At 39.2% G+C, this 60,000-nt stretch overlaps 2 protein-coding genes, 3 long non-coding RNA genes and 3 pseudogenes across 5 annotated transcripts; 2 read left to right on the top strand and 6 right to left on the bottom strand.

Annotated features, from left to right (window-relative positions):
* Positions 1 to 5,716: 5,716 nt before the first annotated feature.
* On the bottom strand, positions 5,717 to 7,727 carry LOC146472506 (uncharacterized; annotated as a pseudogene).
* A 191-nt stretch (positions 7,728 to 7,918) lies between these two features.
* On the bottom strand, positions 7,919 to 11,579 carry LOC146472505 (uncharacterized; annotated as a pseudogene).
* Positions 11,580 to 15,680: 4,101 nt separating this feature from the next.
* LOC146472504 (uncharacterized) lies at positions 15,681 to 21,110 on the bottom strand. Its single transcript, XM_085119210.1, has one exon. The coding sequence runs from the start codon at positions 21,108 to 21,110 to the stop codon at positions 15,681 to 15,683; it is 5,430 nt and encodes a 1,809-aa protein (XP_084975336.1).
* A 17,197-nt stretch (positions 21,111 to 38,307) lies between these two features.
* LOC146472503 (uncharacterized) lies at positions 38,308 to 39,366 on the top strand. Its single transcript, XR_014866554.1, has 2 exons — positions 38,308 to 38,514; positions 38,982 to 39,366. It is a non-coding gene; the product is annotated as an uncharacterized LOC146472503 (long non-coding RNA).
* LOC146472502 (uncharacterized) lies at positions 38,812 to 40,279 on the bottom strand. Its single transcript, XR_014866553.1, has 2 exons — positions 40,124 to 40,279; positions 38,812 to 39,511 (listed from the first exon to the last, which is right to left on the bottom strand). It is a non-coding gene; the product is annotated as an uncharacterized LOC146472502 (long non-coding RNA).
* A 3,064-nt stretch (positions 40,280 to 43,343) lies between these two features.
* LOC146472501 (uncharacterized) lies at positions 43,344 to 44,321 on the bottom strand. The gene is made up of 2 exons (XR_014866551.1): positions 44,211 to 44,321; positions 43,344 to 43,528 (listed from the first exon to the last, which is right to left on the bottom strand). It is a non-coding gene; the product is annotated as an uncharacterized LOC146472501 (long non-coding RNA).
* Positions 44,322 to 47,576: 3,255 nt separating this feature from the next.
* LOC146472500 (uncharacterized) lies at positions 47,577 to 49,340 on the top strand (annotated as a pseudogene).
* Positions 49,341 to 50,934: 1,594 nt separating this feature from the next.
* On the bottom strand, positions 50,935 to 53,359 carry LOC146472499 (uncharacterized). Its single transcript, XM_085119308.1, has 2 exons — positions 53,076 to 53,359; positions 50,935 to 52,292 (listed from the first exon to the last, which is right to left on the bottom strand). Exons 1-2 carry the CDS (start codon positions 53,099 to 53,101, stop codon positions 51,068 to 51,070), a joined length of 1,251 nt encoding a protein of 416 aa, XP_084975434.1. The 5' UTR covers positions 53,102 to 53,359; the 3' UTR covers positions 50,935 to 51,067.
* Between the last annotated feature and the right edge of the window lie 6,641 nt (positions 53,360 to 60,000).

The raw sequence follows: 60,000 nt of genomic DNA, 5'->3' as shown, positions 1-60,000 counted from the left end.
TTCTGTGGAAATTTATTGTAGTTAATTGTATTTACATTACATTTTATATTCGAGCCTGGATTCCATGTTGAACCATATAGGTCTAAAAATAGACCCCCATAGCGGCCGCCGGTGCGGGTTACAAAATTGCCGACAACATTTTTTTTGTTCCTCAGGTTTCCCTTAACACATCTACGTAGGTGGTTTGCTTTCACCATAAAAATCCCACGGACATTTATTTTATGACATCTGCTCCCTGACTATAAAGTGATCAAAAATTGGTAAAATTTCCGGAAAAAAAACCGAAAAACTGCTATTATAAATGGCAGAAATGAGAATATGGTAAAACACGGCTGTCAAAATATGGTTGCCATGGAAACGTTAAATCTGGAGACCACAAAATACTATCGCCAAAATGTTCCCAGATAATTTTTAGGAAAAGTCACCAAATTCGGTCGTTATTGCATCCACCGTTTTAAAATGGCATAACTTCAAAGTTTGAGCAGGCAAAAAAAGCTTCCCCCCGGTCTGGATAGGATTAATTGCCTCTCTAAATTGGAAATGCCTGGTGTTTTGCTGTATGTGGATGCAGGGGGCGAGCAAAACAGTCTCATTCTCAGCCGGTCTCCAACTGTGTTGACGCCCAAGGAAGACAGCTGTTCGTCAGTCATCATCTCTTACGGAGACAGGTTTTACAAATATCAGTGTATTAAGTCTGATAAATCCCACTGAGTGGGATCATGATAGTAATTGTCAAAGTTCTCCTTCAAATGATTGAAGGGTCAGTAGTTACGTGCCACAGTTAAAGTACAAAAGCACTTATGTGCCGTTGGTCAAATAGCCCCTTCCGACATGTTGTCAAAGCTATTTATCTGGAAGAAGAACATCAGAGGCAGTACAGATATGAACAAACTTCACTGCCACTTTGCTTTCCATGTTTCTTGCGTGCCGCTGCAACCACCGGTAAACCTGTTCTTCTTGTGGATCACCCAGGACCGGCAGACTCAAATGATGGGCGACTCTCGTTGGGGTCAGGTGACACATGTTGTAAAGCGCATCCAACTCCTCGGTTGTCATGCCATTCCAAAAATCCGCCATCCCTTGTCAACTTTAGCAAGGGTAGAAACGGTTTGGTGATAAGCTTTGCTGTAGCTACTTTCACTAGCAACTCCCGAAGGTTGGCAGACAAGGGCATTGTTGTTTCTTTGAAATCATCTAGGATGTCGACCATTTCTTTTAACGGAAATGGCTTTGTGCTATTTAAACCAACAAGCATCGCTTCTCGTTCTTTCTCGGGTAGCAACATCAGGAAGCTGTCCAGAAGGCACTCATTGCTTACTGTACCAAACAGAACTTGGTGGAGGGAGGCTCGTGCTAATTGTACTGGAAAACTTCCACAAATGACGAAGCCATAGGTCAAAATTTGCCCCACTGTGACATAATCTTGAGGCTGCATCACTGGCGATACTGATGTGGTGTGTTGGGAACTTCCTTCACAGTTGAACATCATGAACCTGTCCCAGAAAACTGAGAACATTTCGCAAACCACCCCGTCTCCAGTGCCAGAGTCTTCGTCAAAATATACCAAAAGGTTGTGCTGAGGAATTTGTGGGTCTTCGTAAATGCTCATCAGTTCTGTTATGTTATGGCAACTGATGGTGATGATCTTTGCCTGCTTTTTTGTCTCCTGTGCATGCTGCTCCTGCTTTCGGCGTGCCTCCAAATTTCCATAGCTGTCGCGTGTGCGCTGCTCTTTTTCCGTTGCTTCCATGTCACCCTGCAGCAGAACCTCTGGAGGCTTGTCACTGATATCCAATATGGTCTCTTCAAACGCCCAAGGCCCATCACCCCCTGCCTCATAGAAGACTGCGTCATTTTCGTCCTGTGCTAACGGTAGTGGATCACTTTCTTCAACCATAGAGAGGAGCTCGTTTTCTGCCTTGGTCACACTTTCGTCTGGGTACATGGTGGAATTAGGCATCTTAGTAAATTTAAAATATTTTTGGTGAAAGACTAAGGGACCCAATCCAATTGTATACAGCCGACATTGTGCATGACAAGGGGAAGGAACGTGTTAGTACTCCTAAGTCGACATGACGTACTGCAACAAGGACACCAGTATCTAAAGGCTCACGTGGAACCCATTGCTCTTGAGCCCTTCTCAGCTGCTCCTCTGCTTCCTCCTTTGCAATGGCTATTTCTCCCTCCATATGTGCACGCCTCTCTTTCTCTGCAGCTTCTTTCTCCATCTGTTTGGCTTTGTCTATTGTTTCAGCAAGTTGTTGTTCTAGGTCAACAAAAAACGCCTTTCCCTCGTTTGTATTGCCAATGAGTGCTGAGGACTTGAAGACGTCTTTATTATCTTATCCCAGGTGCTCTCAAAGACAGGCACAAGATATTCGCTATCTGAAGGCAATCTTCGTAACCGGCATCCCTGGCAACATGTATCTGACGTTTTCCAGCTCCATGATCACTGCATTTTTGTTTGAACTTTCCATTGGACAGATGCTTCCAACCAAATTCCATCTTAAGGGTTTCCTTTTGCCACACCTTTGGTGGACAATCAGCTGACTTGCTCTTTACATCGGCTCTCCTGCTTTGCTTACTTTGATTAAGAATATTGTTGACTTTATCTATCTTTAATTGCCTCTCTGAATTGGAAACGCCTGGTGTTTTGCTGGATGTGGATGCAGGGGGCGAGCAAAACGCTTTAAGTCTTAGGCGGTCTCCAATTGTGTTGATCCCCAAGGAAGACAGTTGTTCGTCTGTCATCACCATAATTGTGGCTTTGTCAACATATATCCAAAGGAAAGACAACATTTAAATCAAGAGGATTTTAGTAGTATTTTCTCCAACGTCAGTTGAATCATCTGTCGGCACAAGTCGAAAAATATCAATCCTTAAATAAATTCGTACATTTCCCCTGTGATTGAATGGGAACTATGCAGTGACGGCTGTCAATCATTTCAGTTAAAACAGATTTCCCACAGCTTTCATTGCAATCTAGTTCCAGTTCAGTCCTTGAACCGAATCCAGTTATTTTCCAATAAATGTCTGTAATTATTAATATCATTGTTTCCAAAATTGGACAGTACGTAGCCCTATTACGTGTGATTACATTGGACCATATACTGTCCAATTTGGCAAATAATTGAATAGGTTGTTAAATGGGATTTTGGGATAGCAATATAATTTATTTCACAATATCTATTATGAAGTGTTTTTTATTAACGAGTTCTGAATATTAAAAATTTTAATATTTGGGACTTTATAAATATGAAGTTAAGCCCCTCTACAGAGTGGGTTGAGGTGTGTCCTCATAATAGAACAATAAAGACTTCTGGCGTGTCCGATTGTGTAAGATTATGTAATTTTACCAGCGTAAAGTAAGCTAAGCGGGGGCGACTTTTTGCACCTGCTTGCGTGCTTTTGTTCGCTGTATGATCTATTAGAATTTACCCGGGTAAAGTAAGGTCATTTTGTGTAAAGACACGTGTATTCAAAACATGTAGTCTATCAGTAACATGACGTTTATAAGCACAAATCAAAAGTCACGAATGAGATCATTTTAACAGCCACACAGATGAGATCACTTCAACTGTTGAAATTATAGCACGCACGAACCAAAAGTCACAAATGAGATAACTTTAAAAAACAGCTACACAGATAACGTCACAAAATGGTTGGGTTACAAACTCGAAGACCTGGGATGATATCTTTTACGAAGAACAATTGCATGTTTACAGTCTGCATATTATGAAAGCTATTCAACAGAGGTTTTTCCGCAGTTAGTTTATTTTGGAAGTGTCATAAGCATAATTTTTGAAGGACGGAGTAAGTTTAATGGAAAGAGCAACATAGATAAGATCACAAAATAGTTGACCACTAAAGGTCTTTTTAATAATTCAAAGCGCTTTAAATGAAGGTTTTCACACAACTAAGCTAAAAACGAAGGGTACCAGGCTTAGTATAACGTGAAGCTACGTAGTGCACATGCCTGTACACTTAGTTCATTTTGGAATAGCAATCACTGGCAAAACTGTCAATCTTAAAATAACGACTTTAACGTCGCATTTCTTTATTTAAGTATAAAACTTAGATAAGGCAACTGCCTCGTCTTGCCTAATGCTAGTTACGGCTCTGCCTGGAACTCTAAATAATACAAATAAGCTTACGCAGTACATTTGACGGTACCTTTTCCTTCTTAAATCTTTCCGCCACCTCCACTCCTAGTGTAAGCTTATTTGTTATGAAATCACCAACCTGAAAGAATAGTTAACATAATTAACGTTTTTATCGCACACCTACTTTTGCATCCGATAAAAATAAATTAGTCAAACACCAAGAACCTAGCTCTTTAAACGACTCCTCCAGAGCTACTCCATGCACAGCCGCCATGATGTAACGGGAAGGCCGATGGTGACAGGACAAGGTCTGGGGCCAACTTGGATTCCAATTTCACAAAAACGAACTCCGATTTCACAAAAAAACAAACTCCAATTTTCAGAAAACAATCTCCGATTAAGAGTAAAAGTGGGTGTCCCTTAGAAGCTTCCGTAGGACCCAGTGGTTAGCCAGCTTTCTTACAATTCTCCAATTGAAATTGAAACCAGCCTTGAACCTATATGATACTTTCAGGGATAATTCTAAGTATTTTTTTTATTTCATTATTCAGGTGATGTCATCTGTTATTGACAACCATTGCAGTAAGCATTGTTGTACGAAAATTATGTAATTTCATGTTTGATGCAATTGTTGCAACAATATTAGAATGTTTGGCCATGGGTTTTTAAAGTATTTATAAGTAAAATGATCAACTATGAGAACAACTGTTGAGAGCTTTTTTTTTTGCCCTAAACACACAGTTTCTCAGTTTTCAATTATTCATAGGAAATGGAAAATCTTGATTTGCTTCAGTGAAGTGTCCCAATAATATAAACCAAAATTAACTAGGAAATAGCTCAATTATGACATAAACAGCCTACTATCCATTGAAAATAGTTTTCTGTATGAAATAAATTAACAACATCACCAGCTTTTTTGATTGATATTCGAATTCCTTTCAACTCAGTGAAGCACAGCCTGTATTGGTAATCAACATATGAAAATAACTAAATAGGAACAACATGAATGTAACAATAATAATATTATGAGTGTGTGACTTCCCCAAGGGCATGATTCCCATATGTGTGACCACAACACAAGTGTCTAACATAAGTTTCAGGGGTTCTTAGAAAAGTTCAAAAGCAACCCGTTTGAGTTACTACATCTCTTTTTAATATTGTTATTGGGGTTGGAGGCTGTGATGCACTTTTCTAAATAGGAGGTAAGAATGTTCAAACGCAATTTCTTCATGCCAAAAAAACAATAATAAAAATTTATGAGATTTGTACATGAGAGGAGGATCCTGTCACAATGCAATGGAAGCGCCCCCTAGGGTCATTTTCTTATATACAAAATCGAGAATAGCTGTAATGCTGGTAATTATATGTAAGGATAATTTATGTACAAGATCCAACTGTTAATAGTTTCACTCGCTTTATAGGTATAGCTTTTTTGTGTGTAACACATTACGTCCCTTTTAAATATAAATAATAATAATCATTATTGATTTCTTCAGAATGGAAATAGAACTCAAACTTTATACAAGGAAAAGAAAAAAAAAGAAAAATACCAGTGAAAAATACAAGAATATATCTAGCGTTTGCTGGTATAATTAGTTGTACATCTTCATCTACTATAAATCATCTTGGATTAAACGCCGTATAAATTCAAGCACTTGCAAGTAAATTTCAATACCATCATTACTGTCATGCTGAAGCGGATTAAAGTTGCTGTTCAACGCTTTTTGTGAAACCTCCGAAATTTCAAAATTAATAGCAGGAACTTCAACTCCGCCTGCCTTATCATCTGGGTCTGGCAGAGGTGCGTAAGGGTCATTTCCATACATATCAATGTTTTGTGGTATTGAAGGATCGATAACGTCACGGATGCCAGCATTGGGGGAATTGAAGTTCATCAGGCATCTAGAGGCCCACAATTGCCGGGGTGTTCTGTTGTGTTCGGTTCATAATGAATATACATTAAAGCGTCACACGAATCTGCCCAAAAGCCTCTGCACTTGGGGGAAAAAACATAATGTAGAGCACACATGTCACTGTCACTTCCAGGGTCTAATAAATTGTTCGCTTCCAAAAAAAAGAACAATTATGTGAAGACAGCAACAATGCTTTCCACAACATCTCTCCATAGACGTTCAATTCGAGTGTTCCTTGTGCTGGGACCAGTTAAAAAGCTGCCACGATTCTCTCCTCAAAATTTAATACAAGATAATTTGACATGTCCTTATCATTGTTGAGCTCAGCATGAGATTGTCACCGGGGAAGGGAGGGGGAGGGGGGGGAGGACTGTCATATGAAAGGGGTGGGGCCATTATAATAAATATATGTATTTGCCTGTGTCTTAAAATGGTCTCTTTTAGGGGTTAAAAAGCTTAGGCCCCACCACTTTCAGATGAGAAACCCCTCCCCCTTCCCCAGGTTGTAGCTAAACAAAGAAAGGGAGACAGTTTTATTTGGGGTTCAATTTGTCTGTGACTGAGCAGGAAAAGTTTAATATCAATTGAACCATCACCACACGAAAATATATGTTGCAGCTGTGGTACTTATTGCTGACCGTCCATTCTCGGAATAATGTGGCTGGATTGTCGCCGGCATCTAGATCTTCAATTTCAGACTCCGAACTGATGTTGGACTCTCCACTATTCAATTGCTTGCCTCGGACTTCTCTGTTGCTGAGGCAGTTATTTTCATCCGGCTTGCTCCGATATCTTTCGAAGTGGATGGGTTGGAAAGAAAATCTGTCTGGTTGTACCAAGAGCCCTTGTCGCTCTCCGCCAGCTGAAGTTTTTTGGCTTTGTCAAATGATTTGTCGACCTTCTTTGGCCCTGGTTTTTTCTTTACTTTCCCCTAAGGCGACTTTTCTAGTTTAGCTTTCTTCATAATAACCTTTTACACAATGTTTCAATCCAAAATAACACGCTGTTTCACAGTAAAATTTTGCTGTGACATGCGATGAACACGATGTAAACAAAATATGCAAATTTGCCGGTAATTCAAGATCGCGGGTAAATTTTGCCGCGTAATATGTGAACACGTCCCGCATAAATTGGATTATGGCACCTTCACTCGCCCACCGCTTTTCCTACAAAACTTTGTTTTTCAGATAGCTCGCGTTCTTTTCAAGATTTTTAATGCTGTTTTCACGAAACTTTGCATCCCTCTCTTGTTTCAACGATTATCTAAAAAGATTTATTTGAGAAATATTCGACCTTTCTTCCCCATAAGTAACCTTAAAGAACATTGTATCAGTTGTCTATTTTATAAAAAAAGATTAAACGTTGATTTATATTTAACACCCCAATAATAATGGCAAAGGAAATTGAGAAAATAATAAAATGTTTCTGAAGGCACAGATATTTATATTAGTTTAGTCATAATTGTCCTTCAGATAATGCATTTCATTTAAACTTAACCTCTACATAGACACTTAATTCCATGGCATTGTATACGACAGTGAGTATTATTACTGACATAACTTAATTCAGTGGATTTCATTGTTCCTCCATGGAATGTGGTACATTTTAGATGTTCAAGTACTCCATGGAATCCTATCGACACACCTGATGAACACTCCACGAAGTTTAATAGAATCCCATGGACGTCCATGCAACTCCATGAACATTCCATTGAACTCTATGGAACTCCATGGACCCTTCATGGAACTCTATGGAACTCCATGAACCCTCCATGGAACTCCACAGACACTCCACTATGCAATTTCATAGAACTCCATGAAATCTACATATAAAAAGAGATGAAAAGACTGGAAGTAGATTCATATACAAGTATTAAAAATATTATTAAAAAAAGCTGCATGGTTGATGGAAGTCTATTGCCAACTTCACAGATAGTTTGACTGTGAAGGTCATATAGCAGTGAAATCAACAGTAAAGAGAGCAATTCTGTTATGTTAAGAGTTGATTTTCTTGTTTTTATCCTGACTTTTTCTGTTTTTCAAGCCAACAAATTTCTTGCTCTCAAGGCAGTACCATTTTTGCACGTTTGATATTTCCACGTTCTTTTTGAGTTGATGACCCACTCAGGTATTGTCACCCGGTCTGTATGGTATCAGCCACGGCATCTGCTACACTCAACACATTTTTTCTGATCATAAGGAAGTCGGCTGGTGCAGGAAATTGGCACTATTGTCTTCTTTGTTTCAAGGTGGTAGGGAACTCTCCTGGAGGCTGTTGGAAAAGGGGTCAGTTTTCCACTTTCAAGACAGCTAACGTGATGTTGCCGCATCAATCCTTGATCATAACTCCGTTTTATAGGGTCCAGACCATGGCACAAGTCTGTGGCGAATGCCAATGCAAAAGGACTAACTTCATTACCTCTATGTAGCAACATGCGACAGACATGATCAATTGTAATAGTATTTGTTTTCCTAAAGAGGCTGTCAAACACCTTAACAACACCAGGGATACATGAAATGGTGCTTAAACACACCCAGTGGGACCCAACATTGATTATTTGTTCAAACTCAGATGTGGCAGGCAGAATCAGTCTACCTCTTACCGCTGAATCAATGAGACCATCGAGAAAGGGAAATGCCGTCTTGAGTAAAATTTGTCCAGCCTGTATTTCTGAATCACGAAGCCAATAAGTTTTGTCTAAAATACTGTTTTTGCTTTCTCTAGAGAACGTGAGTTTTGATTCTGGATCATCAGGGGAACTGTTGTGTATTGTGAGCCATACAGTATTAGTGGATCAGGACAATCATCATCAATCACTGTGTAAGCATAGGTATCACTCTTTGTTTTGGTCTTTTTCGTTGCTTGCAGATCTAATTTACTGGAGCTTGTAACAAATACAACTGGCTTTTCTTTTTCATACACTTTGTCGTCTTCTTTCTCTTCCTGCTTATGGTAGTCATGAGGGGTTCTAAGTGCTGTTTGCCCGAGACAAGAAAACTAGACAAACTAGTGAAACAGACTCTATTCCTTTTATACAATGACAAAATAAAACTGATTTAACTGTAACTGAAATATTTGGTTCACAAATTGCAATAGTTCATTACCTACCTCGGGACTTGTCAGATCTTGATTCACTTCATTATCTGCAGTACTTAATGTGTCAAAACCTGTTGGTATAAACGTTAACATGGTTGGAAGATAAATTGTTAACTGAGATAATTTTTCTGCCCTTAAAAATCGACAATTCTATTTGAACCATCCATTTGAATCAAAATGCGTATTGTGAAATACTAAAAAAAATGGAAAAACTTAGGGTATAATGGTTTAACTTCGTTCCTCGTTTTGGAGTTTTTGAAGATTCCTTCCCCGACTCCTGTTCATCTGTTCCTTTAATTTTTCTTTCTTCAATTCCACTACTGAATCACAAACTGACTACTACGGTTGTTAGTTAAGGCTTAAGATTTAGGGGTTGCAGCTTTTTGGGCAGTAAATTAATTTGCATCCGTGTACAGCCTGTCACATCGTATATACCTTCTACCAAGTCCCGCGCATATTTAATAGAACACAATTATTCTCCCGTCTCAGTAGTCCCTAGCATCGTTTTGTTTACTATGTACAATTCGACAAGGCTTTAGTTAATAATTCCTGCGGTCGAAATCTACCAATATTTCTCAACAGGGTGACAAGCCTTATGTCTGTATACTCACCAGGCAAATCCAGTGCAATGCAATTAATGTTGCATCGGTGAGTGCGGCTTTGAATCCCTCTACTGCAATTCTGGAAAGATTACTGATGCCAAATAACCTATAATAAAAAGATCACACTTAATTTTACCTAAAGTTACGCTGTGGACGTTCTTTCTAGCGTCAGTATGGTGTTTTATTTGTTTTTGGAACAATAAATTGCCCACAATTGCCGAGACAAAATATGGAAAACATCTCTTCTCATTCAAGACTAAACTGAACTGTTTTGCTGTAGGGCCTTAAAATCGCCAATAAAATCAAAGTTTGTTTAAAAATAGCAGAACACTTAGTCTCTCACGTCTCCCCGAAGTACTACCAAAATTTGGATACCAGAGAAAACCAAACCGTATGAAAGAAAGTTGTTGATTTTTTATATACCTTTATTGTGTAAATGCTATGTTATACGGACCTTTCATCTGTAGAGGCGATCTCCAGATCTGACAGGTGGTAATTGGCACCTAAAGAAGATTAAAATGTTAAGGACAGTGAGAGAACACACCAAACATCCCAGTAATTACTCTTGGCAAGAAATTAAATGTGCCAAATTTCTGAACAGTTTTTTATTTTCCCTGTTTTCAATCTCCTACATATCAGAAACAATGACGAACCCAAAAGGCGATAAAGAAACTGAAATGTAAATGGTAATCGCCATCTTCGATTGGTTTTCTGGTTTTGGAAGACTCTTACTATTATTCAACAGTTATCGCAACTGGAATTCTCCGGCAAATTAAGGTAACGTGCAAAAATTTTTTAGACCCTTGTGAGTAAAAATTTCAACTTACCTTGCAAGTCACACACAAGCAGCTTGCCACCGAATCTCCCAAATGTCCAGTGGGCGAAAGCTACTGCTTTCAGTCGAAAATTCTCCTCGTTGTCACCAATTTTTAATCCGTCCTTATTTATAATTTTTTTCCATGTACCCTCTATCTCCAGTTCAATGGTTGCACATGAGGGAAATTGTCCCCCTATCTTTGTTTCAAGTTAAGTGAAAAAGTGTTGTGGTTATTCAAGTCATTATCTTGAAAAAAAAGCTACATACGAAAAGTAAGCAGTGTACAAAAATCAGATACAAGTATCCCAATAGAAGCGGGTTATTGCTTCCATTAACGTCTCAGGCTGTTGGACATGTGCGTATATAAACACCCTTTTTTCTACCTAAGCGAAATATCTATGATTCAGTCACGGCGACCATTTAAAGTTACCTGAGTTCTTCTCCATAATCAGGTATCTGTCTGCAGAGGATGTTGTAACGCTGACAAAGTGCATTTGCTACAGCTGATATCTGACACACCTGCAGAAAAAATTATCAATGGAAAAAGGAACCACGGTTACTTGTAAAATTGCGTCTCTAGAACAGCCACCTTCGTGAATGAAACGCTCTAGCTGTCCGCCCCCAAAGGGTGCGTCTCTGTAAAGTTGTGAATTGTTTTAATGCAGCTGGAAGAAAGTATCATAAACATTGTGACAAGATCTTTCTCGTTATCTGAAAAGTTTACGTGGCTTTGTTCTGTTTTTAAATACGTTTCACACCATACCAAAAAAACACAGTCTATGGCATGGAATGCTTTCCAAAGTGACTGTTTTTTTTGTTTTTTGTTTTTTTTTTCAGCTGGAGATGTGTGGAGTGAATTCTTTCATTTCACTTCCCTGCCGTCTTCATTGTATATGTTCTATCTTGGGCGTGTATTTGTATATTTTCGATCCTATTTAAGGGTACACCATAAATAACAAGAGCAAGCTGGGGTCTTGTTGCTTATGCTTAGGTTTTACTGTTGTACCTTAGCAGATTTCCTTTCACATTCTGTGTCCATTGCGTCCATCTCGTCTGAGGAGAGGCCTTGTGGTGTCACTTAGCTGCCCCACAATTATTTGTTGCTTTAGAACGTATTTTGTTCTTAACTCTAGGTATTTGTTGGGTACAATACATTCGGCCTTAAAGGCAGTTTGAAAAGTTTCCGAACTGAAGGGTTCTGCCGGGAAGCCTTTGACGTCTAGAACGCAGTGAACGGGTCCTTCCGTCTTGATGGAACTCCAGTCACTTGAAATATTGAACGCTGTTATCGCAACTGGGAATTCTACAGCGTGAAACGAGACAAATAGCAACGATTAATATACGGTAATTGACAAATGCATCATAAGAAGAAATAGGTAATAATGAATGTAATTCTGAAGTAAACAGTAGAGGGGGTCAAGGAGAGCTTGATAGCTCATGCGAATACTTCCAAACTCCATTCGTATTTGCTACCAACTTCTATTTAGTTGGTCTTCTGAGTCTGATTTTTGGAAACCCGGATTTCACCAAAGCATTGCTCCAACTTGCTTTTCCTCCAAAGAGGTGCTAGAAGCAGTTCACTTTCAAATATTTACTGTACCAGAACTGACTTTAAGGGAACAAACAACCTGTCCCGGAGTTCTATCAAAAAATCCTCAACTTCACCAATATTTTATTCTGGGTCTTTGTAACGATCTGATATATCAGTCTGAAATAGAAACAACAAAGGGTTTTATAAAATAGACTGCTTGTTCTTAATCCATTTACCAAGGAAAAACCAAAACGACGGAATTAAGTAACCAAGTAAGTGATTCCCTGAACACATTTTAAAGAAATTAACTGTTACTTGCCCTACCAGTTAATTTGATAGCCGGAAGAGGAATCGACTTGGCAAGGTTTTACACCGTAGATGGTCTAACCGGCAATGTGTTGGGGACTTGCTGCATAAGTCCCTTTAGTTGCGCTCTGCTTTACATCAGTTGCACGTCTACTCAGTGCTACTAAGACCGATGTCATTGGAACGGATGCTGCCGTAGAAGCCCCTGATGACCTTTGCCCAGCGGGTGCATTTACTGGGGGCAGCAAAGAACGCGCACTTGGCTCATGACTATTCACTTCAGGCAAGTCGGGGCTTTCAGTCATGATATTGTCTTCTTCTTCTTCATCGGATTCCTGCAAGTAGGGTCAAAGGGGCTCATCAAATAGCTTAGATTATTGACAGGGACTCAGAAAAGAAGGCATCTGATCTTAGTTTGATCATAAAACAAGTGAAAAGGTGACACATGCCACGCCACCCGTGACCTAGATCTACTGTAAACACCTAGAAAATAAAGACGTATCTTGTAAACAAAGACCCTAAGACGCCATTTTTTAATAATATATTTTTTTTAATTTTTAGAATGAACGAACACTGATTGTCTGGGCCTAGTTGTTAAATACCAACTAGATAATAGTAAAAATAATAATAATAATAATTAATAATAATAATAATATAACAACAACTATAATAATAACAACAATAATGAGTGGATGCTATCAGTCGCTTGGCGGTGTGCTTCTGCCACTGATCGAGTGTTTTCCTACCATATGCATTTCAATTTTTTCGGCAAAAAATTTTTTGTCATTAATGTAAAAAAAAAATTAAAGATTTGGGGTCTTATCTCAGATACCGGGAACTGAAGCCTTAATCCTTAAGTATAACCATGCACAGTCAATCGATTTTCCAACAATTGATTCCGATTCATATACCAATCAAACAATGAAAAGATTGCATATGTCAAGCGTTAAAAATTGATAAAGAGAAAAAGTTGCGAGTTGGATTGATAGATACCCCTAACAATAAAATCCACAACGATAGATTCATTAATTACTATCAACTTGATTTTTACCGTTGCTTTGACATCGAAGATTGCAAAAGGATTAAACATATTATCTACTTAAGGGAGTTGAGCTTCCTCCAAGTATTGCCATGGCATACCAAACTTATGATCTTTGTTGTCAGTGGTACTGATGTCACTGTCATCACTACCCAGTGTGATAACTTTGCCATGTTGTTTGGGTAAATAGTTTTCCTTTTTGATGAGACTGGATCAAAACGATTTGCCTTTTTCCTTTAGCGAAGAGCATGATCTTAGAGAGTGTTTAGGTTTCGATGGTTTACGCTTGATCCTTGGCTGGCTAACATCTACGGCTGCATTGTGGGCCAGTTTTACCTTGCTGGGAGTGGCATCTTGCTTGTATGACTCCTTTTTTTACCAGCTGCTGCAATTCTTCTCTTGGCATTTTAATTGAACTGCACCTTCAAACTCCTGTGAAGCATATCTCCAAATGTTGGCTGTGAATCCAGAGACTGCAGTTTCATTGTTTTCCCTTGTAGCTCACTGATTATCCTCTTTGTTGTTTTTGTTCCTGATTTGTTAGTTCAAGCCCATGCTCCCACCTCGTTAGGAAAGTGAAGAAACATCGCAAGTTGGTGTAAGGTGGCAGTGGCAAATAAGATTTCAGCCTTTAGATAACGTCCTCAGGTAACAAAATGTCCCCTGTTTGCTGGTGTATTCTTCCCTTCAATGAACTTTGACTGATACTTCTCCCAAGATGCCTGAAGAACTCTTTTCTACTCCAATTAACATCTCTTTCATTGGCTAATTCATTCCATAAGTTTTCTTTTGGAATGAAATCTGTCTCTTTTCCAGGTTCGTAGTTTGCATTTAGCCTTGAAAGGATTTCGTGCTCCATGGTCGTGTCCTGGAATTAAATGTTTAGCTGTTTGTATATAACTAGCAACTGTCTAAGTGGTGAGCCAATCAAACTTCTTTATTTTAATCACTGGATAAAGGCCGAAACACAGTAGGAACGGGGATCTACAAGTAGAGTGTAACAAACCAAGCAAAAATATGCAGAAAATGGGGGGCGGGGGGATTGGAATATGGTAAGGTATGAGCTTGATTGGTGTATACTCACATCGGACCTGTTTCTTGGATGGGGATTTGCAGCGTTTCACCGGTGACCATCTCCTTTATCATCAGGAAAATTAATGCCGCAACAAAAAAGAACATCTGAAAATGGTTAACATTTGTCAACAGGACCACTTGTAATCCTCGGCTTACATCACTGTAATCGTTTTCAGCCATTTTGCCACAATTTTGGTAATAAATAGGGTGTAGATTTTTGCACTCTAGTCCCTGGTTCAATTTTTTTTCTAGAAGAAGCTACTTCAGGTCATAAATAGGGTGGGGAAAATCGCAGATTTTAGTCATAATTAGGGTAAGGGTTTGGGGAAGCGGGCAGCACACCCCTACCCAATTTTTTTTGGAGTACCCCCCTGGGCACCCAGCAGATAGTTCCTGTAAATTATCTGTTCGGAAAGCCCTTAATACCCCTGCAATTTTCCAAATGGAGTTTTCACTACTATCTTTCGTGAGATAAAAATGTTGTTTTTGGTACCGCAAAAAAAGGCCAGGTAAGATTTTAGGAAAAGGAAATAATACCGAAGGTTTTCGGGAAATGTACAAAAATGCCATAACTTCTTTCGGAAATAGCATTACCGAACAGATAAAATTATTATAGCGCTGCCTAAAATGAACCATTCTCGTCTTATATAGGGTATTACCCCACCCCGGGAGACAACTGCATTGTGAGTGACGCGAGTCTCTTGAGTGCCAGTAAAATTCCTTCGTGCGAGTTTCTAGTCTTGTTCCCCATGCAATAGTGCAGTTTCGATTCTCTTTGAATGTTATCAGTTGAGAGGCGTATCAGGAATTTTGATAACTATCAGGCCTCCAAGCCTACGATACAAACGATTAAAATCAAAACATTCCCCATGTTGTATTCGACCAAACTCTTTAATACTTGATAAACTCGAAGATTACATGATAACATTCCTTGAGAAAGAATTCCGCTATTTACGACGTACAAGATAAATTCCGCTACATTTAGAAGTAATAGTTCCAGAGTTCCTTCGAGAGTCACATTCAAAACAAGAATCTATCCGAGAAATCTGATACAAAATGATCACGTGCGAATTTGACTAGTTCCAGTCCCTACTCGTTTCCAACACACTCCCCCCTGATTGACGGAGTCAATCATAAGGCGAGACTGTAAAGATAACTCTTGAAACTCAGTCCAATGTTCAAAGTTTTAGATCTGAAAGTTAAGATGCAGTAACAACAATTGGAATATCTTCATCTCTGACTACACAAATGTTCCTTGCTCTGTCATACTGGACAGCTCCCATCTCAGCTGCTCCTTCATCAAACACATTAACTTCAAGAGGATAGAGCTTCTGAATTGGACGCTTGATGCAAATCCTGCGTAGAGATTTGTCTACTGTCGCCACTTCAGCGGAGCGAACAACGTTGTCTCTTCCTCGCAACAGCTTCTCTACTTTCCCCATTCTCCACTGCTGTCTAGGTGTTTTGTCTGCATATATGTGCACAAGGTCACCAATTTGAATGGTTCTTCTCGGTTCTCCCTTAAGTTTCTGATACTCTCTGATGCCAGTCAGGTATTCTTTCCTCCAACGATTTCTGAAGTGGGTGAGGAGACTCTCCAAATATCGTTCCCGTCGGGCTAGAGTGCTCAGAGGTACACTGGTAGCAGAAGGTTGCTCCAAGAGACGTCGACCAATTACGAGATGAGAAGGTGTTAGTGGAGCTTCTGACAACTCATTGTACACATAGGTTAATGGCCTGGAATTTAACACTCCTTCAGTTTCAATCAGGGCTGATTCCAATTCTTCATAACTAAGCTTTGCATTTCCCAGTACTTTCTTCAGACACCTTTTCACAAGTTTGACGCAGATTTCGAAAAACCCGCCCCACCAGCTCGCAGTGGGCACATTGAAATTCCAGTCAATGTTCTTGTTAAGAACGAACTTCTGAACTTCTGAATCTTTGAAAGTTTTCCCGTTATCTGAGATGAACAGGTTGGGTATCCCTCGTCTTCCAAAGAAACGTTTAAGCACTCTTAGAAATGACTTGGCGGTCAAATCGGGTGTGAGTTCAAGGTGCATAGCTCTGGTACTTGCACATGTAAATAGAGCAATGTAACACTTGAACATGTCTCCCTTGGACTGGTAGATATTCTTAACATAAAGGGGGCCAGCAAAGTCTACACCAACTTTGGAGAAGGCCAGATCATCTGAGACTCGAAATGAAGGTAATGGAGGAGGAGGTGGGCTACTGAAAGCTCTCCCTTGTATCTTCTTACATGTAATGCACTTAGAGAGTACATCCTTGACAGCTTGTCGTCCTTTGATTATCCAGAACTGTGACCGAGTTTCAGTGAGAGTTTCTCCAACCCCATTGTGTTTCACGTTTTCATGACTTTGTGCAATTACTAATCTTGTGAAGTGCTGCTTTCTCGGTAACAGGATTGGAAACTTGGCTGAGTATGGAAGTGAGGAATTCTGAATCCTTCCCTTGCATCGCAATACTCCATCTTCATCTTTAAAGACTCCTAACTGTTCCCAAGTCGAACTTGATCTCTCCCTTTCATCAAGTTTCCCTTGAACGTCTTTGTACCAGAGAATTTTTGCAGCATTCATTTCCTGTGAACTAACATTTGAATGCATTTCTGGAACTCTTTTAATCCGTCTGATGAACTTCAATACAAGGGCAGTTACTCTAATAAGCTTGCTGAGACTGCTAAATCTCTCTGGTTGGACAACTTCAGAGATGTTTTCAGAGGCTTGGACCAATACGGTCATTACTTGTGAGATTCCATCTGCATCTTCTTTCTTCAATTTCTTTGTAGTTTCTTCTGAGAGGGTGCCTTCATCAACAGGACAATTAGGTGGGCTTGGCCATTGATCCTTCTCCTTCTCTAGAAATGGTGCTCCTTTCCACCATAGATCATTGGAAACAAGATCGGAACTCTTAGTTCCTCGCGAGGCAATGTCACTTGGGTTAAGTTCAGAAGGGCAATATCCCCAATGTTCTTTACTCCAGAGACTTCGAATCTTTGTTACTCGATTCTGCACAAACTGCTTGAATTGTTTTGACTCTCCATGAATCCACCACCATACAATCTGAGAATCAATCCAATTGAACACAGAATCAACCTTGACGGTACAAGCCAATGCCTTGTACACAGCTGTCATCAGGTTTGCTAGAGTCAATGCTGCCATCAATTCCAATCTAGGAATTGTCTCTCCCTTCAAGGGTGCTACCCTAGTTTTAGAGGCTAACAGCTGCGAATAGCTGACATTAGAGGTTGTCACCCGAACATAGATGTTTGCACCATAAGCAATCTTACTCGCGTCTGCAAAACCGTGCAGTTGAATAGACTTGACATCTTCTGCTTCTATCCCAGCTAGGACACAGCGAGGTACACTGACCACTGAAACTCTCAACATGTCTTCTGCTACTTCTTTCCACTTTAAACAGGGCTCTTCTGGCAGGGCCTCATCCCAGCCAATCTTGAGCTGATATATCTCTTGAAACATACACTTCAAGGGCAACATAATTGGTGACAACAAGCCTAATGGATCATAAAATCGAGCAGTGATGCTCAACAGTTTCCGCTTTGTCAGTGTTCCATCCAATGCTTGTGTAGCAAAGGTTGCGAGATCAAACTTGAAGCTGTCTTCTATCCTATCCCATGGAACTCCCATCACTTTGATGAGGTCTTCTTCGAGAACACTAGACTTTGTCAAAGAAGGACTGGTTTCTGAAGGTGTCTGAGTTGATGATGACAGGTTAGCTTCCTCCTTCTCAATCAACTGATTTAGCTCTTCGCTGTTCGATGCCCATTTTCGCATGTTGAAACCTCCTTCTCTGAATCGCAACTTCAATTTTCCGTAAAGTTCGAAGCAGTCCTTTACCGAATCCTTTCCAGATGCAAAGTCATCCACATACAAAGCTCTGACAACAGTGTTCACAAAGTCTGGATCAATGTTCTCATACTTGCTTAAGTGATTTCTCAGGGTTACATTCAAAATGAACGGTGAACAGACAAGGCCAAACACAAGCCGTGTGAATCTAAGGATAATGACTTTCGGATTCGAGGAACTGATGTCACTTATCCACAAGAACCTTAACAAATTCCTCTGTTCAGGATTTACTTCAACATTTAAAAACGCTTTCTCCAAGTCACCAATCAATGCAACTCTGTGGAGACGAAATCGTAGGAGAATGTCAAAGATCAATGGTGTTAAGGCTGGACCAGGGAGCAGAAAGTCATTCAGAGTTGGTTCATTCTGAGATTTAGCACTAGCATCATACACTACTCGTAGTTTGGTAGTGGTTCTGTCTTCCTTCACGACTTCCTTATGAGGAATGTAATGCACAGTTCCTGGTATTACTTCTTGAACACGACTCTTGTCAACTAATTCTATAACACCAGAGTTCAGTTGGTCCTTAATGACATCATCATACTGTTGTAGAATGTCAGGCTTGGACTTCAATCTTGCTAATGAGGAGCTGCGGCGTTTCTGTGCTACCAAGTAGTTGTCTGGAATTGTAGGATGTTCTTCCTTAAAGGGAAGAGAAACTTCATAACGGCTACCACTGAACTTTACTTTGGCAAGATAATCTTCATAGAATTCTTCTTCTCTATTCTTCACTCCCAGAGTATCATAGTCCCAGAATTTGTTCAGTTCTTCTTTCAGAGAGACATCAACTGACTTTAAGTCTTCTTCAACTACTTGACACTCTGTCTTCATAACATGCGACATGTTAACACTTGATGAGCTCTGCAATGCACCTGCTATGTTAATAGGACCACTCAAAACATAACCCAGCCTTGTACGAACTGCTACAGGTCCATGCGACTCCCCCCGTACCACATGGTTCTGGACAATGGACCAGTAATAATCAGCACCAATCATAATATCTACTTCAAGATCTTCATCGCCACGGGAATAGTCAGCAAGGGGTAAGCCTTGTAGATGAGGGTAATTTTGCTGTGCAATCTCAATGGCCTGGTTGGCTATGGGTCCACAAATCAGTTCAACTTCATAAGCATTGACAAACACTTTCAACTGATCTTGGCATTCCAGTGCAAATTGAACAATGTCACATTTCTTCAACGAGGCTTCATTGTTTCCAAACGTTTTAATCAGAACAGTTTCACTTCCAAATGAGGGCAGGCCTAACTTGCTCCTCAACCGTGTACTTATGTAAGACCTTTGAGAACATGAATCAAATAAAACCCTGACATGGCAAGAATTTCCTCCATTAGGATTTCCAACCCTGGCTCTGGCAGTTTGCAGCAAAACAGAATTATTCTTAACATCTTGGGTGAAATACAAATTTGTACTCACAGTTTGTTCCTGATTGGTTCTTCTTGCCTGCGTGAATTGTGGTGAAGAGTTTTGCACGCCGCATAGCGATACATGATGTTTCCCGCCACAACGATAACATCTCGCTTGGCAATCTCGGCTCACATGACCACTCCTCAAACAACCAAAACATCGCCCCTTTTGGCGGAGAATTCTTTTCTTCGCTTCTGGCTCCGTAACAACAGCGCATCTCGCCGAAGGGTGCGGTCCACTGCAGAAAGTACACCACATTTCCTTATTTTGTTGAGGTCTGTCGTTGTATGAAACAAGTGTCGACGACGTGGGGGGTCTCTTGTTTTGACCGAACCGTAATTCATATCCAAACTCTCGCTTTTCCCTCATTTTCGACTGATCTGTCACTGGACCGAGAGCACACCTTTCTCGTATCTGTAACTCCTCTGCAAACGACTTTATTAATGTGTCGAGGTCCCACTCGTCGCTCATACCACGACTCAAAATCAAACGCAACTCTTGAGGAATTTTCGCCATGATTACTGGGGTTAGGAATGTTCCGTACGTGTCAATGGAAATTCCAATTCCTTGCAAACTTCGAACAGCCGACTCTGTTTTGTCCAACAATTGCCGCAGTTGTTTAAGATCACCAGTATCACTCACTTTTGGTAGCTGCATTAACATCTCGATGTGTTTAGATATGATAACTTGTTTGCTTCCGAACCGCTTGTTTAGGAGATCGACCGCATGGTTGTAATTTGAGCTTGTGAGAGGTAAACCAGAAATGGTTTCGGCTGCAGCGCCCTCCAATAATGATTTCAAATACTGAAATTTGTCGACTTCATTCAGATCCTCACTCGTGTGAATTGCAGATGAGAAGCTGTCCCAAAATGTTGTCCATTTTGTGGCATCCCCGGTAAACTTAGGTAACGTGAGCTTCGGTAGCTTTGCCTTGTTTTTGCCCTTCGCGCCATTTTGAGCAGGGAAAGATCCTTGCGGACTCGCCGATGGCAATGTCACCGTTTCTTCGACATCATTCGCTTCCTGCTTAGGAGACGACAAACATGAGGTTATCAATAAGATCGTTTCTTGTAACGACGCATTAAAATCGCAGCGCTCCAGGATTTCCTTTTCGATTGCGTCGGCTTGTAATAATTCTGCGATTTCTTGATCAAGCGATGCAATTTCCTTCTGATGTTTTTCCAGGTTAATCTTTTGCGATTTCAGCTTCAGTCGGACGCTTTCCACATCACCGTTGTTGATTAACTCCTTCACATCGTTCATAACTTTACGAACGTGAACTCTGAACCCTGAGCGCTCCAGAATTTTCTTTTTGACATCCGACATGGCGAAGGTTACAAAACACGCGCTCTGTTCTCCTTGCTTTCACTCCCGGGTCTCCGGCACCAAAATGTTGTATTCGACCAAACTCTTTAATACTTGATAAACTCGAAGATTACATGATAACATTCCTTGAGAAAGAATTCCGCTATTTACGACGTACAAGATAAATTCCGCTACATTTAGAAGTAATAGTTCCAGAGTTCCTTCGAGAGTCACATTCAAAACAAGAATCTATCCGAGAAATCTGATACAAAATGATCACGTGCGAATTTGACTAGTTCCAGTCCCTACTCGTTTCCAACACCCCACTATCTTCACAACATTATACGCCAGCCGTATCCACTTTTAGAACTTGCGGTGAAAGATACGTAATTCGTACTGTCATCGCTTCAGATCCCCTATGTTTTTGCTTTCCCTCCCTCACTATACCACACTCCCGCACCCTTCTAATTCTGTAGTTTAAAGAACCTCCACAGATTGAGCTCGATTTTACAAACCAAGATTGCGGAGATTGCGTACCGTTCGAGAATCCCACGGAATAATAGGGGTAATGTGAACAGACTAACCTGGCCTTTGTTTCCTAATTTGCACTCTGCACTCTTACCTTTTAAAAAAACGTATATTTACAAATGATGCTCCCTCCAATCAGGGAGCATCCGCATGTTCTACTGCTTCTCTGGGTTCTCTATCTCTCTCTGCTTGATCTCTGTCATTTATGCAGAGAAAATTCATTTCACTAATTGTATATCTCTTTTCTGTATATCAGTCATGTCAATTAAAAATTGTAAACAACATTTTTGAAAATTACAAAATGACTCACCCCGTATCTCCCACCTCTTGAATCGGGAGTCTTCGGCTCTCTTGAATAAGCCGCTGCTTAATCATCTTGATTCGATTGGTCTGAAAATGTTTAACATTTGTCAACATCAATATTAAACTCGTTGTAATCCGCAGATATGTCCATCAACTGCGCATTAAGCTACAGGTAAACTAAATTTAACTTTTCTCTGTTTTCTAAATAAACGTTAACCAGAATCATGTGCTCCCGGGCTGCAACAATCTTTACAGATTTGCGAAATACCAATTGGCTCATTTCGCTACCACTAAGCTTACGTACATTTCTTGTCTTTCCTTGGCTCTGCTCAAAGCTCTCTGTTACGGACCACACTCAGCTTACTCAGCTTTATGCGCGATTTATGCGTTCCTATTTCGCGCATGGGTGTGTTGAAGTCAGCTTTGATTGGCAGGTGGTCTTTGAACAATAAACTATTGTGACTCGGAGGAATTCTGGATATGAACGGCTCTCTAGTATTTTTTGGGGTATGTTGCATTGTAATACGATCGTTTTTACATGTCATGTAGGCTCACAATTTACTGCTTTCAGTTTTTCAGAAATGTGACTATCTACATATATCGGTTATCGAAAACTAAAAGGAATTAATTGTTCAATACATCTAAAACTACCGTGTTAGGATTTGTTAAAAATTCAACTATGGATTTCAAAAGTTGAACATGTGGCAATTTTTGGACTTTGCAGTTATGAATAATTGCAATAAACAAAGTTTTAAAACTAAAAAAAAGTACCGTTCTAGGATTCATGGCAATAAAATTATGAATTTTCAAAGTTAAAAATTGTATGCGATCAAATTGTGCTCGTTATGGTGAACATGCAGCGAATCGAAAACTCTGGCCTTTGTTTCCTAATTTGCACTCTGCACTCTTACCTTTCAGTAAAAAAAACGTATATTTACAACCGATGCTCCCTCTTATCAGGGAGCATCCTCATCGTGCTCTACTGCTCCGGCGTTGATCTCTGCTGGATCCCTGTCATTGATGCAGAGAAAATTCATCTCAGTAATTTGTATATCTCTTTTCTGTATCTCAGTCATGTCAATTAAAAATTGTAAACAACATTTTTTAAAATTACAAAATGACTCACCCTTCTCCATCTCCCTCTTCTTGAATCGGGAGTCTCTCTGGCTCTTCAATGAGCCGCTTCAGCAGCACTAAAAATAGTGCTGCTGCAACAAATATCATCTTCAAGTTCTTCGATTGTTCTGAAAATGGTTAACATTTGTCAACATCAATATTAAACGCGTTGTAATCCGCAGATATGTCTATCAACTGCGCATTAAGCTACGGGTAAACTACATTTAACTTTTCTCTGTTTTCTAAATAAACGTTAACAAGAATCATGTGTTCCCGGCCTGCAACAATCTTTACAGATTTGCGAAATACCAATTGGCTCATTTTGCTACCACTAAGCTTACGTACATTGCTTGTCTTTCTCCTGCACTCAAGTACCACACTCCACACTCTGCGTTATGTCTTTCATGCGCGATGTATGCGTTCCTATTTCGCACATGGGTGTGTTGAAGTCAACTTTGATTGGCAGGTGGTCTTTGAACAATAAACTATTGTGACTCGGAGGAATTCTGGATGTGATGAACGCATGGAAGATTATAATTGTCTTCAAGAAAAACAAGGAAAGAATTTGTTCTCATCCAGCAAGATCCTAGCAATACTGGATCGGTGCGCTGTGCAGTACAAACCAGCTTTGAACTCATACAGGTTACCCCTAGGATGATTGTTTACGAATTATTGCACCATTTCTGAGGGAGATAAGCATCGCAAATCATTTCTGCACATTTGCTTGTGAAGTTGGTATTCCTCCAAAAAAAAAAGCTCTGCCCACAGCTTTACTACATTCCGTTTGGATGTGCAATGTTATCTGCGATTCCTTTTGGTGGCCTTATTGCACTGAATTGTACTGTTTCTGTTGTAATTTCTGCCTACATGAATTCATGCATCGCGCAAGGAGATCCCTAATCCTGATGGATGCAAGTGGGAAAACAGCTTGAAAGGTTTGTAAAATTGACTTGTTCGAACAGTTTTTTTGCTGCTAGAAATCTTTCTTTTCCACATGAGAGCAGCAAAATCAGGAAAAGTAATTAATTACTGTCCATACAAACGGCTCTCTAGTATTTTTTGGGGTATGTTGCATTGTAATACGATCGTTTTTACATGTCATGTAGGCTCACAATTTACTGCTTTCAGTTTTTCAGAAATGTGACTATCTACATATATCGGTTATCGAAAACTAAAAGGAATTAATTGTTCAATACATCTAAAACTACCGTGTTAGGATTTGTTAAAAATTCAACTATGGATTTCAAAAGTTGAACATGTGGCAATTTTTGGACTTTGCAGTTATGAATAATTGCAATAAACAAAGTTTTAAAACTAAAAAAAAGTACCGTTCTAGGATTCATGGCAATAAAATTATGAATTTTCAAAGTTAAAAATTGTATGCGATCAAATTGTGCTCGTTATGGTGAACATGCAGCGAATCGAAAACTCTGGCCTTTGTTTCCTAATTTGCACTCTGCACTCTTACCTTTCAGTAAAAAAAACGTATATTTACAACCGATGCTCCCTCTTATCAGGGAGCATCCTCATCGTGCTCTACTGCTCCGGCGTTGATCTCTGCTGGATCCCTGTCATTGATGCAGAGAAAATTCATCTCAGTAATTTGTATATCTCTTTTCTGTATCTCAGTCATGTCAATTAAAAATTGTAAACAACATTTTTTAAAATTACAAAATGACTCACCCTTCTCCATCTCCCTCTTCTTGAATCGGGAGTCTCTCTGGCTCTTCAATGAGCCGCTTCAGCAGCACTAAAAATAGTGCTGCTGCAACAAATATCATCTTCAAGTTCTTCGATTGTTCTGAAAATGTTTAACATTTGTCAACATCAATATTAAACGCGTTGTAATCCGCAGATATGTCTATCAACTACGCATTAAGCTACGGGTAAACTACATTTAACTTTTCTCTGTTTTCTAAATAAACGTTAACAAGAATCATGTGTTCCCGGCCTGCAACAATCTTTACAGATTTGCGAAATACCAATTGGCTCATTTTGCTACCACTAAGCTTACGTACATTGCTTGTCTTTCTCCTGCACTCAAGTACCACACTCCACACTCTGCATTATGTCTTTCATGCGCGATGTATGCGTTCCTATTTCGCGCATGGGTGTGTTGAAGTCAACTTTGATTGGCAGGTGGTTTTTGAACAATAAACTATTGTGACTCGGAGGAATTCTGGATGTGATGAACGCATGGAAGATTATAATTGTCTTCAAGAAAAACAAGAAAAGAATTTGTTCTCATCTAGCAAGATCCTAGCAATACCGGATCGGTGCGCTGTGCAGTACAAACCAGCTTTGAACTCATACAGGTTACGCCTATGATGATTGTTTACAAATTGTTGCACCATTTCTGAGGGAGGTAAGCATCGCATATCATTTCAGGACATTTGCTTGTCAAGTTGGTATTCCTCCAAAAAAAAAGCTCTGCCCACAGCTTTACTACATTCCGTTTGGATGTGAAATTTTATCTGCGATTCTTTCTGGGCGCCTTATTGCACCGAATTGTACTGTTTCTGTTGTAATTTCTGCATACATGAATTGATGCATCGCGCAAGGAGATCCCTGGGGAAGATCCCTGATCCTGATGGATGCAAGTGGGAAAACAGCTTAAAAGGTTTGTAAAATTGACTTGTTCGAACAGCTTTTTGCTGCTAGAAATCTTTCTTTTCTACATGAGAGCAGCAAAATCAGGAAAAGTAATTAATTACTGTCCATACAAACGGCTCTCTAGTATTTTTTGAGGTATGTTGCATTGTAATACGATCGTTTTTACATGTCATGTAGGCTCACAATTTACTGCTTTCAGTTTTTCAGAAATGTGACTATCTACATATATCGGTTATCGAAAACTAAAAGGAATTAATTGTTCAATACATCTAAAACTACCGTGTTAGGATTTGTTAAAAATTCAACTATGGATTTCAAAAGTTGAACATGTGGCAATTTTTGGACTTTGCAGTTATGAATAATTGCAATAAACAAAGTTTTAAAACTAAAAAAAAGTACCGTTCTAGGATTCATGGCAATAAAATTATGAATTTTCAAAGTTAAAAATTGTATGCGATCAAATTGTGCTCGTTATGGTGAACATGCAGCGAATCGAAAACTCTGGCCTTTGTTTCCTAATTTGCACTCTGCACTCTTACCTTTCAGTAAAAAAAACGTATATTTACAACCGATGCTCCCTCTTATCAGGGAGCATCCTCATCGTGCTCTACTGCTCCGGCGTTGATCTCTGCTGGATCCCTGTCATTGATGCAGAGAAAATTCATCTCAGTAATTTGTATATCTCTTTTCTGTATCTCAGTCATGTCAATTAAAAATTGTAAACAACATTTTTTAAAATTACAAAATGACTCACCCTTCTCCATCTCCCTCTTCTTGAATCGGGAGTCTCTCTGGCTCTTCAATGAGCCGCTTCAGCAGCACTAAAAATAGTGCTGCTGCAACAAATATCATCTTCAAGTTCTTCGATTGTTCTGAAAATGTTTAACATTTGTCAACATCAATATTAAACGCGTTGTAATCCGCAGATATGTCTATCAACTGCGCATTAAGCTACGGGTAAACTACATTTAACTTTTCTCTGTTTTCTAAATAAACGTTAACAAGAATCATGTGTTCCCGGCCTGCAACAATCTTTACAGATTTGCGAAATACCAATTGGCTCATTTTGCTACCACTAAGCTTACGTACATTGCTTGTCTTTCTCCTGCACTCAAGTACTACACTCCACACTCTGCGTTATGTCTTTCATGCGCGCTGTATGCGTTCCTATTTCGCACATGGGTGTGTTGAAGTCAACTTTGATTGGCAGGTGGTCTTTGAACAATAAACTATTGTGACTCGGAGGAATTCTGGATGTGATGAACGCATGGAAGATTATAATTGTCTTCAAGAAAAACAAGAAAAGAATTTGTTCTCATCCAGCAAGATCCTAGCAATACTGGATCGGTGCGCTGTGCAGTACAAACCAGCTTTGAACTCAGACAGGTTACGCCTAGGATGATTGTTTACGAATTATTGCACCATTTCTGAGGGAGATAAGCATCGCATATCATTTCTGCACATTTGCTTGTGAAGTTGGTATTCCTCCAAAAAAAAAAGCTCTGCCCACACCTTTACTACATTCCGTTTGGATGTGCAATGTTATCTGCGATTCCTTTTGGTGGCCTTATTGCACTGAATTGTACTGTTTCTGTTGTAATTTCTGCATTATTGATGCATCGCGCAAGGAGATCCCTGGGGAAGATCCCTGATCCTGATGGATGCAAGTGGGAAAACAGCTTAAAAGGTTTGTAAAATTGACTTGTTCGAACAGCTTTTTGCTGCTAGAAATCTTTCTTTTCTACATGAGAGCAGCAAAATCAGGAAAAGTAATTAATTACTGTCCATACAAACGGCTCTCTAGTATTTTTTGAGGTATGTTGCATTGTAATACGATCGTTTTTACATGTCATGTAGGCTCACAATTTACTGCTTTCAGTTTTTCAGAAATGTGACTATCTACATATATCGGTTATCGAAAACTAAAAGGAATTAATTGTTCAATACATCTAAAACTACCGTGTTAGGATTTGTTAAAAATTCAACTATGGATTTCAAAAGTTGAACATGTGGCAATTTTTGGACTTTGCAGTTATGAATAATTGCAATAAACAAAGTTTTAAAACTAAAAAAAAGTACCGTTCTAGGATTCATGGCAATAAAATTATGAATTTTCAAAGTTAAAAATTGTATGCGATCAAATTGTGCTCGTTATGGTGAACATGCAGCGAATCGAAAACTCTGGCCTTTGTTTCCTAATTTGCACTCTGCACTCTTACCTTTCAGTAAAAAAAACGTATATTTACAACCGATGCTCCCTCTTATCAGGGAGCATCCTCATCGTGCTCTACTGCTCCGGCGTTGATCTCTGCTGGATCCCTGTCATTGATGCAGAGAAAATTCATCTCAGTAATTTGTATATCTCTTTTCTGTATCTCAGTCATGTCAATTAAAAATTGTAAACAACATTTTTTAAAATTACAAAATGACTCACCCTTCTCCATCTCCCTCTTCTTGAATCGGGAGTCTCTCTGGCTCTTCAATGAGCCGCTTCAGCAGCACTAAAAATAGTGCTGCTGCAACAAATATCATCTTCAAGTTCTTCGATTGTTCTGAAAATGTTTAACATTTGTCAACATCAATATTAAACGCGTTGTAATCCGCAGATATGTCTATCAACTGCGCATTAAGCTACGGGTAAACTACATTTAACTTTTCTCTGTTTTCTAAATAAACGTTAACAAGAATCATGTGTTCCCGGCCTGCAACAATCTTTACAGATTTGCGAAATACCAATTGGCTCATTTTGCTACCACTAAGCTTACGTACATTGCTTGTCTTTCTCCTGCACTCAAGTACTACACTCCACACTCTGCGTTATGTCTTTCATGCGCGCTGTATGCGTTCCTATTTCGCACATGGGTGTGTTGAAGTCAACTTTGATTGGCAGGTGGTCTTTGAACAATAAACTATTGTGACTCGGAGGAATTCTGGATGTGATGAACGCATGGAAGATTATAATTGTCTTCAAGAAAAACAAGAAAAGAATTTGTTCTCATCCAGCAAGATCCTAGCAATACTGGATCGGTGCGCTGTGCAGTACAAACCAGCTTTGAACTCAGACAGGTTACGCCTAGGATGATTGTTTACGAATTATTGCACCATTTCTGAGGGAGATAAGCATCGCATATCATTTCTGCACATTTGCTTGTGAAGTTGGTATTCCTCCAAAAAAAAAAGCTCTGCCCACACCTTTACTACATTCCGTTTGGATGTGCAATGTTATCTGCGATTCCTTTTGGTGGCCTTATTGCACTGAATTGTACTGTTTCTGTTGTAATTTCTGCATTATTGATGCATCGCGCAAGGAGATCCCTGGGGAAGATCCCTGATCCTGATGGATGCAAGTGGGAAAACAGCTTAAAAGGTTTGTAAAATTGACTTGTTCGAACAGCTTTTTGCTGCTAGAAATCTTTCTTTTCTACATGAGAGCAGCAAAATCAGGAAAAGTAATTAATTACTGTCCATACAAACGGCTCTCTAGTATTTTTTGAGGTATGTTGCATTGTAATACGATCGTTTTTACATGTCATGTAGGCTCACAATTTACTGCTTTCAGTTTTTCAGAAATGTGACTATCTACATATATCGGTTATCGAAAACTAAAAGGAATTAATTGTTCAATACATCTAAAACTACCGTGTTAGGATTTGTTAAAAATTCAACTATGGATTTCAAAAGTTGAACATGTGGCAATTTTTGGACTTTGCAGTTATGAATAATTGCAATAAACAAAGTTTTAAAACTAAAAAAAAGTACCGTTCTAGGATTCATGGCAATAAAATTATGAATTTTCAAAGTTAAAAATTGTATGCGATCAAATTGTGCTCGTTATGGTGAACATGCAGCGAATCGAAAACTCTGGCCTTTGTTTCCTAATTTGCACTCTGCACTCTTACCTTTCAGTAAAAAAAACGTATATTTACAACCGATGCTCCCTCTTATCAGGGAGCATCCTCATCGTGCTCTACTGCTCCGGCGTTGATCTCTGCTGGATCCCTGTCATTGATGCAGAGAAAATTCATCTCAGTAATTTGTATATCTCTTTTCTGTATCTCAGTCATGTCAATTAAAAATTGTAAACAACATTTTTTAAAATTACAAAATGACTCACCCTTCTCCATCTCCCTCTTCTTGAATCGGGAGTCTCTCTGGCTCTTCAATGAGCCGCTTCAGCAGCACTAAAAATAGTGCTGCTGCAACAAATATCATCTTCAAGTTCTTCGATTGTTCTGAAAATGTTTAACATTTGTCAACATCAATATTAAACGCGTTGTAATCCGCAGATATGTCTATCAACTACGCATTAAGCTACGGGTAAACTACATTTAACTTTTCTCTGTTTTCTAAATAAACGTTAACAAGAATCATGTGTTCCCGGCCTGCAACAATCTTTACAGATTTGCGAAATACCAATTGGCTCATTTTGCTACCACTAAGCTTACGTACATTGCTTGTCTTTCTCCTGCACTCAAGTACCACACTCCACACTCTGCATTATGTCTTTCATGCGCGATGTATGCGTTCCTATTTCGCGCATGGGTGTGTTGAAGTCAACTTTGATTGGCAGGTGGTTTTTGAACAATAAACTATTGTGACTCGGAGGAATTCTGGATGTGATGAACGCATGGAAGATTATAATTGTCTTCAAGAAAAACAAGAAAAGAATTTGTTCTCATCTAGCAAGATCCTAGCAATACCGGATCGGTGCGCTGTGCAGTACAAACCAGCTTTGAACTCATACAGGTTACGCCTATGATGATTGTTTACAAATTGTTGCACCATTTCTGAGGGAGGTAAGCATCGCATATCATTTCAGGACATTTGCTTGTCAAGTTGGTATTCCTCCAAAAAAAAAGCTCTGCCCACAGCTTTACTACATTCCGTTTGGATGTGAAATTTTATCTGCGATTCTTTCTGGGCGCCTTATTGCACCGAATTGTACTGTTTCTGTTGTAATTTCTGCATACATGAATTGATGCATCGCGCAAGGAGATCCCTGGGGAAGATCCCTGATCCTGATGGATGCAAGTGGGAAAACAGCTTAAAAGGTTTGTAAAATTGACTTGTTCGAACAGCTTTTTGCTGCTAGAAATCTTTCTTTTCTACATGAGAGCAGCAAAATCAGGAAAAGTAATTAATTACTGTCCATACAAACGGCTCTCTAGTATTTTTTGAGGTATGTTGCATTGTAATACGATCGTTTTTACATGTCATGTAGGCTCACAATTTACTGCTTTCAGTTTTTCAGAAATGTGACTATCTACATATATCGGTTATCGAAAACTAAAAGGAATTAATTGTTCAATACATCTAAAACTACCGTGTTAGGATTTGTTAAAAATTCAACTATGGATTTCAAAAGTTGAACATGTGGCAATTTTTGGACTTTGCAGTTATGAATAATTGCAATAAACAAAGTTTTAAAACTAAAAAAAAGTACCGTTCTAGGATTCATGGCAATAAAATTATGAATTTTCAAAGTTAAAAATTGTATGCGATCAAATTGTGCTCGTTATGGTGAACATGCAGCGAATCGAAAACTCTGGCCTTTGTTTCCTAATTTGCACTCTGCACTCTTACCTTTCAGTAAAAAAAACGTATATTTACAACCGATGCTCCCTCTTATCAGGGAGCATCCTCATCGTGCTCTACTGCTCCGGCGTTGATCTCTGCTGGATCCCTGTCATTGATGCAGAGAAAATTCATCTCAGTAATTTGTATATCTCTTTTCTGTATCTCAGTCATGTCAATTAAAAATTGTAAACAACATTTTTTAAAATTACAAAATGACTCACCCTTCTCCATCTCCCTCTTCTTGAATCGGGAGTCTCTCTGGCTCTTCAATGAGCCGCTTCAGCAGCACTAAAAATAGTGCTGCTGCAACAAATATCATCTTCAAGTTCTTCGATTGTTCTGAAAATGTTTAACATTTGTCAACATCAATATTAAACGCGTTGTAATCCGCAGATATGTCTATCAACTGCGCATTAAGCTACGGGTAAACTACATTTAACTTTTCTCTGTTTTCTAAATAAACGTTAACAAGAATCATGTGTTCCCGGCCTGCAACAATCTTTACAGATTTGCGAAATACCAATTGGCTCATTTTGCTACCACTAAGCTTACGTACATTGCTTGTCTTTCTCCTGCACTCAAGTACTACACTCCACACTCTGCGTTATGTCTTTCATGCGCGCTGTATGCGTTCCTATTTCGCACATGGGTGTGTTGAAGTCAACTTTGATTGGCAGGTGGTCTTTGAACAATAAACTATTGTGACTCGGAGGAATTCTGGATGTGATGAACGCATGGAAGATTATAATTGTCTTCAAGAAAAACAAGAAAAGAATTTGTTCTCATCCAGCAAGATCCTAGCAATACTGGATCGGTGCGCTGTGCAGTACAAACCAGCTTTGAACTCAGACAGGTTACGCCTAGGATGATTGTTTACGAATTATTGCACCATTTCTGAGGGAGATAAGCATCGCATATCATTTCTGCACATTTGCTTGTGAAGTTGGTATTCCTCCAAAAAAAAAAGCTCTGCCCACACCTTTACTACATTCCGTTTGGATGTGCAATGTTATCTGCGATTCCTTTTGGTGGCCTTATTGCACTGAATTGTACTGTTTCTGTTGTAATTTCTGCATTATTGATGCATCGCGCAAGGAGATCCCTGGGGAAGATCCCTGATCCTGATGGATGCAAGTGGGAAAACAGCTTAAAAGGTTTGTAAAATTGACTTGTTCGAACAGCTTTTTGCTGCTAGAAATCTTTCTTTTCTACATGAGAGCAGCAAAATCAGGAAAAGTAATTAATTACTGTCCATACAAACGGCTCTCTAGTATTTTTTGAGGTATGTTGCATTGTAATACGATCGTTTTTACATGTCATGTAGGCTCACAATTTACTGCTTTCAGTTTTTCAGAAATGTGACTATCTACATATATCGGTTATCGAAAACTAAAAGGAATTAATTGTTCAATACATCTAAAACTACCGTGTTAGGATTTGTTAAAAATTCAACTATGGATTTCAAAAGTTGAACATGTGGCAATTTTTGGACTTTGCAGTTATGAATAATTGCAATAAACAAAGTTTTAAAACTAAAAAAAAGTACCGTTCTAGGATTCATGGCAATAAAATTATGAATTTTCAAAGTTAAAAATTGTATGCGATCAAATTGTGCTCGTTATGGTGAACATGCAGCGAATCGAAAACTCTGGCCTTTGTTTCCTAATTTGCACTCTGCACTCTTACCTTTCAGTAAAAAAAACGTATATTTACAACCGATGCTCCCTCTTATCAGGGAGCATCCTCATCGTGCTCTACTGCTCCGGCGTTGATCTCTGCTGGATCCCTGTCATTGATGCAGAGAAAATTCATCTCAGTAATTTGTATATCTCTTTTCTGTATCTCAGTCATGTCAATTAAAAATTGTAAACAACATTTTTTAAAATTACAAAATGACTCACCCTTCTCCATCTCCCTCTTCTTGAATCGGGAGTCTCTCTGGCTCTTCAATGAGCCGCTTCAGCAGCACTAAAAATAGTGCTGCTGCAACAAATATCATCTTCAAGTTCTTCGATTGTTCTGAAAATGTTTAACATTTGTCAACATCAATATTAAACGCGTTGTAATCCGCAGATATGTCTATCAACTGCGCATTAAGCTACGGGTAAACTACATTTAACTTTTCTCTGTTTTCTAAATAAACGTTAACAAGAATCATGTGTTCCCGGCCTGCAACAATCTTTACAGATTTGCGAAATACCAATTGGCTCATTTTGCTACCACTAAGCTTACGTACATTGCTTGTCTTTCTCCTGCACTCAAGTACTACACTCCACACTCTGCGTTATGTCTTTCATGCGCGCTGTATGCGTTCCTATTTCGCACATGGGTGTGTTGAAGTCAACTTTGATTGGCAGGTGGTCTTTGAACAATAAACTATTGTGACTCGGAGGAATTCTGGATGTGATGAACGCATGGAAGATTATAATTGTCTTCAAGAAAAACAAGAAAAGAATTTGTTCTCATCCAGCAAGATCCTAGCAATACTGGATCGGTGCGCTGTGCAGTACAAACCAGCTTTGAACTCAGACAGGTTACGCCTAGGATGATTGTTTACGAATTATTGCACCATTTCTGAGGGAGATAAGCATCGCATATCATTTCTGCACATTTGCTTGTGAAGTTGGTATTCCTCCAAAAAAAAAAGCTCTGCCCACACCTTTACTACATTCCGTTTGGATGTGCAATGTTATCTGCGATTCCTTTTGGTGGCCTTATTGCACTGAATTGTACTGTTTCTGTTGTAATTTCTGCATTATTGATGCATCGCGCAAGGAGATCCCTGGGGAAGATCCCTGATCCTGATGGATGCAAGTGGGAAAACAGCTTAAAAGGTTTGTAAAATTGACTTGTTCGAACAGCTTTTTGCTGCTAGAAATCTTTCTTTTCTACATGAGAGCAGCAAAATCAGGAAAAGTAATTAATTACTGTCCATACAAACGGCTCTCTAGTATTTTTTGAGGTATGTTGCATTGTAATACGATCGTTTTTACATGTCATGTAGGCTCACAATTTACTGCTTTCAGTTTTTCAGAAATGTGACTATCTACATATATCGGTTATCGAAAACTAAAAGGAATTAATTGTTCAATACATCTAAAACTACCGTGTTAGGATTTGTTAAAAATTCAACTATGGATTTCAAAAGTTGAACATGTGGCAATTTTTGGACTTTGCAGTTATGAATAATTGCAATAAACAAAGTTTTAAAACTAAAAAAAAGTACCGTTCTAGGATTCATGGCAATAAAATTATGAATTTTCAAAGTTAAAAATTGTATGCGATCAAATTGTGCTCGTTATGGTGAACATGCAGCGAATCGAAAACTCTGGCCTTTGTTTCCTAATTTGCACTCTGCACTCTTACCTTTCAGTAAAAAAAACGTATATTTACAACCGATGCTCCCTCTTATCAGGGAGCATCCTCATCGTGCTCTACTGCTCCGGCGTTGATCTCTGCTGGATCCCTGTCATTGATGCAGAGAAAATTCATCTCAGTAATTTGTATATCTCTTTTCTGTATCTCAGTCATGTCAATTAAAAATTGTAAACAACATTTTTTAAAATTACAAAATGACTCACCCTTCTCCATCTCCCTCTTCTTGAATCGGGAGTCTCTCTGGCTCTTCAATGAGCCGCTTCAGCAGCACTAAAAATAGTGCTGCTGCAACAAATATCATCTTCAAGTTCTTCGATTGTTCTGAAAATGGTTAACATTTGTCAACATCAATATTAAACGCGTTGTAATCCGCAGATATGTCTATCAACTGCGCATTAAGCTACGGGTAAACTACATTTAACTTTTCTCTGTTTTCTAAATAAACGTTAACAAGAATCATGTGTTCCCGGCCTGCAACAATCTTTACAGATTTGCGAAATACCAATTGGCTCATTTTGCTACCACTAAGCTTACGTACATTGCTTGTCTTTCTCCTGCACTCAAGTACCACACTCCACACTCTGCGTTATGTCTTTCATGCGCGATGTATGCGTTCCTATTTCGCACATGGGTGTGTTGAAGTCAACTTTGATTGGCAGGTGGTCTTTGAACAATAAACTATTGTGACTCGGAGGAATTCTGGATGTGATGAACGCATGGAAGATTATAATTGTCTTCAAGAAAAACAAGAAAAGAATTTGTTCTCATCCAGCAAGATCCTAGCAATACTGGATCGGTGCGCTGTGCAGTACAAACCAGCTTTGAACTCAGACAGGTTACGCCTAGGATGATTGTTTACGAATTATTGCACCATTTCTGAGGGAGATAAGCATCGCATATCATTTCTGCACATTTGCTTGTGAAGTTGGTATTCCTCCAAAAAAAAAAAGCTCTGCCCACAGCTTTACTACATTCCGTTTGGATGTGCAATGTTATCTGCGATTCCTTTTGGTGGCCTTATTGCACTGAATTGTACTGTTTCTGTTGTAATTTCTGCCTACATGAATTCATGCATCGCGCAAGGAGATCCCTAATCCTGATGGATGCAAGTGGGAAAACAGCTTGAAAGGTTTGTAAAATTGACTTGTTCGAACAGTTTTTTTGCTGCTAGAAATCTTTCTTTTCCACATGAGAGCAGCAAAATCAGGAAAAGTAATTAATTACTGTCCATACAAACGGCTCTCTAGTATTTTTTTGGGTATGTTGCATTGTAATACGATCGTTTTTACATGTCATGTAGGCTCACAATTTACTGCTTTCAGTTTTTCAGAAATGTGACTATCTACATATATCGGTTATCGAAAACTAAAAGGAATTAATTGTTCAATACATCTAAAACTACCGTGTTAGGATTTGTTAAAAATTCAACTATGGATTTCAAAAGTTGAACATGTGGCAATTTTTGGACTTTGCAGTTATGAATAATTGCAATAAACAAAGTTTTAAAAATAAAAAAAAGTACCGTTCTAGGATTCATGGCAATAAAATTATGAATTTTCAAAGTTAAAAATTGTATGCGATCAAATTGTGCTCGTTATGGTGAACATGCAGCGAACGTTAACAAGTACTACACTCCACACTCTGCGTTATGTCTTTCATGCGTGATGTATGCGTTCCTATTTCGCGCATGGGTGTGTTGAATTTAACTTGTTCGAACAGCTTTTTGCTGCTAGAAATCTTTCTTTTCTACATGAGAGCAGCAAAATCAGGAAAAGTAATTAATTACTGTCCATACAAACGGCTCTCTAGTTTTTTTTTGGTGTATGTTGCATTGTAATACGATCGTTTTTACATATGTCATGTAGGCTCACAATTTACTGTGCTAACTTCAAGCCAGTAGGTTTGAGAACGTTTTACAAAGAAACTACTTAACTATCAATCTGCTACAAAAAATGTTTCACTTCATAGGCACTTTAGAGATTGTACATGGCGCTTGAATAGATTCTGTCACTAACAATTTACTCGCGTATTCTCAGACAAACATAATTAGATCCGTGCAGATACAAAAAAGAAACTAAACGCTTGCAAAAGAAACTAAACGCTTTCAGTTTTTCAGAAACGTTACTATCTACATATATTGGTTATCGAAAACTAAAAGGAATTAATTGTTCAATATATCTAAAACTACCGGGCTAGGAGATGTAAAAAAGGCAATTATGGATCTTCAAGAGTTGAACATGTGTCAATTTTTGGAGGGAAAGAAACGATAAAATTTACATTGCTTTGCAGTTATGAGTAATTGCAATAAATAAAGTTTTAAATATGGAAAAAAGTACCGTTCTCGGATTCGTGGCAAGAGAATTACGAATTTTCAAAGTTAACAATTGTATGCGATCAAATGGTGCTCGTTAGTGGGGAACATGCAGCGAATCGAAAACTCTACCGGATGTGCCAAGTTTACACTAATTTCATGAATTGAAATGTTTCGAGCGAAAAGAAATTCTTAATTTCTCTCTAGTTTCTTAGTTGGCCTTTATTTTCGTGCAAGAAACGTAATTTTTCTACAATCCAAGCCAAAGATATGATTTTTTTTAATGATTAGGTTACATCAGCATATTTTCACTCGAGCGCTAGGCTCTCTAGCGGAACTCGCATGAAATTAAACTCGCTTGCCTTTTTCTAGTTAGCTCAGAAAGTTACCTTAGCACTTTTGGGTAATCTTTTTTTCTTTATCAAATGCTGGAATGGAGATTATGGTGATTTCAGTATTCAACACGATACACAAGTTCGTCGCGTTTAAAGCTTACTTTTAATCCTCTGCACTTTTTATAACCACATGTGCGGGATTACTTCAAATGGGACATAGACGCCCTCGAATTTACTCTAAAAATTTATATTAGTGGTATAAATAAACTTTATAATATTAGTGAGGTTAGGCAATGTACATGACATAATTGCGTTACTTAATCTTTATAAAAAAAGTTTTCTCATTTTTATACTTTATAATATGTAGAGAGATATGATTTTTCAAAGATTCGGTTGCAAGGTTAAAAGGCTGAGTAGCGGAATCGCTTGCCTTTTTCGATGAAGAGAATTGTGTCAATTCAGGTAACTCAGAAAGTTCCCTTACCACTTTTCGTGCAAACTTTTTTCGTTCATATACTAGAATGGAGATTGCAGTATTTAAAACGTTCGTCTAAGTGCAGTATTTAAAACGATCGTAAGCTCGTCGCGTTTACCGCTTAATCTAGTTTTAATCCTCTGCTCTTTTGATAACCACGCAAAATTTAAGAGATCAGGACTGAAGCGTTCGCGATCGAGTAATGAGCGAGAGAAGTTTAGTTTCTGCTTGGTCTTTCGAGGGGAAAACACGGAGTGCATACTGCAAAAATCCCTTCCTCTTTGTGTAAATTTCCCTTAAGAGTATGATGTTGACAGATCTGTCAATACCTGTATGCCAAATTTCAGAGATCGAAGCCATGATTCTCTTTTTCAAATAAAGCATACAAGCTGATCAAAAATGCGGTGCAACGAATCACACTTTACAATGTTATGAAAATGTTGTGAAATTACATAATAATGCATTGAGTTGTCCCTCCACCACAGAAGGGTTTTCATATTGACAACCACTCCTCTAAAAATTCCAGATCATTCTGATTTCTCTTTCCATTGTTTTGTTTTATACAATTGAAATGTGATTTGCTTAGGGAGAGATTCCCATATAAAAATTACAGAGGTGGTCATCGTACCTTTTATTGTGTAGGAGTGGTCCCGCTTAGGGTGAATTTGTGACATGAACTTTTATTAAAATTGCAAATAATTGGTTTCTTTGCAGGGGTATAATTTTTAAGCCAAGCCCACAAGTGAGATTGTAGTACCTTTTAGGTACCAACTTGTATGGAAAGATATGGTAAGTCCAGTTGTTATCTACTACCAAACCCCACACCCCTTAGAGATGCAAATATTTTTATCCCACAATTTTTGTCACCTTCAAAACCTTTCTTATTTTGGTAAAATGCTCACTTCATATAAATTTAATCGCTCTTTTAATGGGATTCCGCAACTAATGGTACATACGTACTTTGCCCAAGGTTAACTCTCACAGTGGTTTCTGTAGTGTGAATCTATTGTCTGGTTATGACATTCAGCCAATGTGCTTAAGAGTTCAAAAATTTTAATGCATAATAAATGACCATAATAAATCACCCTCGCTGGTTGCAATGCTATAAGAGTATATACACATGTTACCTGACATCATTATGTAAATGCATTGTTAGTTGTTGCCTGAGAGAAAGCTCTCATTAATAATTAAAAGTATTTTAGTGTCAGTTATTATGTTGATATTTAATTAAGACATAACTTTTGTATATTAAACAGGACTGGAAGCAGAAAGCAGAGTAATACAGAGAGGACTTAGGGGACATTGGATTGCTTGATATGATGGAGTATACGACATGCAGAAAGTCCTTCGCCATGGACAAATACTGTACAAAAAAACGTAAAAGGATGCAAAAAAATGTGTTTGTCAAGATTGCAACAAAACCTTTTACAACGAGTCTAAATTGAAAAGGCACGCAAACAAAATTAAGCACATACAAGTGTGAAATGTGCAACAAGGTCTTTGCAGAAAGATGCAATCTTGAAAGACATGAGAAAACACACAAGTGAACTCTGCTGATAAGTTACCCTTTCTGATAGTTGTACATGTTTTTGCAATCATTTAAGGTTATCAATTATTAAAGTACATAAGGTTTGGATTTTCTTTGCTCGCTTGATTTCGAAGAGGCTCATAGTGAGAAAGAGGCAATGATTCTCCAATTGCAATCCAAGCCAAACTGGTGCTTGCAAGGACTCCCATATTCCAAACTTCACCACTGCACATTCCAACTGTCATGTCAACAGTATAACTGAAAAAAAAAAAAAGATGTTTATACATATGCTTAGGCTGTTAGGTGGTGTTATAAAAGTTTTACAGAGGTGAAACCCATCCTTGATTGGTTGCAGTTTTGGTACCTCTTAGGGAATTTAGCCTCGAGAGATAAACAGCGGGAGGTGCCAGTGTACGTTTAAGGGACTGCTGTTACAGAAACTATTCAACTGATTTTTATGACTAAAGCTATTTAAGTTATTTTTGGATTTGTCTCATTCACACAGGGAATTCACAACTCATCAATACAAGTGTACTACAGAAAACAGGATTTTGTTGCCTCCAAGGGGTTTTTTTCAATCTATGCAGCAAAATTGTGTGCATAACTAAGTACATGCAAGAAAGCAAAGCTAATGTTTCAAAAGCATTTGCAACGGTTTAAGTAGGGTTTCAAACCCCTTGAATGCAAGTTTTAAAACGCTTTCCAAAGGGATTTGTGGTGAAAAGGGTTTCAAAGGGTTTAAGTGACCTGAAATCTCCCCCAAATGCTTTCCTTTTTCTAATAAGGAATGCTAAGAGAAAGTACCATAAATCTAAATTTCCCCAGATAAATTTGAGGGAATATCACCATCTGCAGTGATTGTAGAGTTACCTTTCATTCCTTTGTGATAAGCTCCCAACTTTGGACATATTGTTGTTGAATTTATCCACTGTAGAAAGGAGCATACTGCACTCATTTGCACCTGGACTTTAAAACATGTACTACCATCCACCCTTTGTCCATGAACCGGTAGGCTTCGATGGAGCTGCCGCCATCTTGGTTTGTAAAATCGAGCGCGAACTGGGGAGAGTGTCTGAACTACAGAGGGGAGGGGAGCGGAGTTATGGGGGCGGCGGGAAAACACACTATACTAACAACCATTCCTAGTCCCCTTGGTTGTTTAGACACTATCCCCAGATAGCGCTCGCTTTTATAAACCAAGATGGCGGCGGTTACATAGAAGCTTACCGTACTGGTCGCGAGAATCCCACGGAAAAATAGGGGGAATGTAAACAGTATACTTGTTTACGAAAGGGAAAATTGGACAAGCCACACATACCATGTACCAAGCCCAAGCAAAACTGAACCAAATACACCTTCCCCCCCCCCCCCCCCCAAGGGTACATTAGTTGTTTTCCAAGGTGAAAAGGTGAAAAAATGCTTGGTGAAGGTGATGTCGATAAGATGAACGCTGATTGGTTTCGCGGGAAAAATATACGCTATGCGGAAATTTAGTACTATGACGCCCGCAGTAATGCGAGGCAGCGCACTTCTTTATTAGCCTAGCAACTCCGTAGCAACCTAAGCCAAAGCCTTTGTTTACGATTCATGACGCGAAGGGGCTTTGTGTTTAAACCAATCAAATTCACCCATTTTGACATATTTCATCATCCCACGAGTGAATATGGCGGATCAAGTATGCTTCCATCCGACAGCGATCGAAAACCGCGATCTTCTCCATAAAATCAGTGGAAAATTAGGCCAAATTTCGTACCAGGTTATGGGAAAATATGTCTACTTTGTTACTGGAGGGTTATAAAAACTGTAAGAATACAAGAAAAGCGAAGTTTTCAGGAAGTTACATCCATCGAGGACCCAAATCTGCGGTAAGTGTTGTACTAGAAATTTGTTTTGCGACGTGAAGCGAATCTTAATCCTCCTGGTGTTTCGTGCGAAATTCCGCCATCTTTAAATTGCAGTTATGTTCTGGATGTGGATTTGTCGCATTGGTGATTGAAAAAATTGAAAACCAAAAAAAGCGTGTTTGCGTTTTATTGCGTGGAATGGTGGAAATAAGGCCTAAGAACAAACATACTGCACTATTTTCAGATTTTATTAGCTCATAACCACAAATTGAGCTCAAACAATTCTTCAGAACTCGACGTGACTTAAAATAAACGATCACTCACAGGCGGAACACCTTCTCGAACTTCATTCAGTTTTTCTAGAAACAATTTCAGGCAATTTTATTTCAATTCAGAATTTACAGTAAATTTGAAGTAAATAATCATGGCTTTTCTCTTCGTCGCTTTTAAATACAGAATGGTGTGTACGTTTCTTTAAAACTGTTTTTTTTTTTCCACTCTACAGGTACTGAAGTACAATGCAACAGCAGTTACATATCAAACGATAAAATTCCGTTTTAAAACTGAGTAAAGCACTCCAGGTATTATTAGTTTTACTAGGGACCAGTTTCTTGAAAGACCCGGTAACTTATCAGGCACGATAAATATATTTTAACTTTTTTTTTTGGCCCGAGGGGGGCAAAATTTGAACGATCCAATCTTCAAAAGTTCAAATGCCCTGTGTTTGCTCGGGAAGGGGGAAGGGGGGATGTTGAAGTTTCGAGTTGATCTGTGCATTACACAGTTATTGCATGCTTGGCACTTGGCCAATGTTTTCATTGAGTTATAGGATTTAAAATTGACCTCTGTTAAAAACTTTTGTCACAACAACCATTTACCGAGCACGATAAGTTACCGGAAAAGGGCAGTAGGGGTTCCATTTATTTTCAATGTATTTTTTTAATTGCATTTGCATTGTAATAAATTATTGAGTACAAATAAAAATATAAACTCTCAACATTAAGAACTTTTTACTGAGCGCACTTTTGGCAAGACAGGAGTTGTGTTTGCTTTGTAGCATTTTTCTGTATAACGATTCCTCCTTATCACCATTCTATGATAAAAAAATAAAAAATGAGATTTAGGCATAGCACCTAGAATTTTCTTGAAACGCGAAGCCCAGATAAAAGTCTGTTCCGCAACAGGCATGTTTAGCTGAGGATACAGTTGTTTCAATTTATCGGGATTGAAGATTTCCTTGCATTTCGGATCTATTTGGTTTCTTATATGAAGCCGATCAATCACTTTGTTAACTTCTAGCCAGAGCTGTCGTAGGGTGCTTCCAGAGGCAATTTTTGCCTAGCAATTAACATTTTTTCTACATTGCACATGTTATCGTAACTCAACGTAAATTCAGACCACTTTGTAGGTGACGTGTCCTTTAAGCGTAGGTATAAGTAATGCACTGCCATCAGAAATGCTTGACTAGGAGATTCTGAACTGTGGAAGAAAGCATTATTTAGTTAACGTATGTGCTAGTGACCAAATTGTATTCCCACTCTCGACACAATAAACTAACACCCACTCCCACTAACCTCGGTTTTTTTATACATTTACCTGAGTGGCTTTCGCGTTTACAAACCATGATGGCAGCATTAAAATCTACCACTAGGGAGAATAAAACGGACAAAAGAGGGGGAATGTAAATATTCTAGTTAGCCTGCTAATCATACAGTATATACTATTCCTGGTATACAGTTCTCTGTAGGTATTGAGTAACAATTACTGCTGCAACCCATGCTACCGTGTTGGAATCATTCCTTACAAATTTGAAAGCAATAGGTTAAATTCTGCATGGGTGGAAGTATTATCATTTTTGGAAGTAGCTAGGTTGAAAATAGTATTGTAATATTCTGAAATTATGTTAATAATATCATTTCCTATTTAGAATGAGTTGGGCATAGTAAATATGCAGAAATGATTGCATATAATGTTATTGCTATTGAAGTTGGTAATTGTACAAATGAAGGGCTGCATGGGAAAAAGCACTAAGTTACTGCTGATCATTTGCTAGATTCTCCTTCCAATTTGCCTTGTATTCACTTATGGAATAAAAGGAGAATTTGCTCTTTCATCAAAAGTAAATAAGGGTATTATTCCGTGCACCCCTTCAAATGAAAGTACATTCTGAGGCTTTTCATCTTCAAAACATGCATACCATATGCTAATGAAATGCAAAAGGCGTAAAATTGCTAAATGTAAAACTCTTACATAAACAAAGGACTCCAACTGTCAATTATACCAGAACCTCGAACAAAGTGCATTAAACCACGCGACCATTTCTGCATTACTTTTTGTGTTGCACCAGTGTCCTTGTTGCAGTACTGTGTTTCAACGGGTGTATGATCTGCAGCAAGTATGGCCTTGTTTTTTTCCAGGAACTTGTGCATACCTAAAGGGATGCAAAATTAAAAAAAATATATTGCATAAGAATAATCACACGTATTTGTTGGCCTGGGAGCGAAGGCGTGAAAGGAAACTCATGGAAACAATGTTGTACGCTATTAGTAGGGGAACTCGATATGACCAGTTCCCTAACTAAATCATATTAAGGTATGGCTCATTAGTTACTTAAGACCCCCCGCAAATTAAAAACTACCTTTCTTTGAAAGTAGTGTTTTTTTAAATCTCCAGAGCTGTAATAAGTTTGTAATCGACATATTACAGCGACCTCAAATTTGTAAAGCATAAGAATAGTGGTCACGCGTCTGACAAATTCACAATTGTGCTGGAAAGAGGGCACTGAACGGGTAAAATAGCAACTGGGATTGGCCCGTTTTTGTACTGGGAAAATGGGATTCAAGTAACTGTACCTGGGATTTGGTAACTGGCAATAGGGAAAAAATGTAAAATATGGGGATTGGATAAATACTTTGTAACCATAACCAGTTGATAAATCACCTATACTCGTACCCAGTCCCCACGATATGAAAGTTGGCAATCGCGTGAGCGATGGCGGGAGCAGAGTTGAAGTGCAATACTCGCACTGTTGTAGCAGAAGTTAACTACGTTTCTACTCAAAATGTTGTTATACACGACAAGAATAAAAAGAAGTAAATAATAAGTTATTCAACCTTGCGATCTCACAACAGTAGATTCAGTGAGAGTATGACCCTCTCGATCTCGGAGCTCATTAAGCGACTTGTTTATAGCGTCAACGTCACTCATCGTTACAGAGGAACTGGAATCGTCTGCAGAACAAGTGGAAGATGAAAGATTGTGAATTGAAAAATAGAAGCTAAAGAATCGCAAGTAACATATGTATTCACTTCTAAGCTAGAGTAGGTATTAAAAGAAGTGTTGCAAATGATTCACCTTCTACATGTCTAAGCGGCATGCCACAAAAGTCGTGAACGAATTCGCGTAACCTAGTGGGGACGCCTCTTTCTTGTGCAACTGTAAAGTGTTTCTCGCAAAATGCAGAATCGGGGTTGCTGGGCTCCTCAGTGCACACATTGGGAAAATTAACATGTGGAACACCACAAACTTCAGATTTTACAGGCCACATACAATGTGGAAAACGCAGTTTCCATATGCCGTCCATACTAGTGAAATTTTGACAACCTAAAACAGAAAAACGAATTAAGACCATGTGTAAAAAAGTTATCATGCAGATCTCGCAGTTATTTTAATCCCCCCTCTCCAATAACCCCCCCCCCCCCTCCCAACCCCACAAAAAAAAATGCTAATAGCATGGTGAGGGATAGCTGTTAACTAAAAAAAAAATACCTTTCTCTTTACATAGTGCAGAGCAATTTGCCTCCTCGTGCGAGTAGATTTTTCCTGCTCTGAAATCGTTGATGGCACTGAATGCAGCTTCAATAGCTTCATAGTCGCTTCCCTTGAAGCACCAGGTCATTTTCCTCTCACGGAACTCTTCCTCTATTTCATGGCCAAAAAATGCAGAGGACACGAACTTCCTATCCAAACGTGCATCGAACTTGGAACCTTGTGGCATAAGATAAATAATAGAGCGATAAAAGAAACAAGACCTATCGAGTAACCGGTATTGATTAGAAGTAGGAAAAATTAAGCAGGGATTTTGGTAAGCATGCTCATTAAATTATGAGTAAGTAAAAGGAAAAGAAACAAAAAAAAAAATTTAACACAGTGGCAATTAAAGAAAGTAATTAAGTTGGTTAACACAGGTTTCGGTTATAGAAGAAACAAAATTGTAACTTAGCTATGGCTAGCTTTTATCAAGTTAACGATGTTTTGAAAAAGAATTCACATTTCAATAAAACACAAACCTTTAGAGGTATTAACATATGTTGAATTGGTGGAGGAGGTTTCTGTTGCGTACTCATTGTAGGCTTCGCTGAAACCGTGAAAGGATACCCAGGCATGGTTACTGGATTAAAAAAAATAAATAAATAAACGAAGGTGGTTTTATCAACTTAGTGATGAAGCAGGATGAAAAAAAGGGTAATAGCGGAAAGATTAAGGTATTCTAAATTGTACAAATGTAATGTTCAAATTAAGCTACTGATCATACTTACGCAAGACATATCTGCTGCAAACAGAAATCACGGGATAGGTAAGTAACGTTGCTAGACTCGATGTATGGACGTCTTTTCTCGTAGAATCTGTATCCCTTTTCGCCGTTACCGTACATTGAATACCCGTAATGAAGATTGCAATTACGACAACGCAGAGAAAATTTTACACCAGGGAGGGGTTGACATGTTTCGAAAACAGTTACATGGGCAGGTTTACTCTGAAGCTGCAAACTCCAGCCGCAGGATAAACAAACTGTAGTAGGTGGATACAATATGCGATGCAGTGGAATCTCTGCCTTCTTGGAAATAGAAGCAAGAGAATGTTCAAAGGAAAACTCCTGAAAATCCTCACATTTTCGTAACATGTTCACGATTACATGAATTTCATCAAGCGTGAGAGTTCTCTCCAACTCTGCGAAGGATCCTGCAATGATATGCTGCTCTATATGGCTGGCGACAACTTGGGGCAAGTTAGAAAGAAGGCGACCTACGGTGAACACAGTTTTCCAGCCGAACTTAACGCAAAGCAGAGAAATTATGTCGTCTGATGCGGTGTAGTTGGTATCCATCAAATCTTGGGTTCCTACAGATCGGAGGTCTGCAAATGCAGCATCTATTACATCCCTTCTGCGTTTTCTTTCTCTAGATTTCGCACAGAAAGATTTAAGTCTTGCTTCCATGTTACTGGTACTAGGAACCTTCTTGTGTAAATGTGTTATATTCAATTATTACATATAAAGGTACTAAGGGGAGAGAATGCGGATAAAGTATAACAAGCATAGATTGAAAAGGGAAAAAATAATTAAACGAAGGAAATACGTATACGCAATGACGAAACGGTATTAAGTCAACGTTCTGTATTATAAATGCGGAAAAATGGTTCCACTTTGCAACATTATAGGTTAAAAACCGCCCGTTGTGAGAGTCAAAAAGTTTTTGACAGATCGCTATTCAAATGATGAAATATAACATTGCAAAAACCTCATTGAACATAATTGAAGTCAAGTGACCGGGAATTGATACAGGCTAAAAAAAAAACATTACCCATAGTTGTTATTTGATTTTCACGGAATTCACGGAATTTTGTCGGTGGAAATCACGAATCACGGACTTACAGATGAAGAAAATCCCGCGTCACAGTCGATATAGAATTCACGAATCACGGCTGGATTTATCTGTAACCCCGAATCACGCGCTCAATTTCGGCCAAATCCCGGATCACGCAGAACCCCTTCCAGACCCTGTAATCAGGCTCGTCAACATCAGGCTGCCTGTGGCTACTAGACTTCAGTTTTTTTCGGTGTCGATGAGTACGACTTTAAGCTTTCTGTAATCCCCATTTCCAGGCACAAATTTTCCTCTTCGACGATATTAGGCGCATCGCTGACCGACAGAAGCCGTACAGGTACTTGTAGCAATACAACTTTTCACTGAACTGTTGGGAAGGATGCCTTTTACTGGAAATTTAAGAGCGGCTTTCCGCAAATATCGACCAAGTGGTGGCACAAGTCAAAAAATCGATTTCGCTCATATTTTGCTTATAGGTAGTCCCTAGTGAGAAACAAGCTGAGCCGTAGTTAGTTTTTACAAATACCGTTTCCTTCCGCGTAAATATGCGAAAAACGATTTTGACTCAGTTGAGCTCAAAGTCCGCTTCCGGCGGGATGGAATTTTCCTTAACTTTCGACGACTCTCGTATTAATCCGCAGAGGGTTACTAACCTTCAAATGACATTTATTACTTTATTAGGTCTTCTTTTTCTGTTTCACGGAAAAACATTTAAAACCTAAGTTATATTTCCGTCCGAAATAGGTTAAGAATAGCATGCTATAAATGCAAATTTTCAGCAACCACATTTTAGCACTAAAACATTGCCAATTTTACCCATGAGCGATAACTTAGATTTCCCTATAATGACTTTCTATGGCTTCACTGTATACCTTACGGTGGCCCATACCTGCCACGGCAAAACTTACTTTTCCACGGCAAAACTTACTCTTTCACGGCAAAACTTACTTTTCCACGGCAAAACTTAGTTTTCCACGGCAAAACTTTCTTTTCCACGGCAAAACTTACTTTTCCACGGCAAAACTTTCTTTTCCACGGCAAAACTTACTTTTCCACGGCAAAACTTCATAAAGGGACTGGGACGGGATCTGTTTATAAACAGAATCAAGATGGCGACGGCTTATAGTGACAACGAAAACGGGGTTGAAGATAATACGGAAGAGGTTCTTATAAAATACTACTTTTATCGTGGTTATCAATACAAAGACATCTTAGACTTACTGGCAACCTACAACAACATTGAAATAAGTGAACGGACTTTACACAGCCGACTACGGATGTATGGACTGTCCAGGAGAAACCCCGAATATGATGTTGACACCATAATTCTCGAAATTGAAGGCATGTTAGATGGTCCTGATTGTATTGCGGGTTACAGGCATGTATGGCATAGCCTCCAGTTAAAGGGATATCAAGTTCCACGACAAGTGGTGGAGCTCTTACTTCGGGAATTGGATCCAGACGGCTGCCAAATGAGAAAAAGACATAAATTGAAAAGACGTCAGTATCATAACCCAGGTCCAAATGCCGTTTGGCACGCCGATGGATATGACAAACTTAAACCCTATGGTTTTCCGGTTCATGGTTGTATTGACGGCTGGAGTAGAAAATTGTTATCGCTGGTAGTTAATCGATCAAATAATTATCCCGACAACATTTGATCTTACTTTTTGGATGCAGTTAAGACTTGTGGTGGGTGCCCATGTGAACTAGTCACTGATTTGGGTACGGAGAACAAGATCATGGCTTCCATGCAAGCTTTTTTTCGTGACGATGAAAATGCCCACAAATACGTTGCCTCCCCAAGAAACCAAAGGATCGAGGGCTATTGGTCACAGTACCGAAGAAACAGATCAAGTTGGTGGATAAATCTATTTAAGGATCTCGTTGAAGCAGGGGATCTTAACACAGGTGATTCTTTGCAGAAGGATTGTCTTTGGTTCTGCTTTGCAGAACTGTTGCAGGAAGACTTGGACGCCGTAAAAGAACATTGGAATACACATCGAATAAGGAAATCTGGAAATGACACTACTCCTGGAGTTCCAGATGTGCTGTACTATTTGCCGGAAGGAAGAGGTGGGAAGCCCGATTTGCTACTCCCTGTGCCTGACGATAAAATTAGTTATGTCGAAAACCACCTAATCGAGAAGGAAGAAGCTAATGAACACTTTGAATACTTCGAATATGCCATGGATTCTCTTGACCTTAAAAAGCCTACACACTGGAGAGAAGCCTTGGAACTGTACCACAAACTTGTGTCAGTATCATTATCAGGTGCATGATCAGTTATCAAAAATACTGATAAGTCTTATGATTGCTAAATGATTCATGATCATTGTTGTGTAACATTGCTTTTCATAAAAATTCAAAAACTTGAGTTGTACTTTGACTGTCTACAATGTAGCTTCCACAAAGCCACACTTTTGCACCTGGAAGCCTGGTTTGTGTAACAATTGGCAATAAAGAATACTCTGACACTGTTACTTGTTTACCAACTTTATAATTACATAATAGTTTTTCTCTAAGCAGAACTGAAGATGTTGAATAATTATAATAGAACTTGAACAGTCACATTTACAAGTACCTTTGCTTAAAACTGGAACAATCATCTTGACTTTGCTACATTGATGCATACCACAAAACTCCTTTTGAAACACAATGTTGAAATAAGAGTTACTTTAACAATGCCGATAAATTATTAATATTTTGGAGATGGGGGGGGGGGGGGGGGGTCAGTTACTTTGTTCTTGTGATGGTCTAGCACTAAAGAAGTCCCAGAATTAGCAAGGGCACGATGAAGTTAGTAGGATTGGCAATTTCAAGTTCATTGAGGTTGCATATTTAACAGAAACATTACAATTTGTATAGATAAAAGGTTTGTGGAGAGCAAGTATTGTTGTCCATAAAATATTTCGTAATCAAAATATCCAGCCTTTTTTACTTGCTCACTTCATTCTTCTATTTCTGATACATACTTAGTTGTAGCCCATAACATTGGTGTGCAGTAGGTCAGGTGTGACCAACCAGCTGCAAAGGGACTACATGTACAAAATAACAGCAACCTAACGGAAATAGTATTATAACAACAAATGCCCCTTATCACTTTTTCCACATAAAAAAAACAAAACAAATATAACTCAGAAGTCATTAGTCTTATGGATGAAACACAACAGGCTTACAACGTACAACAAAGGTAACTGCATTATATGGAGTGTGCAAAACTGAATCTTGAGACCTGAAATCCTTTTTCCATCTAAAACACTTATCTGCTTTCAAATGTATCCACAATAAGTTTCAATTCAATATTTTTGCATTTCTAGGTTTAAGCTGACAAGTGTCAATAGACACGAACACAAACGTAATGGCATCAGAACTATACTGAATGACAGGAAAGGTCATAACATTCAGGAATGGTCATTCCTTTTGGAGCTCAGTATTACTAAATGTACATAAGAAAATTATCTATTCCTACTAGTATGATCCCAGTGACACTATCAACAGTTAAGGTTTGGCAAAAGCCTGGCCTTTACAAAATGCAAGGACGAAGAGCTCTTTGAACTCATCTGAAGAGCTCATGTGGGCTACAGGAATGGTAATCTCTTTGCCACATGCGCCTACAGATGGAAAACATATTCTGTGCTTAGGGTTGTACTTAAGGCAGTCATGGTTAAAGTACACAGTCACCTTAAACATTTGGTTATCAATTGGTTTGTGATTCTGTCCAGTTAACCATCCCATGACTCCTGCCACTGTTAAATCTGGATTTTCAAATGTTTCTGCTGCATCTGGAGTTTCACAGTCAAGGTTGGCATCTTTATAATTCCAGGCAACTGCTGCTGAGTGACCTATGATGCTCCCATCTTCAAACAAATTTAGGCAGTCTTGGAAGTGATCCATTACATCTTCTTCAATTCGTCTTCTCGTAGAACCTGATGGTGAGTACTGAGGGTCCATTAGGGAGAACAGGTAATCGGCATCAGGTGTCAAATGCTCCTTAAAATTTCCACTGACAAACAGTGGCTGGCACACGGATGGGTACTTAAGTATCAACTCTGCCAATCCATAGGTAGACATTCCTTTAAGGAATTCTTTCATGTACAACGAACGGCGATTTACTAGGCTCACTTTCAGAGATCTTAAAATTTCATCGATGTGATCATCATCCACTACCCCAGTGTATCCATGCTCAAAAATCATGTCAGTGAAGTTATTGCAATTTTCACTGACATCGTTCAGAAGTTGCTGTTCTTTTGTTGTCAGATCTGATTCTTCAATGCTTATCATGTCAATGCTTTTTGACATTGATTCATACACACACTGTTCAAGGAAACATGGAGGAGGTCCTCCTTGGGCCAACGAAACTGCTACAATCTCACCACAGGTGCGGAAAGTGCCATTTTGAACATAATATGTAGAGTCTGTGGGACTTCCATCTGGGAACATCTCCCTTCCCATGTCCCAGAAATAACTTCTGCTAAGAATTCTTGTGACATAGCACCTGTATCAATACCAGCCTCACCATTGAAATGCACTTTCAATACACTTGTGGGTGGAGATTTTCTGGCCTGCCTTTGCCATAATGCAATTGTTCTTGAAAAGGGTGCACAGCGTCGTGAAACAAGAAAAAATTCTTGCATGCGATCAACTCTTTCTGACAAGATTTTAACAATTTGGCTTGGATCTGTCACAACAGTGGTAGAACAGTTAGTGATTTCCTGGTTAGTGATTTCCTGAAAACTCTCACTGGTGTTTTCCCATTGTTGGAGCATCTCTGCTAACTGGGAATCTTCTAAAATCTGCTGTTCTGCTGATTGAATGTTTGAACATGAATGATCCAATTCTTGACCACTAGTACTTGGTGAATCGCAGCTTAAGGGTGGAGTGCCATTCTTGTCAACAGAGCTTCTTGAAGGAGTAAAGACTGATGCTGACTCAAAGTCATTTGCCGAAGAACTTTCTGGCACATTGATTGGCTTGGAAAAGCTCAGTTCTGAGTTGGTGGGATTGTTGTCTTCAGACATTTCAAAGTCAGCTGTTGTGCATAAGTACATTGTTATCCTCTTATAATCTTTACCAAGTTCAGTCTTGTATTTTTCAAGTTCTTCTTCTTCTTGTCCTGGTAAATAGACAGCATGGCTACCATCTTCAAACAACAACATATAGTCTTCCTCAGGATCAAACTTCCTGTCAAATGCAGCCCACTTTTCCATTCCTTTACTTAGTATCCTTGCGTAACCAGCAGACTTCGTCACTTGAATAGGCAAACGCTTCCCCCAAATTGGTTTCAAGTCATTTCCACAATTTCTCATTTGTCCAATGTTTATTGTCACAAGTTCATCAGGATTAACCTTAACTTTCTTCTTTGGGCGAAATTTTGAACCGGATTGTTGCTGTTTCTTCTTACAAGCCATGTAATCCTCAAATGACTTCGTTTTTGGCTTTTCTTGCAGTAGTACAGGCTTTCCAAACGACGTTTTGGGACTATTAGGGCCTGCTTCTTGACCAGACAAAGGACACTGAGATGGTGAACCACATTTCCAGCAGAACTTTACACCACTTCTTTGTTTTGCACAACAAGAAGTACAAAACCTACAGAGAAGGAAAAATATATATCGAGTGACATAGTGTCCAAACAGCTTAAATTCAGCTGCAGAAAGAGTGAATAAGTGTCTAAATTCCACTCTAGTAAAGGCAAGTGTACAACAATTTAATATGCCCTTAGATATCTGAGAACTCAGAAACTTCTCTCTAGTATTCCAAGCAAATTGAACCTTGCTCTAAGCAGTCGATTGTAAAATACTAATTGTTGACAGATAAACAATACCTATTAATTTATAACAGGTCTCAACCCAAAGACAACCAGGGTGAAAAGGCAGCTGATTTTTACATTGCACACGTCCCCAGCTATGAAAACTGTTTGTAAAGATAATATTTGTTGTGAAAGTTAATGAGAAACTTATAAAGCTTTAAGCTTGTATGAGACTAAAGCTTAACTCAGGCTTAAGTACGTTACAGACTCCAGACAAGGGTCCAACAAGTTAAGCTTAGTTGTTGATTTTAGCAATAAATAAGAGTTGAAGTTAATGAAATGTACTGTTATTTAACAGTTTTACTAGTTGATCTCACTAATTTAAATTTTTGGCAGTTCAATTTCTCCATACAAGGACTTATGCTTTACAATATACCCTGTGCATTCCGTGACAGGACAGACAAAATTTGAAGTTTTATACTCGTGCAATCCCCGCGATAACCACAAGATAGGCCTACAAACCGAATTAAACAGTCTAAAAGGTAGAAATAGGGACTAAACTTTAGAAAACCCGTCCACTGAAAAATTACTCATCACATACTGCTACGTTTTCACATACTTACACGAAATCTTCTTCCTGATCCGCCATGTTGGATCCGCCGGAGTGCAGTCAGAAGTTCCCGGATCTAAAATAGCGGGAAACTGCAGACCGAGAGAGACTGGATTCCGGAAGTAAGAAAAAGTAAGTTTTGCCGTGGAAAAGTAAGTTTTGCCGTGGAAAAGAAAGTTTTGCCGTGGAAAAGTAAGTTTTGTCGTGGAAAAGTAAGTTTTGCCGTGAAAGAGTAAGTTTTGCCGTGGAAAAGTAAGTTTTGCCGTGAAAAAGTAAGTTTTGCCGTGGAAAAGTAAGTTTTGCCGTGGCAGGTATGGGCCACCGTAATACCTATTGATCATAATATAAAAACAAAGCTCTGGGTAAATGAAAATAAATGACCCGCTAGGCTACAGATTTATCAGCATTTTCTTGAGATCGAAGTGTAAAAAAGATGGCGTGACACATTGTCACGGGTTCATAGGTTCACAGGTTCACGGGTTCACACAGTTCACAGTTTTTCTTTTTAGAAAAAAATGAAGCGACATTTAAAAGGAAACATTACTTCATTCGCAGTAGAAAAATCTTTGGATCGAAAGTTCGGTAACGTTACGGACCAATACATATTTCGGCTGCATTTCATAGATGGAAATTTCAGAGTATCCGTTCGCTCTGCGTTATTGCGTAATATTATTGTGTTAAAACAAATAATTGGAAACTTTCTTTTCCTCTTTCTTTATCACTGCCATGGATAAATTAAACTAGAAATAGGTAAAACGCTGCAGATTTGAACTACATTAACCTGATTAAAAGTTTCGACTGTTATGTTAAACTGCATCGTGTGCGTGAAATATACTTGCGAAGTACTGTTTGTTTTACTCGTCCGTTGATCATAAGCGAGTTTTTCTAAGATCTCTGTAGATAAAGAAAGGGAAGAGAAATCACATTAAGGGTCCATCCCCGTTTTTAAAAACATTGTTTATAGAGTTTTCCAATCTTCTTACATCTAAAAGTGCGAGCTCGTGATGAGTGAATTATAGATTTGCAAAAACCGCGTGATCTACTAAGTGAATTAAATTTGCAAAAGAAAGCACACGCACACAGAACGACAACAACAAAAAACACAAGACAGAAATCTGAATGTTTCTAAGGGTAAAAGTGATAACGATAAAAGTCGTAACAAATTTAATGAAACCAAGATAGTGGCCAATACTCGTGTTATAAATAATGTTACTTTGCTGCGCTTTTTGATCCTGAAATATTCTTTGTGTGAAGAAGAACGTAATTAACTAATTAGATTTTTGGACGTCGTTACGTCGGATTGGTGAAAATCGTAATTGCATTTTTGGACCTATGAATGAATTGAATTATTATTACACCAGAGAAACAGTAAGGAACTGTAAACAAAACGGCGATCATGGAAGTTTGCTGTTCGTTCAGGTCGGTAGTTCGTGGGCCGTGTTCTTTTGATCGCAGAGACAGAACAAGGTCCAGAAAGATAGTACCTATGCTGTCCTGTACAAAGCAAATTGACCAGCATAAGACATCTTATGGTTTTCAAGATATGGGGAACGAGGTTGAGCTTATTCTTGCCCGTTCGGCCATGTTTTCAATGCCAGAAAACATCAAGACGATGACGATTTGTCCGTCGCATAGATCACGCCTTGGACTTGGTTGGGTGCGGGGTACCGACAGGTGTCGAGTACCTGAAACGATATCGAAGCACAAAAACGTGCGAAGCAAATTTCCAAAAGCCGAAAGAGGAATTACGAAAATGTTCTCACAGGTTATCCTTAGAAAAACTGGACTACTACTTCCTGTGGGTTCAGGTATGTATTTCTGTTTTACTGATATTATCGTTTCTTCCATAAATCGAAATGTTTATCTAAAGAGGCTGCTGTTATTGACAGGTGCGTGTAGATCATGTAGGGGAATCTTGCAGTCACTTTATGAAGAGCAGACGCTGCTGAAAAAACCGACCGCTACTTCTTATTGCGAAGGCATTGCCACTCCGGTACAAACTACTATGTTGGTGAGAAGATGATTCATTTTACGTAATTTTAATCACTGGACATAAGTGCAACTTCAGATTCTAACTGGAAAAACTGAAAAAAAAAAAAAAAAAAGAAAGAAAAACCAACGCTCGGCCAGGGACGGCAGAGCCTATTTTTAACTGGAAGGACTTGGAAACTAGCGCGAGTTTGTAGAGGGGTCTAGGACCATCCTCTCCCAGAAAATTTTGAAGTCTAAATGTTGCGGTCCTCGCAAAAAGTCGGGGAGGGGGCTTTCCCTGTCGGCTCGGGGTATGTGACAAACTCGGTAACATGTAAAAAAGTGTTTACACACTTTAATTGCTCTATGTCTAATTGTGATTACTTGAGCATTCCAGGAAAACGGGAGGTCGCATACTTCTTAGAATATGGTCTAACAACTTTCTAAAGTTCGGGAATTTTTATGGTATTCAAGAATTCGAGATTATACTGGGTGGGGGAGTTTAGGTGAAACGAGGAGGGGGGAGTTGGATTCAAAGCGCTCGAGGTGTTCGCTGGGCTGAAGAATTTTACCACTTCATCGTAAAACGCAAATCACACCTTACTTAAGAAAAATGTAGGAGGGTAACAAAATGCAACAAAGGATTCAATTAAATGAGTTTCTAGCTGCCCAGTACCAATCAGCAAAGATTTTTATTCTGAAAAGAAGTAAAGTTGGAAAATAATCCCCTTTAAATAATCAATATTTTCACTAGCGACTATCTCTATCTCATTAAATTTAAACTCTTCTCCTCCTCTTCCTCCTCCTCCTCGTCTTCCTCTCCTCCTCTTTTACCAAGCAGGGGTGAATAGCTTGCTTCGTCTCTGTGAACTATTTTCGCCTGTGTTTCCTAGGAAGCCGGCGCCAGTTCAAGTTCCGTTGAGGTAATGAGCACTCCATTTACACTGCACAAGTTTGAGGCCGATACACCTATCGTTGGGAGGATATATCTGCCATCAGACTCGGAGAGCCTACAAGGTTCCTTTCAACAGAGCACTCCAATTGACAAGTCAAGATCTACACTCAACAAGTTCCTGATTTCAAGGGACATAAGTCCAATTCGTTCTTCCTTACAAATCCCTTGGAGCGAAACCAGTGAAAGGACGAACCGTTACTATGTTAAGAAGGCGGGAGAGACTGTTGCTGTATCACTGGAGGTCATAGCCGGTAAAGATTCTGGTAATTTATGGCATACCCTGGTACCCTCAAAGGAAATCAGTGAACGCTTTCCTTCAGAAGCCGATGGCGAGAAAAATGTGGACAGCGCTCTACTGGAATCACTAACAGAATGCTACAACAGTGCTACCCAGTGGGAGACACGCCGTCAGATACTGTCAATTATGGTTGACAAAATCAGTTTCAAGTCTCTTCAACGATATATTCCGAATCTTACACCTTATCGTTGCAAGATTGCTAAACAGCACATGTTGATACATGGCAGAGGCTCTCCTTTACCGAAAGCAGTGCAGAAGAGAATGTGCGCTCCTCCTGAGATGGTTGATCATTTTATTTCCTTTATAACTAGCCAGCATGTTGTTCAAGATTTACCATTTGGGCAGAAAAAGTTGTCACTGTCCTCTGGTGAGGTGCTCGTGGTGCCAAATGTTATTCGGAACTTAGTTTCGGAGCGAATTGTGCAACAGTATCAAGAGTATTGCAGGGAGTCAAACATAGCCTGTTTGAGTCGAAGCTCTCTGCTGCGAATTCTTGATGTCTCTTCAGCATCTGTTAGAAAATCCCTGCAGGGTCTTGATTACATTACTGCCTCTGGTTCAAAAGCGTTTGAAGACCTTGAAAATGTTGCTGACCAGTTAGGAGATCTTGGAATGGGAATGACCTGGGCAAACCAGCAAAAGAAGGAAATGAAATTGGCGAAGCGTTACCTGAAAAGCGACTTCAAGGTACGTCAAATAATTTTTTAAAACTTGTTTTTAACGAGTAAAACATATGTAACAAAACCATTTTTGTTTTGGTAGGTCCATGTTTCGGAGTCGTCGTCCATCCCAGACCACTGCAGACAGTATGCACTTAGCGATGCTAAGAGCGCCGACTACCAAGGAAACTGTGATCACGCGCACGATGGAGTGTGCGATCGTTGTAACCGCCTGGAGCACAGCATTCACAAAATAGAAGAAGCGCTTAACCTTGTAACAACGTCAGAAGAAGAGCTTGACGAGTTAACGTTTTCTACAGAACAGGCCAAGCATAGCATCGTGACATGGAAGGCTCATCTCCTTCGCTCCGTCAACCAGGACGACGCCAGAGTAAATACAATCGACAACTTAAACGAAGAGTCTGTTATGCTGGAACAGGATTGGGCGATGAAGTATTTACCGCGGAAATACAGAGAAAGTCAACGCGATTGGTTTGCAAAGCGTGGCATTCCGTGGCACATCACAGTGGCAACAAGAAGGTCGTCAGCTGGTCAGCTTGAGACTATGACGTTTGTTCATATTTTTCAGTCCTGCAGCCAGGACAGTAGCACAGTTCTTGCTATAATGGGAGATGTCCTAGAGAAACTGAAGAAAGCAATTCCGAGCCTCAAATCTGTATTTTACAGGTCAGATAACGCAGGATGTTATCACTGTGGTTGGAATATTGTGGGCGCCAAGGTACAAGCAGATCAGGCGGGGCTTGTCTTGAGAAGAATGGATTTCTCAGATCCTCAAGGGGGGAAGGGGGCATGCGACAGAAAGGCTGCAACCATAAAAAGTCACATGCAACTCTACCTCAACGAGGGACATGATATTGAAACGTCTGGCCATATGAAGGTCGCCATTGAATCATCCGGTGGAGTTCCTGGTGTAGTAGTCACTCTGGCATCAACGCCTGAACAGCAACCGAAGAAAACAGTGACTTGGGATGGCATCAGTTATTTGAACAATTTTCAGTACGAGAGCGATGGGCTCAGGGTATGGAAGGCATTTGACATCGGCCTAGGTAAACTTGTGTCTTGGAGCAAGTTTGATAAACCTGTTGTGGCAAGACTCATTCAAATTGAGGATCAAGAAAAAGAAAGCGGCGTTTATGACCAGTTTGTTCCTTTCAAGCCAAAGAAAGTTACAGACCCGGAAAAAGCGTCCTCGCTAGATGGAGAAGATGACGGTGGGAATGAAAGTAAGGATGCCACCACTGCGATGTTTTCATGTCCAGAGGAAGGATGCGTAATGTCATATCAGAGGCATTCCAGTTTGGAACAATACTTACAGTGCGGTAAACACAAACGTGTTTTAGAGCAAGAGACGCTACTTGACAGAGCAATGTTAAGTTATGCCGCGGAACTTGAGAGAGGGGGTTCGAAGATCTCCGAGCTGCCTGATGTGACATACCAGTCAAAAGAGGAAAGCCCTGAAGTTCAAGTTTCTCCTCCTTGTATGGGTTGGGCCTTACGAAGTTCGTTTGTACGGAAGGCAAGATTTAATCCGAGACAAAAGGAATACCTTTTGAAGAAATTTGACATAGGGCAAAAATCTGGAAGAAAAGTTGATCCAGCGACTGTTGCCCAAGAAATGAGAGCTGCTAAAGACTGCAGTGGCAAACGTTTATTTTCCATAAATGAATTTCTGACTTGCCAGCAAATTCAGAGCTTTTTTTCCAGGGTGGCGGCTAAACGAAATGTTGACATTATAACTGAAGAAGAGGAAGAAGAAGAGTTAAGTGCTCACCAGGAGGAAGTTTTGAGTGAAATGCGTAGCGATGTTTCCACTCAAGTTGCCCTTCATCATCCTGTGATGTACGACACTTATAACATTTGTGATCTTGCAGCTTCTAGTGGAAAACTTAAAGCGACATTCAGTGTATCTGTTCTGCGAGACATTTGCCTCTCGCTTGGTGTTGAAGTTTCTCCGATTACAGTAAGGCGAAAGCAACCGTATATCGACAAGCTTCTCGAGGTGGTGAGGTCATGCACCTGCTCAAAGTAACGGGTTTCTTTATTGGATTTTGGCGCGCTTTGCAACACAAAGACAGAGATTGTATTTCTAGAACATGATTAGATAACGTTAAGCCCCCTGCGGATATAGCCCCCTTCTAGCTTTCCTTTATTTCTGTAAAAAAATGGAAAAATCATTGCGGGATAATAAGTTCTTATTGAAACGAATTCGATTTATTATGACGTTTTCAAGCTATAATAAAAAAAACGAGCTAACGAAAAACGTATTTCGATCAACGCTGCTATTGCTCGTTTCGACACGGCTTTTTTATTCCGGTTATAAGCCCCCTCGTATATAAGCCCCTCCATTTATAAGTCCATTTAAAACCACTTGCGAAGTTGTATAAGCTCAGGGAGCCGTTTCTCGAAAGTGCGGGTAACTTACCGGGTCTGATAAGTGTGGTTTTCGGCTGGCTAAGGAGCGAAAGAAGCGGAAAACGTTTTTCTCACACACCGTTGGGAGTACGGGTTTGAGTGTACATGGTCACAGGGCGTTTCAGCGTTCAGTTGTTTTTGTTACCTTCCGCTATGGCCTTACCTGCCCCGCCCACCCACCCTGCATGGTTTTTTGATTTTTTTTGTAGGTTTCAAGTGGTGCCCTAGTTACGTTATTCTTGTATCTACAGTAGGCTAAATTTCATATCAGCCGTTTATTCACTCTTTTTTGTGCTGTGATGCTATTGATTTGTGGTGTTGATGTAATAAAGGTCAGGTTGCATAGTCGGCTTGGCATGGCTCCCAGTTGAGTGTGAGAAGTCAAATGTATTTTCGTTAAGTCAGTTTAAAGCTGACAAAATTGACTTCTGTTGAGAAACATTTATCACCAAAGACACTTATCGGGCCCGGTAAGTTACCGGGACTTTCGAGAAACGGGCCCCAGGTAGCACGTCCTTATTGCTACTTCGTGACTTAAAATTGTTGACACAATGTTCTGTTTTTAACATACCGACCAAATTTGACGACATTTAATGGTGATGTCATGCTTTGCTGGACTTCG

The sequence above is a fragment of the Pavona decussata genome, unplaced genomic scaffold (assembly GCF_977016875.1).
Source record: "Pavona decussata unplaced genomic scaffold, jaPavDecu1.1 SCAFFOLD_98, whole genome shotgun sequence".
NCBI classification, from domain to species: Eukaryota; Metazoa; Cnidaria; class Anthozoa; order Scleractinia; family Agariciidae; genus Pavona; species Pavona decussata.
The sequence above is the reverse complement of the archived record's forward strand: the minus strand, read 5'-3'. Positions and strand labels throughout refer to the sequence as shown.

Excerpts from the sequence above, each read along its gene's own strand:
- LOC146472504 (XM_085119210.1), bottom strand. The coding sequence starts at position 21,110 with ATGTCGGATGTCAAAAAGAAAATTCTGGAGCGCTCAGGGTTCAGAGTT.
- LOC146472499 (XM_085119308.1), bottom strand. The coding sequence starts at position 53,101 with ATGGCGGATCAGGAAGAAGATTTCGT. Across the intron at positions 52,293-53,075 it reads GATCAGGAAGAAGATTTCGT|GTTTTGTACTTCTTGTTGTG; the intron begins GTAAGTATGTGA and ends CCTTCTCTGTAG.